We start from the raw sequence: 60247 nt of genomic DNA, 5'->3' as shown, positions 1-60247 counted from the left end.
CACACCAGCCCGGCCTGCTAGGGGCTTTCCCTACACAAGTGGCAACCCCAGTTTAAGAAACCCTGGGCTAGGGAGTTTTGCCACCGATTTCAGTGACAGCACAGGCCCTCAGACTCAATCTATTGAAATTCCCTGCATCAAAGTCTTCATGGTTTTAATTGCTGCTCAGCATTTCAAATGATGTTTCTATGCTTCCTTTTTCTTTTGTGTCTGTGTGCTTGTACAGTAGCACACTGCTGTCTCTTCCCTGGAACCTCTGGGTGGCGAGCCATGACCTCTCCATTATACATATTGTAATATTTTTAAACATATATGGTACGGTGCCATGATTGTGTGGATTTTTCATCTAGCCTGCAGCGTTGAGAACTTGAGCTGGCAAAAGCAACCATAGTTATTGTTTTTTTGTTCTATTGCCTAATAGCAAGGAACTAGAGAGGGCTGGCACTCTCTACTGGGACTCCCGGCAGCAGATGTGTTATCATCCACATGTCATAAGGAACTGTTCCTTATCCTAACCAAGCAGATGGATGCAATAAAGACGAACTTTCTAGTCATTATTTAGTTTCCCCAAATCTAAAATGCTGCAAATTCATCTGCCTCATAGAATGAATCCTCAGAATGTGGATGATGAGGGGGAAAAATCTTTCCCATCATACGTATGTTTTCCCATGATGTTATTACAGAATGAATGCATTAGGCTGACATTTTACTGGTATGATTTATCTCTAGTCTGTGGGAAGTGGGATCCAAAGTCTCTCCTGGGTGGTAATATAAAAAAAACACAGGAGGGGAGCAAGGACAGAATTTAGGTTCAGATCCAGCTTTGTGAAATTTAAAAAAGACATCTTCATTTTGGCTATTTCTCTCTGACCCTCATTGCCCCTGCTTGCATTGTGGATGCATCCAAATTTCAGTTATATGTGGCTTACATGGGCCAGATACTACAGACCACTCCCCTGGACAACCAGAAAGGGGTCCTACATGGTGCCTGGGGATTCCTTTTGCATAGAGTGGCATAAAACCAGCCTAGTTACTTAGCACCACCATAGGCGCTGACTCTGTGGGTGCTCCAGGGCTGACGCACCCACAGAAAAAAATTGGTGGGTGGTCCTGTGGCCCTGCCCCACCCCCTAGCTCCAGCTCACCTCCACCTTTGCCTCCTCTGGGAGTGCGCCACCGCATCCTGCTTCTCCCCCGTCCCTCCCAGTGCTTGCTGCTCCCTCCCAGAGCAGCTGATTCATGGGGCAGGCAGGGAAGGGGGAGGAGGGGGAACATGGCGCGCTGTGGGAAGAGGCACGGCCAAGGTGGGTATTTGGGGAAGGGATCTAATGGGGCATGGAGGGAGTGGTGTTAGGGCGGGGACTTTGAGAATGGGGTTGGAATGGGGGCGGGGCCAGGGACGGGGAAAAGGTGGAGTCGGGGTGGGGCCAGGGGCGGTGGCACCCACCAATACCAGAGAAAGTTGGTGCCTATGAGCATCGCCCCTTCCTGGTCCCTTGGCACACAGGGTGTGGTGAGGTGGCAAGGGGTGCTCTGGCAATCCTGTGCTAGCAGGACACTTCTAGGGGCTATTGTTCCCAGCATAAATTAGAGCAGCTCAAAGCAGACCCTGATATCAGGGCAGATTAAAGAAGGCTCAGAACTTCTTTCCCACTCTCAGACCAGATCACCACATTAAAATATCGGAACACATTGGGGTGCCATCAGCCCCACCCACAGTCCACCCCCGCTCCTCCAAGGCTCCGCCCCCACTCTGCCCCAGGTCCCTCTCCCTCCCTGCCTGGTCCCCTCTCACTGCACCCTTCCTCATCCACCAGCCTGGCGCTGGCTTGCTGCATCCCTCCTTAGTCCCTCACCCACTACTAGTCTTTTCACCCCCCCGCCACTCACCTTTTCACCACTCCGCCCACCACTCACCCGTATGGCGCCGACTTCCCCTCTGCCAGGTGGTTGCTCACCCATCCCCCGCCTCTTTCCACCCCTAGATTCATAGACTCTAGAACTGGAAGGGACCTCAAGAGGTCATTGTGTCCAGTCCCCTGTCCCCATGGCAGGACCAAATACTGTCTAGATCATCCCGGATAGACATTTATCTAACCTACTCTTAAATATCTCCAGAGAGGGAGATTCCACAACCTCCCTAGGCAATTTATTCCAGTGTTTAACCACCCTGACAGTTAGGAACTTTTTCCTAATGTCCAACCTAAATCTCCATTGCTTCTTGTTCTATCGTTAGAGGCTAAGGTGAACAAGTTTTCTCCCTCCTCCTGATGACACCCTTTTAGATACCTGAAAACTGCTATCATGTCCCCTCTCAGTCTTCTCTTTTCCAAACTAAACAAACCCAGTTCTTTCAGCCTTCCTTCGTAGGTCATGTTCTCAAGACCTTTAATCATTCTTGTTGCTCTTTTCTGGACCCTCTCCAAATTCTCCACATCTTTCTTGAAATGCCCAGAACTGGACACAATACTCCAGTTGAGGCCTGCACCACTCTCACTCTGGCCCCATTCCACCTCTTTCCCCAAAATCCCCGCCTCTGCCCTGCCTCTTCGCTGCCTCCTCCCCTGAGCATGCCACATCCCCGCTTCTCCCCCCTCCCTCCTGGAAAGTGCTAAACCCCGCCAAACAGCTGTTAGGAGGCGGGAAGCGCTGGAGGGGAGGAGGAGCAGGGAAGCAGCAGCTGGAGGAAGGGGGGAGAAGGAGGCAAAGAGGAGCAGGCTTGGCTGCAATTTCTTTCCCGTAGGTGCTAACGCCCCGGAGTACCCACAGGGTCAACACCTCCCTCCTGCTCGCCTCCTTACCTGAATATCAAGACAAATGGTGTCCCAATATTACATTGATTGGGACTTGGAACAAAGGGTTAAACATCGGGACAGTCCCAATTTTATCAGGACATCTGGCCACCCTACCTCCTCTGGTCCTGCACTGAGCAGAGCTTGCCCCAACCCGAGGAGCTTGTGCTGGGTCTTTTGCGAGCGCTAATACAAGTTACACAGCTAGATGAGCGCACATTCTTTCCAAATTGGGAACGCTTCTCTCACTCCCAAATTGCCAAGTTTCCACTGACTCCATGTTTGGTCCCTTGAGTTCGGCTCTCCTGAAAAAATACATTTTACCCAAGGTAACAGGAATAAACAACAGATTTAGCTGAACTGATCAGAAGCGAGGGGCAGGTCTATGCTTGAGTAATTCAGCCCTGCTGAGTGTGACCAACAAGTACATTCACTGCCCACAGATGGCTTATTGGTTGATCTGTTTGTACCCATCCACCGCTCTGAATGCTCTTCATTTCTTATGCAACTTCCTGAATGCTCTTCTCTGGGGAAGAAAGACACCTGTCAATCATATTATTTTGCAACAAATGATGCTATTTTAATGTATGACAAATCTCACCATAAAACAAGCATCTACTTTGAAGCTAGGGACTTCACACATTCAAATAGCATCATTTGTGTGTCTCAGGTTATTGCTGTAGATGTTACACTGTGCACGGTTAATAGACATCTTAAGAAGAGCCTGTCTGAAGTTCTGCAATAACCGAAATCCAATTGCCCTCAGGGCCTCTAACGGTAACAGCATGCTCATGAGGAGCTGAGAGGCGGAAACGGCATGCAGCAATAGCAGAGTACAAAGCCAACTCGCCTTTCTCTCCTTCAACAAACTAGCATTACAGGTAGCAATAACACCTGCCTCAGTCCGAGAGCTTAGAAATCATGGCAGAAAGAGATCTAGGGGTCATAGTGGACCACAAACTTAATATGAGTCAACAGTGTGATACTGTTGCAAAAAAAGCAAACGTGATTCTGGGATGCATTAACAGGTGTGTTGTAAACAAGACATGAGAAGTCATTCTTCCGCTTTACTCTGCACTGGTTAGGCCTCAACTGGAGTATTGTGTCCAGTTCTGGGCACCGCATTTCAAGAAAGATGTGGAGAAATTGGAGAGGGTCCAGAGAAGAGCAACAAGAATGATTAAAGGTCTTGAGAACATGACCTATGAAGGAAGGCTGAAGGAATTGGGTTTGTTTAGTTTGGAAAAGAGAAGACTGAGAGGGGACAGGATAGCAGTTTTCAGGTATCTAAAAGGGTGTCATCAGGAGGAGGGAGAAAACTTGTTCACCTTAGCCTCCAATGATAGAACAAGAAGCAATGGGCTTAAACTGCAGCAAGGGAGATTTATGTTGGACATTAGGAAAAAGTTCCTGTCAGGGTAGTTAAACACTGGAATAGATTGCCTAAGGAAGTTGTGGAATCTCCATCTCTGGAGATATTTAAGAGTAGGTTAGATAAATGTCTATTAGGGATGGTCTAGACAGTATTTGGTCCTGCCATGAGGGCAGGGGACTGGACTCGATGACTTCTCGAGGTCCCTTCCAGTCCTAGAGTCTATGAGTCTATGTTTGAATTGAAGGTGACACCAGTAGTAAGTGGAAAGCAACTGAATCTAAATCATGTTCCTCTATTCTTTCATATGTGAATTCTGGTAGTAGCTGTCTGTATATTATAGACTCGTAGACTTTAAGGTCAGAAGGGACCATTATGATCGTCTAGTCTGACCTCCTGCACAACACAGGCCACAGAATCTCACCCACCCACTCCTGTAACAAACCCCTAGTCTATATCTGAGTTCTTGAATTGTGGTTTAAAGACCTCAAGGTGCAGAGAATCCTCCAGCAAGTGACTAGTGCCCCATGCTGCAGAGGAAGGCGAAAAACCTCTAGAGCCTCTGCTAATCTGCCCTGGAGGAAAATTCCTTCCCAACCCCAGATATGGAATCAGTTAAACCCTGAGCATGTGGGCAAGACTCACCAGTGAGCAAACAGGAAAGAATTCTCTGCAGTAACTCAGATCCCACCCCATCTAACATCACATCACAGACCACTGGGCATATTTACGTGCTAACAATCAAAGATCAATTGCCAAATTAATTGCCAAAATTAGGCTATCCCATCGTACCACCCACTCCATAAACTTACCAAGCTTAGTCTTGAAGCCAGATATGTCTTTTGCCCCCACTGGTCCCCTTGAAAGGCTGTTCCAGAACTTCACTCCCCTAATAATTAGAAACCTTCATCTATTTTCAAGTCTAAACTTCCTGATGGCCAGTTTATATCCATTTGTTCTTGTGTCCACATTGGTACTAAGCTTAAATAATTCCTCTCCCTCCTCGATATTTATCCCTCTGATATATTTATAAAGAGCAATCATATCTCCCCTCAGCCTTCTTTTGGTTAGGCTAAACAAGCCAAGCTCTTTGAGTCGCCTTTCATAAGACAGGTTTTCCATTCCCCGGATCATCCTAATAGTCCTTCTCTGGACCAGTTCTCTCTATTTTAGGAACTTCTGGGCCCTTATCACCCTAAAGCCCCACAACCTTGAGTGCTGGAAAGAGTCCACCTGAGGGCAACAAAAATGATTAGGGGGCTGGAGCACATGATTTATGAGGAGAGGCTGAGGGAACTGGGATTGTTTAGTCTGCAGAAGAGAAGAATGAGCGGGGATTTGATAGCTGCTTTCAAGTACCTGAAAGGGGGTTCCAAAGAGGATGGATCTAGACTGTTCTCAGTGGTACCTGATGACAGAACAAGGAGTAATGGTCTCAAGTTACAGTGGGGGAGGTTTAGGTTGGATATTAGGAAAAACTTTTTGACTAGGAGGGTGGTGAAGCACTGGAATGGGTTACCTAGGGAGGTGGTGGAATCTCCTTCCTTAGAGACTTTTAAGGTCAGGCTTGACAAAGCCCTGGCTGGGATGATTTAGTTGGGAACTGGTCCTGCTTTGAGCAGGGGGTTGGACTAGATGACCCCCTGAGGTCCCTTCCAACCCTGATATTCTATGTTTCTATCATTCTATTTATATTTACAACACCCCTCTGAGTTAGGGAAGCCCTTTTATCCCCACAATACAGATGGGAAACTGGGACACAGAGACTAAGTGACTTGCCCAGGGTCACACAGGATGTTTGTGGCATAGCAGGAATTGACTCCAGGTCTCCCACAGTGCAGGCTAAGTGGTCTAACCATAGGACAATCCTACCTCCATATACACATGAAGACACAGTCTCTGCCCTGAACAGCTCCAGTTTAAGGTACATTCTTCCTATTTGACACAGTCTCCCCTGGGCCCAGAGCTCACTGCGAATAGCCTCCTGATTTTCTGCCCCAGCACAGGCTAGAGCAGTGCAGGGACTGCTCTTACTTGTGTCAGCTGGCAACGGTCCCTAAGAGAGAACCCACCAACTGGGGCTTGCTGTGATGTTGCATACTCTGGCCCGCACCCCTTTGTGCCCACAACATGCCCCTCTCTGTGCAGCACAAAGGGAACCAAACAAGCCAGAGCATCTGCCCCTTTGACTGCAGTTGCAACGTAGTGAAGCTGAGACCATTTTCCCCTGGCGTGCCCAGCTCTGCCCTTTGTGAATGGCAAAATAAATATTCCTGTTAGCTCTGGGGCTCCAGCCAGCCACCCATCTACAGATTATCAGAAGGTGCCCCATAGGTTTAGCCTTCCTTTGGGAAGCAGGATGGGCATCGGTGCTATGTTATTTCCGCTGAAGAAAAGCTCAAGAATTGACTGCAAAAATAAATAAAGCAATAACCGTCTTTCCTACAGTTGCTGAACTGGAGTTCACAAAACATTACACTTCCAATGACAAAACTTGGGAACTTTAAATACAAAGAGTGACTTTGGAGACAAACTATCAGGTTTTCTGCTCATGAAAAGGTCCCCTGGGTGTTGTTTCAAACCTCTGAATTCTGTGCCTCAGGATCTTCACAGGTGAGTGGTTAATTAATCCTAATCGCTGACATTTTTATAACCCCTCCTGTTTTAAAGGGCTGGCTGTACGGGGGCCTGAAGCTGTAAATTGCTAATGTACCCTCACTTCCCATTCAAGTGAGCGAAGAGGGGAGGGGCCTTAGTGCAGGAGCTCACACATTAATTGCTTCACCACTGAGCTGAAGGGGAACAAAATAAGGAGGTGAAGGCTGGCACAACAGTGAAGGGAGGGGAGATTCTGACCAAGAACACCAGGGCAGCCCCTTCATCTTATGAAAAATTCAGGGAACTCAAAGAGCTGGACTGCCCGCTGATGTAACTAGGGTGACCAGATGTTCTGATTTTATAGGAACAGTCCCAATTTTGGGGTCTTTTCGTATATAGACTCCTATTACCCCTCACTCCCTGTCCTGATTTTTCACATTTGCTGTCTGGTCACCCTAATCGGCACAGCTGTAAAATAGGCATTGGCAGTTCCAGGTAAGATGCCGAACATTACGTATTAACCTAAACCATGACAGATACATGCATTACTTTTTAAAAAAGGGCGTTGAACTCCAGTTTGTGGTAAATGAGAAAGGAGAATGATTCTCATTTGTGGGAAATGTGGATATTTGCACTTGTATCTGAGCATCTCAAGGCTCTTTTAATTTGCTGAACAGACACAACTCTTCTGCGAAGTCTCATCCTCTCCCCAACGTACGGGTGAAGAACTGGAGGCATAGAGGTGAGAGGTGAGGTGCCCAGGGCTGCATGGAAAGACTGTGGCTGAACAGAGAACAGAACCCAGATCTCCTGACTCCCGGTTCTGTGTGTTAGCCATAAAACAATGGTGTGGTTTAAATGTGCATACATATGAGCCAGGCTAGCTTTGGATTATCCATAATTAGTGCAAGAAAGGAAGTACGTTTTAATTTTCAGATGCAAGGTTCTCACCCAGGGGCTATGTCTCCCTGGCAGCTGGGAGGTGTAATTCCCAGTTGGATAGACAGATATACACTAGCTCTGCTCCAGCTAGCACCTAAAAAGAGCGTTGTGGTAGGGGTGGCATTGGTGGCAGCTCAGGCTAGACACCCAACTACAGACTCAGAGGGCTGGGTGGGATTGTACCCAGGTGGCTAGCCCAAGCCTCCCCCTGTGCCAGCATGGCTACATTGCTATTTTTAGGCACTAGTTTGAGCAGAGTGTTTGTCTACCTGGGTTGAGAATCGTACCGCCCAGATGCTGTAGAGATGTACCCTCACTCTCACGGTGGCATTGAGCAAGTCACTTAGTATCTCTTATTGTTTGACCACTTGTAAAATGGGGAGAATGATTCTTAACTCACCAGGGAATTGTGAAATTGAACTGATTTTGGCTAAGGGCTTTGGTAGGGATGCCACCCATCTGGATTTGACCCCAACAGTCCGGTTTTTGGCTTCTGTGTCTGAGTGCCAATTAGAGTTGTCTTGTGCCCAGTTTTCGACTGGAAAATCTGGTTAAAAAGGGCACCAGTCAGTGTCCAGTTAGAAGTACTGACCGGACACCAAAAGTCCAGTTACTGCAGGGCGGGGGGAGGTGCTGGCTCATTAACCCGCACCAGCCCCTGCTGGCTTATTAACCCATACCAGCCCCTGCTAAGTCAGGGCCGCCTCCTACCTGCAGGCAGCCTCCTTCTCAGGCTGCAGCGGCTTCTGTACCAGCCCTGGAGCAGACAGAGCCCAGCTGGGGGAGAGAGGGAGGTGGAGACGATCCAGCAGGCGACCGGGGACGGGGACGGGGAGAGGGAGCAGGGAGAGGAGCAAGCCCAGGGACAGGGCCTTAGGGGCAAGAGGCAGAGCAGGGGCGAGGCCTTGGGAAGAGGTGGAGAAGGGGTGGGCCTTCAAGGGAAGAGGTAGGACAGAGGGCAAGGCCTCAGGGGTCTGGTTACCTGCAATTATAAAGGTGGCAACACTAGCTTTGAAGTTAGGGTGAAGGCTCCAATTCTGCACAGACTTAAACTCATGTCTCATATTAGGCACTTTCGGCTCAATTCTCATTCACCTCCCTTTAGCAGTGAAGTCAGTGAGACGTCTCACAGCACCTGTGTAAGTCTTTGCAAGGTCCGCCAACCTCAGAGGGTAAATCATCCCTCTGCAAAGGCCCCTGCACCACGAATGCCTTCAAAATGAGCTTAAGCAGAACTTGAGCATTCTATAGGTTTGGGCTAGTCCCTCTGCATATGGGTGAATTTCATCCTCACAGTTCATTATCATTTTTATTACAGGGTATAGAGAGACACTGGCATAATACTGGGAACCTTCCCCTTTGCATGTCTTTTTACAAGATGAATTCATGCCCTGTGTACCTTGTTTCCTTTCCTGGAAGTCTGTCCTGGGGAATGAGTAGGATTGTCATAGTACAGATCAAGCAAGTAAAAGCTAATTAAGGGCTTGATCTAACTTCCACCGCAGTCCATGAGAAACTGCCCCTGCTTGTGGTGGGAGATGGCTCCGGCCCTAGCTGAGAAGGGGCTGACTCTTACGACAGTTTAAAACTCTTTGATTTTGTTAACATCATCCCACCCACTTCCCAGACAGTTCATAGTCCTCTTCTGCCCTTGTGCATGCCTGTCACAGCCCTTCACTACACCACTCTGACCATGTGCCTTTGACCAAGACTGGATAAGGTTTAGGCTCCAGAATTCCTTTTTGCCTTCTCTGCCTCTCTTTAGAGGTGGGCTGTGTGAAACACCCACACAAAACTTATTATGTGTATTGGGGGTGGTGCCTAGGAGCCCCTCTCTTGGACCAGGAGCTCATTGGGCCAAGTGCTGTACAAATACAGAACAAAAAGATAATCCCTGCCCCACAGAATTCAGTCTAAGAACCTCCTGCAATCCAGGGCACAGCAAATCTTTCATTTTCCCCAAAGAATTCTCAGAAGCTAAAATATGCCATAGGCCTTGGAGCCTTCCCCAGGAGATGGTCTAGGGAGGGGAGAAAAAGTTCTTTGAGAATGCGGAATGACTCTCTTTCAAATGCCGGACTCAACTGCAGACCTTCACAGATCATTTGGTCTGGCTGGGCCCAGTTTGTCTAGGCCCCTGTTTAAAAATCTTTTGTCTCCATTTTCGCTTGCCAGGAAATAATGAGCTATTGATGGGCTGCAGACCTTCTACCACATCCCAGGTTAACTCCAATAGATGGAAATGGGCGCTTAAGACCTGCCTTCTCCCTTTCAAACTAAGTGTGGGAAAGCTCATAGTAGAAAAATGAGACTCCCCTCAGAAAAGAACCAATTTAAACAACACCCACCTAATACCCTCTATCAGGCCTTCTGTATATGGCTCTGTTTATGCTGCAACTGGGAGGTGTAATTACTGGCTTTGGTAGATGTGCACACACTAGCTTTGCCAGAGTTAGCTCACCAAAAATAGAATGAGAACACAGGCGGTAGCTTCTGCTGGTTGCCCAAGTACAACCCTGCCTGAGAGCCTAGGCACCTACTTGGGCTGCTAGCCTAAGCCCTTGCCCATGCTAGCTAGCACATGGACATCCACCCAAGCTGGGCATTACCCCTCCCAGCTGCAGTGTAGACATGCCCTAGATCAGAAAGATGCAAAAGGGGGCACGACCCCATTTTTTCCCCCTTTGCAGATTATCGTTAAGATTAAGTTCCTTTCACCCATATAATGACTGTCCAGATAAAAATTACAGGACCCGCTGTACTTTTTCAAGGAGCCTGGATTCAGGAATAAGTGGCTGGCTCCCAAGAGAACTCTCTGCCATCCAAAGCTGTGGGTGAACGAGCGCTGAGCACATAATGGCTATGTTTTCCTACCTGCTTCAGCCAGTAATTAACTCATTTCTTTCTAAAGCTCTTTGGGAGACACGGAGTATGAAAAATATAATAAGAAACCAAATTATATTCTGTTGATGTACATAATTCTCTGTGCATCTGGATAAGAATACGGCCTGTAGCCTATATTACACTGCATCTGATTCTCATTAGGCACTTGTGATTCCTTCCTGATAAGGTTTTGTTGCTGTTTCAGTGACATACGGAATTATAGCTGGAGCTGTTTACTTCTCATTCTGCTCTAGTTTGGTCATTGACTGGACATCCTGCTGTTGTGTTGTAATATACTCTGCTCTTCGAGCAGATTCGTATCAACACAGTTTCTTCTAAGACCGCCCTATTGGTTTGTAGTTTTAAATAAAGCTTAGATTCCCTGAAGTGAATTTGGCTGGTCTGGCTTTATTTACAGTAAATGAGAATTGAGCACAAAAGAATCTAGAAAAGTGGAGTTTGCATTTGGCCTTCAGCCATATAGCTCCAGAGAGTTCAATAGAGTGATGCAGATTTTAACCGCTGAGGAGTTGGCCCTCTCTGTCTGGAGTAGTGGCTCAGCAGTGAAAATGAGCTACAGAAAATGATTCAAACTGTGGGTGGCTTACATCCCCTGTGACCTTATTGATTTCAGTGTGATGTAAATCAGCAAATAGTTGACCCCTTTGTGTTTCAACGATTTATTTACTTAAAATACCATTCGCATATCTATTTATTGATGTATTTTGGGGTCAAATCTCCAGCAGGTCTCATTTATTGCACACAAAGACCTCTCTTTGCCCATGCTATCTTATCCTTTTCCTGCATCACCTCTGCATAAAGCACCACTCATTCCGAATGCACAAAGGCAGATTTTTGTTTGTGCACATGAGTGGACTTGCCAATTTCACAGTTACAATGAAGTAGCTGCAATGGGAATTTGGCTGACTGGGTATTAGAATGTATGAAATGGTAAGGATTAATACTTTCTTCTCTTAGATCTGGATTTGACAGAATAAAATGAACACTTTTGGACACACAAAAAGCAGTCTTTAAGTTCTTTCATCATCACCTTCAAGCAAAGAGAACATTATCAGACATAAAAATAACTCTTGATACAGATTAGAAACATTTCTCCAGATGGTACTTCTGCTTGCAAAACACAGATGTATCTTGATGTAGGAATCCCCACAGCTACCAGTGATAAAACAAAGGAATCAAGACATTCAGGAAATTCTTCCTATGGAAAAGGCATAGGCAAGCAATGAACTTCAGCTAAATCTATCTAGGTACCATTCATTGACTATCATGGGGAGGAAATTACCCTGATCCAGAACCAAAATCAGCCAGGTAGCTAGGGCTAAGAATTTCAAAAGTGCTTGTGATTATGGAGATATCCATTTTTTTGGTGCTTGATTTTCAGTGCCTGTTGATTGCCCATCCTCTATAAACGAGGCACATTTCAGTTTCGTCAACTGAACCACCCCAAATCAGGACTAATTTTAAAAAATCTTAACCTAGATCTACATGAGGAGGATCTCCAAGAAGTCAGTCTGTCACTCTGTACTTTTGAATGACATAACTCTGAAAGACTCTCTTATTATGTATCAGAAGTTTATCTTAAGCTGTGCTTGCCATCAGTGCTAGGGGAATGAGGCAATACTAGGATGGTTGATTTACATGGTAACATTTTCAATTTAAGAAAGGATATATTGAAATTGTTTTTCATAAGGTTTTGTGTGTCAGACAGATGGTGCTAACTTTGCTCTTCATTCATTTTTAAGTTTTTAAATCAGGATTGGATGTTCTTCCAAAAAATATGCTGTAGGGATTTTTTTCAGGGAACTTCTGTTGCCTGTGTTACACAGGAGGTCAGGCTAGAATTGATCAGTGGCTCCTTCTGGCCTGGGAAGCTATCAATCAATTGTAAATTCACAATGTTCAAATGATGAGAAATAGGAAGGGACCAATTCTGTGCTGTCTTTCCCTGGGGAGATGCAGCAGAGAAGGCAGCTCACGGGAAAGAGGGGGTGAGCAAAAGTAGCTTTCTATCACTTTTGTGTCATATGCATTCTTGGCTGCTGGATGGAGACAGTGCAACCCCCAGCGTAGATTAGAGAAGTACCAGAGACTGCTATGATTTATGGGAACCGCACAAGGGCTTCCTAGGGGCATGGGTGGGGCCCGACTCCCACATTTGGGGAGCTTGGCCTGAGCGCTGAAAGCTCCCTAGAAGTGTGAGGGGCCACTGTCACCCAGACTGGGGCCCTACCCTGGCTCCACCCGAGGCCCGCTCCCACTCGGGCTCCTCCCTCTGAGGCCCTGCCCCCAGTCCACCTCCACTCCACCCGCTGGGCTCCTTCCCCTGAGGGGCTCCCCCACCTGCACCTCTCTGCCCCCTTCCCCAAAGGGGCCCCCCCAGCTTGCACCTCTCTGCTGTGAAGAAGTGCAAGAGGCAGGCAGAGGGGGCTGCAGTGGAAGTGGTGGAGAAGCATGAGAGGCGGGGGAAAGGGGCGGAGAAGTGGGAGCTGTGAGTGGGGGGGCTTCGGGGGAAGAGGCAAAGCAGGGATGGGAAGAGGAGCAGCATGGGCAGGGCCCAAAAGGGAAGAGCGGGACATGGGAGTGGGGCCTCAGCAGGGAGTGTGGAAGGGGCCACGGCCTGGGTACCCTTTTGGCAGGGTTCCAAAGGTGGCAGGTCAGCGGCATGCCTCCAGAGAGAGGTGCAATGCATCCTGTTTGGAGAGATTTAGCCTCCCCTGGCCTATTACACCTGCCGCCCATGCCTATGGGCTGTAGCTCAGACTCCTCATACCACTCAGTGACATGCTAATTGCCTTCCTGCTCCCGATATACCCAGCCTCAGTAGCCTCATAGTCACTTACATCAGCCCTCCACTGTTTCTGTGCTGGTGGAATACTGCCTGGCCCTTGCAGTTCCCTAGGGAGCCTCAGTAAGAGCCATTGGGACTTCATACCCAGTCCCCTGCCCTGGCCCTGAGCCCTGTCATGTACCCCAAGCCTCTCATCCCCAGTCCCACCCCAGAGTCCACACCCCCAGCTGGAGCCCACACCCCCTCCCATACTCCGAACCCATCAGCCCCAGCTCAAAGCTCCCTCCTGCACCCCAAATCCCTCATCCCTGATCCCACCCCAGAACCCATACCCCCAGCCAGAGCCCTCACCCCAACTCCCTGCCCCAGCCCGGAGCCCTTTCCCACATCCAAAACCTCTCATCCCTGGCCTCACCCCAGAGCCCACAACCCCAGCTGGCGCCCTCACTGCCACGCACCCACCTCACACCCCAACCCCCTGCCCCAGCCTGGTGAAAGTGAGTGAGGGTGGGGGAGAGCAAATGATGGCAGGAGGGGGGATGGAGCAAGAAGGGGTGGGGCCTAAGAGAAGCAGTGGGGTGGGGGCAGGACCTCATGGAAGGGGCAGCTGGTTCAGACCTCTCTTGTGTTTACCGTCCATAGATACGTGGCCACAGGAGTTCAGTGGCAGAAATGTTCATGGAAAAAGTCAATATTAATTGAGAGTTTGAGAATATTGGCAAATTTTGAACTTGCAAATATGAATATTTGTGCTGGAAACCTGATTGTAAGAGTTTGTCCAGTTAGGGAACAGGAACATACCATGTTGTGACTTACATATCCAGTAAAAAGCTCAGGCATAGAAATTTGAATAGCAAAGCCAAACTGTTTGTGAATGAACTAGAGGCCAAGAATTATGGAAAGAATCATTACATTTGAGATCATCACAGTCTGTTGTAACTTGGGAAATGGGCAAAACTAAAGTTGTTTTGAACCAGAAAACCAAAATATTTTGTTTTGACAAAAATGGGACATTTCCACAATTTTAAACGTTTTTCAAAAACAGTTTTTTTAGTGAAGAAGTGTCGGATCTGATCCTTTCCCATGAAATGTTTTGGTTTCAATGATTCAGCACTTCCTTATGAAAAAATAATTTTGTCAAAAATTCCTCATCAGCTCTAGGAATAACTTATGTATTACAAATTGCCCAGTTCTAAGATTGTTCTCCTTCAGGAGATGTCACAACTCTTTCAGTTACATGAAGTGAAATAACAGTTATAGAAAAGATTGAAAAAGCACTCATGCAATGTCAGACTGAGAAGATGAGATTTCAGTCAACTCCAAAAACTGGTATTGAGTGACTCAGTTTCTGATGACAAAGGCAGTGAGTATCACAAGAAGGATTTATAAAATGAGAAGATTTCCTAACCTCAAAGAATTTCTCATGAACTGAGTTAACAGTTAACCCCTGGAGATGAGTACCACATGACACAATGAAGGAGAATCAGGAACTAATTTGTCCAGAAATCAGGACATATCCAATGGAAGAGCCATAAATGTCCGCTTGTGCATATAATCATAAAATAAACAATGGTTGGAATTTATTAATGTTGACACTGACTTTGCTGTGCAAAGGGAAAATACTGCTCATTTTGGGTCATGTGAAGGGTGTAGGAATAGCAGAGAAACACCAAAGACATCTCATCGAGTCTGCTCTGGGAAGCGTTTTGATTTTATTGATTATGTCTGAATTGTTTTTTAGCATCTCAAAATGGAAAATTGCAGACTTCATCTGAACGAAGACGCATGGTCATACAGTTCTTAATGGCCATTTCTTTCAATGTAGCTGTCTTAGGGTCAGAAGGGAATATCTTATACCGAGAAGCAACCTCATTGACTTCAGTAAGAGTACTCATGAAGTAGGGTACTTACCTCACCCTGACTTCTGTTTATAATTTGCCCCTCCTCCATGTTGTCTACTTTAATACCCTCCTCTCGCAGGAAGCCTACAAACACCTCAGGTGAAGAGATCTGAATAAAGTCCCTTTGGGAACGCATCAGCTCCACTTGCTAATTATCCAGAGGGTCAGGGTTGTTAGCAAAGAGAATGAGAAGTTCTTGTGGCACTTTAGAGACTAACAAATTTATTTGAGCATAAGCTTTCATGGGCTAAAACCCACTTCATCGGATGCATGCAGTAGGAAGACATATATATACAGAGAACATGAAAAAATGGGTGTTGCCATACTAACAGTAACAAGAGTAATCAATTAAGGTGGACTATTATCAGCAGGAGGAAAAAAAAAACTTTTGTAGTGATAACCAGAATGGCCAATTTCAAACAGTTGACAAGAAGGTGTGAGTAACAGTAGGGGAAAAATTAGCACGGGGAAATAGTTTTTACTCTGTATAATGACCCATCCACTCCCAGTCTTTATTCAAGCCTAATTTAATGGTGTCCTGTTTGCAGATTAATTCCAATTCTGCAGTTTCTCATTGGAGTCTGTTTTTGAAGTTTTTTTTGTTGGACAATTGCGACTTTGAGGTCTGTAATTGAGTGACCAGGGAGGTTGAACTGTTCTCCGACTGGTTTAAGAATGTTATAATTCTTGACATCTGATTTGTGTCCATTTATTCTTTTGTGTAGAGACTGTCTGGTTTGGCCAATGTACATGGCAATGTGCCATCCTCAGCCAAAGTTTTACCATAGGAAGCTGGGATTCAAATCTAGGTCTCCAATGACCCCTGGGCCGATCACCTTTATTTCCTTCTAATATATACTTTCTTTTATTGTATGCCTGATTACCACGCAGCTTGCTCCGGTATAAGTGGCTTGATAAAGGTGATTAGCAATTTTTGATTGCTTCTTTGATTAAGGTAAATTAGGAAATGCTTTAACTAATGTCAAGAAAGCCTTTGAAAGGGCGAATCATACTTTATTGCTTTCAACTTGCTAAAATTAGCCTACCACGAAAGGTTGTTGGCAGAAAAAAAACATAACATTTTAAAGAAAGGATAATATTTCCTTCTTTCAAAGCACTTTTCATTCCAAGATCTCAAAGCACTTTAATTAGAAACAATTAATTTAATTAGGCCTCTGACTAACCCTGCAATTGAGACAAGTATTCTGTCACTGGAGAAGATGTATAAGCTGTGACAAAGGGCCAAATTCATTGTTATCCTGCAGCCTCTTTGTGCCAGGTAGCTGGGTCATAAGGCAGATTTAACCTCCCCTGGGGAAGGGCTCCATGGAGGGGGCCTGTGGCACGTATCAGAGAAGCACTGCCAGCTGTATGCTACCTCTGCAGTAGTGCCAGCCACAAGGGGCACTCTGTGAAAGGCTGGGGCAGGCCATGTGTGGACACGAAGAAAGAGGAGGCTGTTGGTAGCTGGCAAGGGGCATGGCCAGGGTGGCCTTGTACCCCAGTAATTCTGTACCACTCCAAAGCCCCAGGGGGGTCTCTTGTAACAGGGGAGCAAGTTAGGGCTGAATTGGAGATGACTCTGGGTCAAAGAAAAGTGGAGTGACTTGTCCTTGGCTTCAGTTACTTAATTGGGATGTCACAAGGCATAAATCAGTGCAGTATTTGGCCCTCTGGCTATGTAAAATGTAACAGGAAAATACAAGTTGCATTTATTTTCATCTCAGCCAAGTCTTCTGAGGAAGAAAGCTGCTTTTGGGAGGAGACTCTCATGAGCAGGTTGCCTGGCTGATCTTGAGACCTGATCCCATGATCCCTGCACTCTGACAGCCTCTGGGTACAGCTAACAATTTAAAATGCGTATCAACATGCCAGGCAAGCCCTTCCTCTATATCTGTGGCATAGCCTTCTGTCACATCCCAGGGCACACCTGCCATGACAGAGAGTCTCATCACTAACACAGTAGGTGCTGTTTTATAAAGAAGCATAGCAGTGTACTAATTAAAGGCCTCAACTCAGAAAAGGATCCTGCCGGAGAAAAGGGGTTATCACTAAGGAACCACCTTTCTGATAAAAGGAAAGCAGCTGATTTAGCAAACAGTTAAGTATGACAATGCCGTTATAGGATAGCAACAGAGACCAAGAGCTCATGTCCTACTGTTGGGAAGCTATGCATATAACTCTCCCGACTGGTGCAGGTGAAATTCATGGCAACAAGGAGCACCTACACATGGCTTTTTGCATTACAGGTACCTAATATCAAGGGGTTAATTTATTCTAGTTGTGAAATTTCCATAACATTATTAGGTTTGGTGTCCTAATTAACCTGGCGTAACCCCTGTTCAGTTACCAGGGGAAAAGGGACCTGCTTATCCTAGGGCTAATATACCTGCCTTTTATCACTCTCCTATACCTGTCTGGCCTGACCCCATCACAGTACAAATTGGATAATTACATTCAGCAAATCATATCCTTTCCAATGATATCTCACCACTCATCTTGCATAAAACATCTTAGTTATGCCATATTCATATCATAACCATATTTCTATGAAGAATATGGGGTCTAGCGTCACACCAATGTTTACCTGAGCAAAGACAAAACCTGGCTCCAGGACTAGACCTCACTCTGGGAAGATACAGGTGCTTGGCGACATATGCTCAAGATGTTTAATACAATGTAATTTATTGTAGTATGTGATGACTATATAGTGATTGCCCAGTGCCCCTGGTCACTCAGTCATGTCAGGTGGCCCCTCTGAGAAACACTTTCCTGTTTAAAGATACATGTTCTCTGAAGAAAGCTGCAGCATTCTCTTGCTCGGAAAAAGAATATTCTTGCTTCAACATAAGTCTCTCTTCAATTAACAGTCTGAGAAATAGACTACTTAGAAGTTAACCTCCCCATCATATCCACAGGTAGATAAGGATGTTTTCTGAAACGCTTACTCTGAGTAGCACCTTCCTCGGATTTCAGTGGGATTTCTCCCAAGGCAGTAAGTGAGTAAGAGTACCGGAATCTTGCCCTAATGTAACATGGCTACAAGATCTGTTGTTTCTTTAGTACACACAACAAATAAAACAAATCAGTGGATTCATACCAGTGATCAGTTTGCCTCAGCCAATCTAGAAAATGAGATCCTGAATGGAATAGATTTAGTAGGTGAAGGTAAAGCAAAATTTTTATTTAAGGTCTTACAGGGCTCACTTGTTAGTCTCTGCCACTGTGTCTTGAATAGCTGTTGTGTGTAGGGACACAATGTATATTTTAACAACGAGCTTTCTGATGCTGCTGTCCTTACTAAGGCTTTGAAATGAGTGGGACTTTTGTCCAAGTAATGAGGGTGCTGAACTGGGCTCAGAAACTCAGAATATGCAGTGATGGGCAGAGAAATCTCTCCAGATTCATTATGCATTCATTAGCAAATATCCCATGAGTGGAACGTGATTTATTAAAAACTAAAGAATGCCCTGGGTTTTGCTAGAATGTAGGTTTTTGTTGCACTCAGGGCACTTTATGTGAAACAGATGCACAGTCTATAAATCAGCATATCCCGCAGTAAGGATAGACTGCATTTTCTGTATAAATTAGCGTTCACTCCGGAGGTAAATGCTGCAGATGAAAACATGGCTGGTCTTCTCAAAATCATTGATCATCATTTTGGAGGTGCAACAATAGGGAGAGGGTCAAAAGGAGTTTAGTTACAAGATGGGAGAGTAAGAATACTTGAAACTTATAACCACCATCACTACTTGTATTTCTTCAGGTTCCTCTTAAGTTCTTTCAAGTGCAAGCCTCAAAAAGGAAAACAAATTAAAATCTTTCTTCAAGATCATAGTAGCAGCAAATCAGTTTGACAAAAAAAAAAAAAAAAAAAGGCTCTGCAACGACATTAATCAGTGATCCAGCTTCTAGTGCGGGGCAACATTTAGAGTGACATTGCTAGGAGACACAGCTGAGAAAGCAGTGTGACTTGGCAGTAAGGAAGAATATTCTGGTTGAGAAGTACTAGAATCTGTATATAAAAAGACAAATTGTATCTTCTAAAAGGAATTTAGAAATGCAATAGGAGAGAGAAGTTTTTTTAATAAAAGTAGCAAAGAAAAATGTCATGTGATAGAATTTTCCTGGAAGAGTTTGTTATTCATGACTGACCAAGATATAAAATACAAAACAGAATTCCACCAACTGCAATTTATAGGTGCCTGCATAAGAATATATCTATATATTTTTAATCTAATTTTTCCTCGCCTCTACCGATGCTGCTTTAAGTGGCTTTCTGAAAACTGCCAGTGTAGTATTGAATACATTCACTACCTAAAGCCACTAAGTAGAAGCTGCATCCTACTACATAAAGGCATCCAGGAATTCTCTGAATGGAACACATCTTCATTTGTATCCCATCTAATAAAAATTGCTTAAGGTGTAGATGAAAAAATGTAAGTATAGTTATTCTAAATGTAGTCCATGGATAAAACTGCAGTTCATTTATGACGGTTGCCAAATCTATAATGGGCAATGTAAGTGTATTACTAAATGATTAAACTGGAGGTTCCCTTCCTCTGGCTATCAGGCAGTATTACCATTACATTACCCACTGAATAAAGTAATCTACTGAAGTTTCCTGCCAGTTCAGAAGTATAGCCAAAATTCCTTTTCCACTCTATTTAGAGATTGTATTTAAAAAGCCATCTGCCTTGTGGCAGATACAGTTTTCCCTCACTATCATTTACTCAGACTCAATAAAATATGAATCCTGTGGATTTAAAGTTGATTAAAAGGGTACTCTTGTTTTTAAACCTCACAAACGGCATGCATGCATAGGCCTCTGTTAATGGGATTCAGGAGGTATCAAACTACACATTCTTTGACTCAGGAGTGAAATCAATGCTGGATACATGGTTGAGTTATAATGGATTCAATGTGACAAACTTTAATTACGTTTTTCATTACGTTACTGCCTTTTCTGGGTCTGGGTATTCCATTGTGAAGAAAGTTATAACATTACAAGGATCTCATTTATTGATGCCTTTATAATTTAATAGATCTCAAGAACATTTTCCATTATCTGGGAAGAGCTGTGTAATGTGAGACAAGACAGAGTCTCAGTGACCAGATTGGCAAGGTGGGTGAGGTAATATCTTCAGTTGGATCAACTTCAGTCCCAGACTGTGAGGACCAGTCCCAGAAGTGGTGTGTGCGCGCGTGTTGACCTTAGATGAATTAACTGAAAACGACCAATCTGAAATCTGTTTGTAGCACTGTAGCCATGTTGGTCCCAGGTTGAGGGGCCCTGAGGCCAGCATCACTTTTTACCAGCTATAAGGGTGAGGGATGGGGGAAGGGGACAGAGAGAAGTGAGTGGGAGGCAAGGTCTTGGGGGGAAGAGGTAGTGTGAGGGCAGGGCCTCAGGGAGAAGGGGCAGTGCAGGGGTAGGGCTACAGTTCGGGTGCTTGTGGCATCCCCTCCCCCCCTACTTTGAGAGAGCTTCCATCACTCCTGCCCAGGATATTAGAGAGACAAGATGGGGTGGGGGTGAGGTAATAATATCTTTAGTTGGACCCAACTTTTGTTGGTAAGAGAGAGACACTTTTGAGCTTTAGGTCCTAAAGAAGAGCTCTGTATAGCTCGGAAGCTTGTCTCGTTTACCAGCAGAAGTTGGTCCAATTAAAGATATTACTTTACCTGGCCTCTCTCTCAAATATCATGGGACCAACATAGCTGCAAAAACCCAGCTTTTGCCATCTGGGTTTGAAACAGAGAAGAGATCCATTCATTCAACCTTAATACCAACATTTAATTTTAGGAGTTGCAGTAAAAAAGTAATAGGCCCAGCCACAGGCACCAGCTTCCTCTTTTCCCCAGGGGTCCTCACCCCAGCTCAGTCCCAGGCCCTGCTCCCACTCCATCCCTTTCCCAAAGGCCCCATCTCCATCTTGCTTCTTCTCGCCCAGTTCCACCCCCTCCCCCGAGCGCGCTCTGTTCCTGCTCCACCCCTCTCCCTCAGTGCCTCCTGCACACTGTGGAACAGCTGATCATGGCAGGTGGGAGGTACTGGGGGCAATAGGGAAGCTGGTTGCCAGTGGGTTCTCCAGCCCTGGAGCATTCACAGAGTCAATACTTATGAGCCCAAAATAAATATACAGATAGACCCGAACTGACTTTGGCTGTGCCCATCTCTAATAACTATCCCACTCATCCATACATTAGAGAAACATCAATGCCAAGCCTTAGAAGTAGACTGCAGAATGAACTGAAGCTCTCCTTGATCTTCCATGCAAACTCTCAGCCTCAACTAGCCTGAACACCAGACTTGGGCTTTCAATTTGACCAACTACATTTGAGATCTGGGTTGTTAATGTTAAAGGGATATTAATAAGTTGAAATATTTTAACAGTTCTCTCATAACAGGCATCATACCATTGTCCAGATCCTCAACTGGTGTAAATTGACTTCAGCTGGTGTCAATCTTTGTAGTTCCATTGAGGACCACAGTGAAAACCTCGGGTACATATTTAGTCTCAAGGCATTTGTTTTCTAGGCTATTTTCTCATTGCAGTTTAACCTTGGGGTGACACTGACATGACCAGGGAAAGGGAAGGACGGGTTGTGTAGTTAAAGCACAAAACTTGCACTCCTGTGGGTCACACTGCCTTGGTTTACTCTTGTGTAACATAAGGATAGCCACACTCTCTTACTTCACAGGGTTACTAAATTTAGGTCTGTACAGTGTTTTGAGATCCTGAGATCAAAGAACGGTCTCCTAAGACTTGCGATTAAATTTGTAATCGATTGCTTCAGCAGCTTGGGGTCACATTCTGCTCCTTTACACTGGTATAACACCACAGACTTTGGCCCACTTCAATTTGAGTGAACAACTAGCAAAGTGAAGTGGAAGAATTATTAAATAATGCAACGGTTCTCAACTTTTTTCATACTGGGCCTCCCAACAGCTCTTCCAGTTCCATCTAGCCAGGATCTAGCTGGGACTTCCATCTCACTTAGCAGTATGGGAGAGCAAGGTGGGGTCAATACCTCCAGGCTGAGAACCCCTACAATAGTCGAAATGGATGAGATATTAAAATCCACATATCAAGACTTAGATTGGAAGCCTCATCTGAAACTTAAGCATTTGCAGTGTAGCACTTTTATTTCATGTTTTCCCACTGTGGGTTTTATCTGCATGCTATTGATCTCTATTCAGTGCAAGGCTCTAGGCAGCAGACACATATGGGAAAGAACCACCACCACAACCAGCCAGCAAGTTGTCTATCTCCTGTACTCACCTAACAAACTGATAAATGTTTCAGCATCGTGGGTGGATTTAGTTCTTAGGCACTACTTCCATCATCCAGCAGCAGAAAGGAGACATGGGAACAGATGTGCCAGAAGTAGCAAACAAAAATGATGGCATTGCCTGAGAAAAATAGGGACACAGAAGTGAAACCCCAAACAGACTTTCCTTTAGTTCTGGCAGGCCTCGCTACATGGACATCTTAGGACACCCAGAGGTACCACGGGGCATGAATGATGGGTACCAGGGAAATCCCATTGAGTGGGATACTAGAAGATGGCATGGCACAAGAGGCTATTCAGGCACTTACCACTCTTCAGCTCCTCTTTGAACAGGGAATGCTTCCGGGAGAAACTGAGCTCTTGGTGTGTGCTGCAGCTGACAGCCTGCATGTTTAAAGTACGGGTGACAATAAACACCCCGGCAAACTCAATACTGACAAACACAAAAGAGCCAAAACTCTTGCCGTGGACTGTCCGAGCCAAAACCAGCCTCGAGTCATTGTGTTTGTTAAATGGCATAATTCCATTTTGCTCAGTGATTAAAACTTTACTTTCCTTCCATGTGGATGGCTTGTTTTACCTTATTTCCATCTGTCACATTGCGTCCTGCTGTACATGGTGGGATTCTTGGGATTCTCAAAGCACATCAGTGGCAACCCTGTTTCCTGGCTTGGAATTAGCAGGGATACATGATGTAGCGTTCCCATTAACATACTGCAGTCTGCATCAAGGATGCATATCCTTCTCTACTGCTCTATCTTGGACTCCAAAAACTCAACTGGCATATTTTAACAGACAGTTAATTAAGCAATCCCCCTCAAATCCCTCATTACCAGCCATTTTCATTAAGCAATTTGTGCGCTAGCAACTCAGGGTGTTAGTGCTATCATTAACTCTGTTCACTGGTTTACAACAGCCACTGGTTAGTTATCAAATAAAAGTAACAACCATAGAACTCAAAAATATAAGGACTTGTCTCTTTTCCTTTGTATGCTGTATATTATAGGAACGTGCAATCTTAATACATGTTGATTATTTTGTTTTCTTGATGTGGTTTTGGAGGGAGATTTGTTGCAAATGGGACAAAAGAAACAGTCATTAGTAAGAACACAGGATTTGCCATCCCAAATTAGATCATTATCCTGTCTTATCCACTATTCCGCCTTTAGCAGTGGCCAAAATCTGGTAGTATAGAAAGGGGAAATCCCTATAATGCATGTAGCGATTTGTTCTGCTTTGCATGTGAAAAGGCAATTCCTTTATAAACCCTGCTGATATCCTCTTCTACCCTAAAGCACAAGATCTGAATAGCCAAGCTAATTGCAGATCTAGAAATTGTTCATGAAATTTCATCGGACCCTTTTTAATTTAATCTGTCAAGTAATCTATAGTAAAATATACCACCACAAAGTAAAACAGTACAAAGAGAGCTAGCTGTTTGTCATAGTTTTTAAAACTCAGAAACTATAGTGGACATAAATGAGAGATCTCCTTTAAGTTGCACTGTTCCATTAGAGGCAGTGGGTCACCTACAAAGCCCAAATGAATGACCATCTTTGCCCTGACATCAAGGCAGGATCAGGCCTTATATGAAGGGGTAGTGACTTTCCATTCCTCTACATTTAATCAAGCGAGCCCTCGCACCTTACAAGACTGATGAACTTTTACTAAGTCCTCCTGATCTTTTATGCCTTTGGCCAAGTCCCTTAGAACACTGTGACAGAGAACCAGAGAAATCAGCGCCAAGTCATGTCTTATAGGAATGATTGGTGAATGTTTTTTAAAGTTTTCAGAGATACTTAGGGGCTCTCCCTGATCCTGGGGGCTGCTGAGTAGCCTCAGTTCCCACTGTAGGCAACAGGAACCGAGGGCACTCGCCACTTCTGAGGAGGACTGGGCCCTAAACGGGAGGAAATGGTAAGGAGAGAGAGATGCTGCCAGACACAGAATGATAGATACAAAATAAGGGGTGTGGGCACATGTGAGCAGAATACAAAGTGATGGAACATTCTGGAGAGGGAATAGACTTAGAAGTTATGGTACAAAATCCACTGTCACAGGGGGCTCCCCCATCCAGAGCAACCTCCTGTGGTAGGCTGTAGCATGACAGGAACATCTGCCTCGGTTTTCGTCCTTCAGACTTCCTAGATATAGTCAAAAACATCTTTCCAAGTATAAAAATAGCTCTTAGAGGGTTCCTTTATTACAAAAGTCCTGTGCTGATGTTATAACAGAAGTCCCACAACCATTAGGCCAGAATTCCCCCAGCGTAGTCCAAATGGTACATGCAACATACTGCTCTGGTGTCCCTCACCACGGCCCAGCTTGCCAGCATCCTTCACCATGGCCAGGCTCACCGGTTCCACCCCTACTGGCCCACTTTGATTCAGAGAACCCCTCTGCTGCTCTCTGCCTCAACCCTTTTGAGCCTTCTCTGGCCTTCGTTCTCTAGCTGAAGGGGGACAGCCAGCTGGCTCCTCCACTGGCTTCCTCATAATTCCTCATGCTTTCTGCAGCTGTCTCCAAACTTTTCCTGACAATCTCACCAGAGCTCTCCATGATCCATTATAGCCCCCAAGTGCTGCTCCACTGTCCTACTTGGCCAGATGGGAGCTAGATCTACTTCGTTTGCTGCTGGGCCCAGCCACCCTATGACACATCTAATCTCCTCCATCTCAGGACAGTCGCGGTGAAAAAGCACTGAAGATAGTGGGATACGGTGACAGGAAACTACAGTAAAGAGTGTGATAAACCTCAAGACACCAAAGGAGATAGCTCACCTCACCACTGCAGGAAAGGATATAATTTGTAACAGGCCAAAATCCAAAGCTTTGGTCACCCCCAAAATACCAACCTGTAGGCAGTTTGCTCAGTCCTCCAGCTAGCTACTTAAGTTCTTGGCCCCTCTCCTTTCTACTTCATGAATGTAACAATCGCAATTTCAAAGTACTTTACTGCAATGGGGTGCACTCACTTCTCACGAGCACCCCTTTCTCAGTGTGTGTTCTTGCACACTCTGTTTGTCGCTGGTCCTTGGTTACTCAGCCCTAGGGTGACCAGATGTCCCAATTGAATAGGGACAGTACCAATATTTGGGGCTTTTTCCTATATAGGTTCCTATTACCCCCTACCCTGTCCCGATTTTTCACACTTGCTCCTGGGTGGCAAGTTTGTAGAAATTTTGGTGGTGCCCAGAACCTGCCCCCCCAAACTCCACCCCCACCTACCTAAGGCTCTAAGAGGGGGCTTGGCTGGGGGGAGGAGGTCTGGGGTGCAGGTCCTGGGCTGGGGATTAGGGTGCAGGAGGGGTGCAGGCTTTGGGATGGAGTTTGGGTGCTGGGTGCAGGCTCCAGGCTGGGGCAGGGGGTGGGTGTGAAGGAGGGGGTGAGGGATGCAGGCTTTGGGATGGAGTTTGGGTGCAGACTCTGGGTTGGGGGTGGGGGCGTAGGAGGAGGTGAGGGGTGCAGGCTCTGGGAGGGAGTTTGGGGGCAGGAGGGGGGGTGTGGGAAGGGGGAGGGGGTGCATGCTCTGGAAGGGAGTTTGGGGATAGGAGGGAGTGCAGGGGTGAGGGCTGTGGATGACAGGTTCATGATGCAGGAGGGGGCTCAGGGCTGGGGCAGAGAATTAGAGTGCAAGGGATGAGGGTTGGGGCTGAGGATGAGGGGTTCATGATGCAGGAGGGGGCTCAGGGCTAGGGCAGAGGGTTGGGGTGTGGGCTGTGGCTGAGGGGTTCATGATGCAGGAGGGGGCTCAGGGCTGGGGCAGAGGATTAGGGTGCAGGGGGATGAGGACTGGGGCTGAGGGTTTTGGGGCATTGGAGAGGCTCAAGGTTAGGGCAGAAGGACAGGGTAAGGGCAGCCTGCCCTGCCATTAGGGGTTTGGGGGGTGCTAGGACCCTGGGGCAGCAGTTCTGCCAGGAGCCTCCCCGCATAGGAATGTGCTACAGGGGCAGCACATGCAGGCATGGGAGAGGCACGCGCTGCTTTCTTCCAGGCAGGGACACAGCAGGGGGGAGATGCGTAGGGGAGCGGGGGCCAGGGCCCGATCCAGGCAGGGCTGGGGGAAGAGACCGAGCTCCAAATATTGGTGGAGCAGGGCCCCCAGCCCTGAATATTCCCGGTGCCCGAGCACCACAAAAGGATATAACCTGCCGCCTATGCACTTGCTATCCGGTCACCCTACTCAGCCCTCCGTCCGAGTCTCACACAGTCTGTATGTGAAATAAAAACAAGGCAAACCCCTTTCAGGGGGCCTCCCTCAGCACCCTCTGTAACTTCTCTCTCAAGCTGTCACTGCTCCAGTATAGGGAGGTGCCCCAGAGCTCCCTCCCTGGAGGTAAATGTCTTCACCCTCTCAGGGCCTTTCTGACCCCAGCTAAGCCACTAGAAGAGTTCAGTTCCTCTTCTGGGGTATAACAACGTAAAGTCCAGGCCACTTGCCCAGTGGCTGGTGGGGGTGGGACCAGGTCCACACTCTACTCTGGGTCCCAGCCCAGGGACCCTATAGATTGCAGCTGTGTCGCGTCCCTTTAGATGGCTGCTCTAATTCCCTGGGCCACTTCCCCATGGCTCCAGCACGTTCTTTCCCCCTACCTCAGGGCCTTGTCCTGGGGGAGTCCCAGCAGCCAGCCCGGTGCTCCTTCGAGGTTCCTTAAGCCTCTGCCAGCACCGTTCTGTCCAAGGTCCTGCAGCTCCCTCAGGCCCACCCTCCACTCTCTTCCAGCTCCAGCAAGGAACTGCTCTCACACTGGCCCTTGCAGGTCTTCTTATACTAGCTTCCTGGCAGCTTGGAGGACCTCTCTGTTGCCCTTTTCTGGGCCGGGGTGTGGCAGGGCTATGAGGCCTCCAGCAGGCCTAATCCATCCTGCCACGTTTAACACGTATAAAGGGCTATATCCAAGGATCAGGTCTGCAGGACCCGGTCACAATTTTTTAAGCTATCCATCCTGTGACAGGTTGGACCCCTCTTTCCAGGGTGTCACCTGTTGCATTCGGGTCCCACCAGCCTGGGTTCCTCCCACTCTGTGCTGCTGGGACAGGTTTTCAAGCCCCCTTCCAGCACACACACAGGTAGGGTCACACACAACTGCAGAATCACACAGCGTCTGCAATCAGGTCTGTGTGGAAGGACTCAGCTCAGGAAATTGCCCAGCACTTTGGTGCACACTCCCTTTGGAGTGTAAACCCAAAATTATATTGTCTTGCAGTGTGTAGATATTTATACACCGTAAGCTCATTAAATTTACCTCCTCCCTCAATGTGGAGGAAAATATGCACAACTCTTTGCCCTCTCCCCACCCCCAGGTATGAATTGCACAAACTGGGTTTTGGAATAAAGAAGAAACAAGTTTATAAACTATAAAAGGTAAATGTTAAGTGATTAAAGGGACAAAACAGATTAAATAATAATTATGGAGATATATCTATCTCACAGAACTGGAAGGGACCTCATTGAGTCCAGTCCCCTGCCTTCACAGCAGGACCATGTACTGTCCCTGACAGAAAGAGAAAAATAAAAATGACAGCTGAGATGCTTGGCTGAGAAAAGCACATAGTGTGGCTCAGTTATGGGTGTGTCCTTTGCACATCTCCCTCATTCCCATCCTGGGTAGGCTGTGTTTTGTGACAGATTCCCAATGTAACCAAAAAGCCACTTTAAGTTCAGCTGGCTGCCAGTGACTCAAAGGAGATGGTATGGTAGCCACGGATCAGTAAGGAAACCTTGACCATACCCCGCTATGATGGCAGCATGGAGAATTGTAGATCTGTCAGGTCTCAATGACTGGAAGATCCCCTACACTGGGGTAATCCTTCTGTGACTTACTACCCTAGCTTCAAGAGTAGAATCTGTTGGGGACAGAGCACAAAGACGCAGACTATCTGGCCAAGAGAGTCTTGGGGGACACGAAGAGTGAAGGCTGGGAAGAAACAGGGATTTCAAAGAACGTCTTGCCAACCCATAATCAGAGCTTGTTCAGTCTGGATGTTACAGGCAGAAATTATGGCAGCACATAAAACTTCAGAAAGGGACCCTGAGCCTGCTCTGATGCATAGATCTTGGCAAAGAAATTAGTTTCAAATGTTGCACGGTTATAAACTGGGTTTGACATTGTCTTTTTGTGGAACTAAGATTGGTTTATTTGCTCCCAAGGTACTGTGCCATACTTCTACAAAATCCCATCTCTTCAGAAGGTGTTGGGTTTTTTTTACTTAAGAAACTTGTCCTGCCTTTTATTATATTTGTATTAACTGTAATAACACAACTATGCAGGCAACCCTCTTGCAGCCAAGCTTCGAGTGTGGCTCGATATGGATAAAAAGATTGGCTGGTAATAGATACAGCTGCTCAGATCCAAATGACAGGTGAAATAGCACAAGGCTAATCAAGAGAGTGGAAAGTGGATACCTACCAGTGTGAACATTGGATTAAGGCCCTGATTCCCAGCAGCACTAGTTAGTAGTAGTTACTAGTACTTTGCACCCACTGTCTACTCACTTTGCACTGGTATAAATGCCTTCCCCTTGTGTAGCTGACGGAGAAGAAACAGTTCCTGGATTTACCAATTGATGGATGGGACCCGCCCCACAGAACTACTTCAAAATATCCTGATCATCCAAGGCCATATTCACATTTAAGCAAACCTTTACATTGCTTTACAATTTCAGGTAAATCCCACAAGGGCAGTAACATCTTCTAATTAGCCATCTCTCCTAGCCCTGCTAGCACAAGGATCGTGACTGTGCTCAATCCTTGCACGGGAATGCTTCTTGCACACTCATGTAGCAACAGGGCACACCTAGCTCTTCATGTTCAGGAGTTGTGGGACTTTGTCAAATAATTTATCTGCAATAATGGATCTCATCTACACTACTTACATAGATTCTGAAAGGCTTTGTTATGTGTGTATGAAGAGTAATGGTGTCCTATTAATGTGCATATGCACTCATCCCATTGCATTCCATTAAGACATCTCACCTCTATTGCCAATTAATAATCTAGAAAAGAAGACAAAAAGCTGAAATAGGGCTAGCTAATACCAGGCATCTCAATCAACCAAGGCTGCAGCTGCATGAGAATCAAGTTCTATGCAGCTCAGAGCACTTTGGCAACGTCTGGTAAGTAAGTACTGCATGTGTTGTTATTAATAACTGAGGTCACTGTGGTGAGATTATAGGGTGACCAGATGTCCCAATTTTATAGGGACAGTCCTGATTTTTTGGGTCTTTTTCTTATATAGGCTCCTATTACCCCCCTACCTCCTGTCCCGATTTTTCATACTTGCTGTCTGGTCACCCTAGGTGAGAAACATGGAAGTCAGGAGAATTTGAACCTGCTAATTATTGATTTTCTGTGGACTGGGAGGTTCCCAGCATTTTCAAACACCAAAGCTGCCTCGATGTACATGTATTAAAGTCGTTTTGTGGGCACTACAGTTTGTGGCTCCAATTTATTGATTGCCAGATAATTGACATTAACAAATGCAATTGTAAATGCAAGTCTAGACACTCCCTGTTTGTTCAAGGATACATATGTTTGTGGTTTATCTGTGTCCTGGAAGAAACAATTGGGGGGAGGGGGGGGAGTGTCTGACTCTAGACTCATATCTACCCTTCTTTTAGTTAATTGGCAACCAATCTGAACTAAAACAGGACAGCAAACACTAATCTAGAAAAATCCCCTGGGCCAGGCACTATACAAACAAGCCTCAAAAGACAGTTCCTGTTCGAGAGAGCTTGAAATCTAGGTGAGCAATCTAAATCTGACTTGATTAATTATCTAAATCTGACTTGATTAATTAACAATTCACTTTGAGGAAAAATTTAGTAGAAAGTCTGATTTGGGTTAGATACTCTAACTCTCCAGGCAAATCCAACACAATGTAAGGGGAGCAAGGAATAGCATGTTATACTGACATGTTTTGCTGTGGTTGCAGCTCACTTTTGAGGGTAACTTTAGCTGACTTCCCTCAGTTTAGGGGAAAAAACCCAGATGTCTAAAGTAATTTAGTCTCATCAGTTCCTATTTAAACACAGAGATCCTGGCTTGATAACCTTTGGCATGCTGGTCCTACATGACCCTAGTAAATAATCAAAAGAACCCCCATTCTCTAAGTCATTTATCTTCCTGCAGAATACAATGATTAATTAGTTTACAATAAAAAGTTCACATTTGCCCTTGACTAGGCAGAAATATTATTTGCATTCTTCCACAGCATGCTTTAAATTAAAATCATTAGCTGCCTTATGTAATTTAAACCATGAAGAAACCAAAACATGATTAAAAATATGACAATGGGAGGTGGCTATAAAATTGAAGACTAAATGAGTGAATTGAAAAGACTAGCTTAGTCCCTCAGTGCGTTGTGGTATGCATTTCACTCATTCTAAAGTATTATATTGTCAGCACTAGTAAACACTATTAACAACAACACATGCGGTACATACTTACCAGACATTACCAAAGTGCTCTGAGCTGCACAGAACTTGATTCTCAGTTGCAATAAGCTTGTAAAGTGGTGCAAATGGCTCCCTATGTGTTCTCATCACCATGGCAGCTGCTAAGCTGGTCAAAGGACTCCACACTGGCCCTGGACAGATCAGGAGGTGTATTGTTTGGCTAGCGTCCATTGCACTACAGTTATCTCCTGCTTTCCACGGCCTGTAGGAAAGCAAAGTGTAAATCAGAGTGACCCCAATGCTGCTCTAGCTTACCCCTAGTGCTGGGTGGGTCCCTGTGTGGCCCCAGAATACAGGGAGCATGAAGTTGTCTTGAAGCCACCCCATACCCCATCCTTATCCCAGGACAGGAAAAGAGTCCCTGAGAATCAGGCACTTAGCATCCATTATTCCCATGCAATAGGAAGTGGCTACAGATGCAGATTATCTTGCTCAGTCACAAGATGGACTGTTATGGAATCAGAGTGCTAATGTGCTCTTCATTATGGAAAGGATACAATTCTGTCATGGAGGTCACAGATTCTGTGACCTTCCCGACTTCTTCTGAGGTGCAGCTACCAGAGCAGCAGCCATGGAAACAGCTGACTGGTGGTCAGCCCTGGGGCCTCTGGAACCGCTGGCCATCCGCCAGCCCAAGAGCAGTGGCCACAAGAACAGCAGACCAGCGGCCAGCCCCGGGGCTGCCGAACAGCAGGCCAGCGGTCAGTCTGGGGCCATCAGAACAGCAGCCAGCGGTCTTCTGCCAAAGCACCTCTCCCTGGCCTGCCAGAGCAGCAACTGGGGTTGGGTCAGCCCACCTGAGGCTGGAGCAGCAGAAATCAGACCCTGCCGCTGGAGCCATGGTGGGGCTGGAGCAGCTGCAAGCAGGACCGGCTCCAGGCACCAGAGCAGGAAGCAGGTGCTTGGGGTGGCCAATGGGAAGGGGCATCATGTCCAGGTCTTTGGCAGCAATTTGGAGGCGGGTCTCTTGGTCCCTCTTGGAGGCAAGGACTGACCGTCAAATTGCTACCAAAGAATGAAGCTGCAGTGGTAAAACTGCTGCCGAAGTGCCGCCGAGCGCAGCTTTTTTTTCCCCCCCCCTCCAGCCGCTTGGGGCAGCAAAAATGCTGGAGCCAGCCCTGGCTGCAAGCCATGGCAGCGCTCTGTCTGTCCCCCGCCCAGGGACAGGTTGTGGGCTTCCATGAATTTGTTTATTTCTCATGATCTGTCCCTGACTTTTACTAAAAATACCTGTGACAGAATCTCACCTTAATTATGGGACTGTGCTTTCCAGGGGCGTGGTTATTGCAGGAAGTCTGGTAATTATGACAGGGTGATCTTTTTGCCAAGTCTGGCAATCTTTTGGGTTTTTCTTCAAGCCCCAGCTCCTGGAGTCATATAAATATGGCACAATCTCAGCTTTCACTTTTTAAAAGGAAAAAGATTTCTAGCCCTTGTGATTGTGGGAAAAAAGCTTGAAAATGTGACCTGAGTGCCCTCAAAAGCTGTGAAACCAGAAAGCAAAGAGAAAGAACTCACCTTATATATAGAGAGATAATGATTCTGGGGGCCTGGCTGATGATTTCTGAATGGACAGGGTTGACAATACTGACCTCCATGGGAGCTGATGGCAGTCAGCACCTTTCAGGATTGGGCCCCCAGTGCTTTATTCAGCGGACACACGAGCACAGTCTATGTTTGTCATACATGCCACATAGCAATGGCCAAGACCCAATTCAAGATTTTTTGGCCACCAGAGAGGTTATTATTGCAGGTTTCCATTCCCTCGGCCACCACTTCCTCCCAGAAATGATTCAGTCTCCCCTAATTCTTCCCATACTAATCCCACAAGCTCTCCTTTCCTGCTCCCTCATCAATGTGCTCAGACGACAACAGATCTGGAGGCTCACAGTAAGGGGGGATATGATAGAGGTATATAAAATCATGAGTGATGTTGAGAAAGTGGATAAGGAAAAGTTATTTACTTATTCCCATAATACAAGAACTACAGGCCACCAAATGAAATTAATGGGCATCAGGTTTAAAACAAATAAAAGGAAGTTCTTCTTCACACAGTGCACAGTCAACTTGTGGAACTCCTTACCTGAGGAGGTTGTGAAGGCTAGGACTGGATAAATTCATGGAGGTTAAGTCCATAAATGGCTATTAGCCAGGATGGGTAAGGAATGGTGTCCCTGGCCTCTGTTCGTCAGAGGATGGAGATGGATGGCAGGAGAGAGATCACTTGATCATTGCCTGTTAGGTTCACTCCCTTTGGGGCACCTGGCATTGGCCACTGTCAGTAGACTGATATTGGGCTAGATGAACCTTTGATCTGACCCGGTACTGCTGTTCTTATGTTCTTATTATATTCAAGACTGACCCACAACTCAAGGGGATTTTCCTCTGCTATTATGGATTTTGTATGGTTCAGTAACTGGTTCTACCTTTATTTAGGACTGCTTATAGCAGGGGATCTATTTGAATGACACAGGGAGCTAAATCCTCAGCTGGGGTAACTTCACTGAAGTTATGAGAGTTGTGCCAGCTGAGAATACAGCCCTTAGCTTTTCTTTTCCTGGTTGTTTCCAGGCAGCACACACCCATTTGCAGGTATCAATGGAGAATTGCTTCCTCATTCTGACTCAAGGCCAGGGGTTGCAGGAGGAACTGAGGGCTTGGCTACACTGGAGAGTTGCAGCACTGGTGGTGGGTTTACAGCGCTGCAACTTAGTAACTGTCCACACCTGCAAGGCACATCCAGCACTGCAACTCCCTGGCTGCAGCGCTGGCTGTACACCTGGTCTGCTTGGGGTGTAATGATTGCAGCGCTGGTAATGCAGCACTGCTCGTCAAGTGTGGCCACCAAAAGCACTGTTATTGGCCTCCAGGGTATTAGGAGGTATCCCAGAATGCCCGCTCACAACAAACCGGAAGAATGGCTGAACTCTGAGCTCCCCAGAGCTACTTATCTAAAAAACAAACACAGCTGCTCTTTGCTCCAGCGAGTGAGGAGCAGAGGCCGGGGAATTGCTTTGGAATGTTCACAGCTGGTTGCTTGTGGAGAGAGGGGAGTCCGTGTTGAGCAGCTGCTTATGTGGTCTGAAGGCTATTTAGGAGTGCATAATTTGCATTTAGTGAATAAGAGAGGGGTGGGGGAAGGGGTCAAAACTTTGAAAATGATTGAAGGTAGGTGCTGTGTATCTTCCAGTCCTTAGTACTTGCAAGGCAGAGAGCTGAGAACAGTCTCAGCTCCAAAAATCCACTCTCTCTGTCTCCCCCATGCTCCCTGTCACACTCCACCCCACCCCCCTGTTTTGAAAAGCATGTTGCAGCCACTTGAACGCTGGGATAGCTGCCCATAATGGACCACTCCCAAAAGTGCTGCAAATGGGGCCACAGTGCAGCACTGGTAGCTGTCCATGTGGCCACGCTGCAGCGCTTTCCCTACACAGCTGTACGAAGACAGCTGTAACTCCCAGCGCTGTACAACTGTAAGTGTAGCCATACCCTCAGAGTGACGGCCCAAACACTGAGCCCACAAGGGAGAGAATGTTGGAAGAGAGAGACAAGAAAAAGAAAAAAAATTAGTGGCACTATGGTGAATCACCACAGCCATGGGAACCACTGATTAATTGGTCAGTTGGGGCACATTGGTCAGTTTCCAGATCTCACACGTGTCCTGCCCAGCTTCACAACTGCTGTCATCAGGAAACATTCAGCAGAGGGAATTTAATGGTGGAGGAAGAGACTATACGCTGCAGTCAGCCAACAGGAAGGTTTTGCAGCTTACTCCAGTGCTCAGACTGCCACATCCTTTGTCTCAGGCCCTGGTGCCCATGCCACAAGGGATGACAACACAGAAATTGGCTTAAACTGGGCCCTCACTAATTGAACTAACAACAACTTTACTTCTTAGGCAGTAGTGTGCCAATGAAATTTTGGATGGTTGAAATAAAAATAGAGAAGGATACTGAAACCCCAATACAATGACCTTCTGCAGGCAGGTATTACTGGAATAATATTCCATCAGAGCTAAGAGTCACTAGATGGCATTTTTCCTAATAAAAAAAAATTCTCACCAGCTTCTTGGTGCTTTGAAATGTAAATGTGTTTTGAGGAGAAGCCTGGGGAGGTGAAAATGGCATGTTATTCAGCAGAGCTGCTCCCCCTGTGTATTCTGTCCAGTCTGCAAGTTCTCACTCCTGTTAGCACCACAGAGCCAACTCAGGTGAGGGAGAACCAGCTGATTGTTACCTGAGTCACACACATCATTAACAGAGCTGTTGTTAATTCAGTCCCAGCTGCAGCAGGCTAGTGGTGAGTCAGAAAGAACCAAAGATGAGCCCAAACCAGAATGAAAGAGCTGACCTCTTCTAGGTTGAGTCTTAAGGCCACGTCCAGACTAGGTATTAAAATCGATTTTAGATACGCAACTTCAGCTACGTGAATAATGTAGCTGAAGTCGAATTTCTAAAATCGAGGTACTCACCCGTCCAGACGGCGCGGGATCGATGTTCGCGGCTTTCCGTGTCGATTCCGGAACTCCGTTGGGGTTGATGGAGTTCCGGAATCGATGTAAGCGCGCTTGGGGATCGATACACCGCATCCAGACTAGACGTGATATATCGATCCCCGAGCAATCGATTTTAACCCGCCGATGCCGCGGGTTAGTCTGGACGTGGGCTAAGGGGAGATTTTTTTGCATGTAAGAATCTCCTTTGGGGAGAGATCAGCTGTTTTTCTCTTTGTAAAGATTCTGGCTTTCCTGAGAGCAAGAAGAACTTTTGCCACTGTGAGAGTAAAACTATGTGCTGGGTGTGTGACATGCCTTCTGGTGACTAACCTTCATGGAAGATAGCTGATTACTGCTACCGCCTATGATCTTAATCCTCTAGCTCAATTGCTAGAGAGCTGTGCTTTGATCATGGATTGAAACTCTGATGATGACCTTTATAGGGTGTCTTTACCGGTTTGGGATTGTATCCTGACATATGAATCATTTTTCTTAAGGTCAAAATTATCCTCTCTGACACACCCTAGAGGTCACTAGTTGCAGAATTTTGGGGTGGTTTTCACCCCTCTTTGTGTCTTTCTGTTACTTTTTTCTTGGAAGACCTGTGTGCATGGACAGAGGAGGAAATCAGAAGCTTGCCTTTCCTCTGCAGAGGTGTCAATGCAGTTTACTCTTTAGTTATTCTGTTTTTTATCTTCCCATTGCACTTAATGCAGAGCAGCGAGGAAAAAAAGCTTTAAAAATGTATATTTTACATGAGTTGTGATAAAACAGTAGTCCAATCAAAAGAAAAGCTGGGCACGTTTGTACTTTCCTTTCCCATAATATAGAGTAATTCAGCCACCCCATCAGAAGATAAGAATTACTTTAGAATAATTTTCTTTTAATAGCTCTGTCTGAAACAGAGCAAATTTCTCTGCTAGTCATTACAGCTGCTGGCCTACAATGAATGGCTGGCTGGAGACAAAGTTAGAATTTAAAGGCAGACTCCTGCCATTACATAAATAAACAATGAGCCCTGTGACCATTTCATTAGAGGACTTAAATAAGCATTTCACATGGCTGGCCATGATGTTACTCATATAATACCTATTTAAAGAAGACATTTAAAGGCTTGGAGGCATTACTGCACTCTCAGCATCATTAATTTGCCCAGCTGATTTATGTTTTACGCTAGACATGGGAGCACGAGGTCAAAGCAAATGACTGTGTGCAGAATAGGACCCAAAAAGAGATACTGAAAACATTTGCTTGTGTAAAGTACACACATACATTATACTTATGCATGCATGGCAAGTAAATCTAAGTATTTATGGCTAAAGACCAGGAGGGGTAAATCAAGTTGTCTACTGTTATATCAGGTATATATCCTAACAGCAATTAGAAACTGCAATAATGGCAGACACTGACACACAAAGGCACTCCTGCATTAAAAACTTGGGTTGCAGTGACAATCTCATGCTGGTTGTTTTAACTAGTGATACGCAGGGTAACAACAACCCATTGATGAAGAAAGTGAGGCTCCTGAATGAGATGGGGGATCAATAACTCATTACATGAATACAGGGAATGGCTTTCGCTTGGTTATAGTTGATTTTTGGGGTCCACAGAGGCTGCACCTTCAGGATGACCTGAATTTTGAGACTGTCATGGCTAATCTAGACTTGGATTCATTAAATATCAGTGAATCCTTAGCAATTTTTGCAGAGATGATGCTGGAAATGTAAATCAGTCACTGGGATAAGAAGTTTCTCTCCGGGGTTCCTCCTAAATCCCATGAGTTATTTAGAGTCCCCCATACAATTGCTGTTAGGGGTTGTGAAGCCTGTGGATGCTATTGATGTTGCTAGGATTTCTGCAAGCTCCTACATAGGAGCTATTGGGCTGTTGCATCTAATTCCATCAGCATGGACAATGCACAGGACCAATAACATGGGATTCGTGCATTTTAAATTCTGGTTCTGACACTGACATCCTACTTGCCTTGGTTGCCTCATCTGTAAAATGGGGATAATAATGTGGCACATGTAGCTGTATAATTGGAAACGAATAGCAGAAATATATATGGTGCATTTCCTGAACTGGACTAAGATTTTAACGCATGTCTTCTTCCATCCAGGCCACTTTAATGCAACACGGCTATTTGCAATGGGGATGGCTATGATATTGCAACTGCAACATTGTGCTGTACTGCAGGTCAACACACACACACACACACACAAACACACACCCCTGACCTGTCCTGAAAATTTCTCTATTATCTCCCGGAACAGATCTCCTCCCCATGGGTTTTGAGATGGACAATGAGTGTAATTCATAGTAAGAAGGGAAAGCCCAGTAGAGAGATATGTGATAATCCTTCTTTGAGGGCTATTGACATTCCCTTGCATTCAAATTGCCACTCAGGCCCAGGAGATGCCTAGTAACTGACCATGGCTATTGCCAAATAAGGAAAGTGGTAGGACATTTCAGTCATATCATTTGCCTGAAAAGGACAGCTCAGACAGGGAATCTTGAGATTTTGGGTGAGATTTTTCATAGGTACCTAAAGGGGTTTCTTGCAGGGAAGAAGTCATATGCAAACTAGGGTAACAACTCCCTAAACCTCTAATAGACAGTCTGGCAGTTCAGCTAGAGCCACAGCTGCTCAGCAATGCACACATACTTTGCAGCCCCTCACAATCAGGTGCATGCAGAAATCCCCACCCCCACCTCCAATTTGTGTTCTGATCCTCCAGGTAAGAAAGGGCGGTAGGACCCGGCCCATATGTGATATACATGTATATCATGCGTACACAAATTTCCAGTTTTGCACACGCGGTTGTACATAAGCAAATACAGGCCTACCTGGGCACTGACCTAGGCTGCTAAGACAAAATGCTAGTGCACACATGCAACTAATTGGGTTTAGTATTCAGGAGAAATAACATGGGCATTGACTCAAGTCCTCAAAAAACTGGTTATTAAATTGTTATTTACTGAGCTGCATTTATTTCCTCTGCTTATAAGAGCAAATTAGCTGCACTGCATCATCTGAAAGTGATGGATGATTTTTATCTGTAAATTATCCCATTGTACTAACATCTGAAAAGGGCTATTTTGTTCTTCCTAATACAATACAAGAATAAATCCACTACACTTCAGAATAAGACATTGCTGGGTAAACAAGCAAGGCCAAAAGACATGTTCTGTACAGAAGAGCCTATTTCCAAGCCAGTCCCTCCACCTGACACAGGGCACTATGACTTTTTGCTTGACATTCAACGGGCATTCGCAATCCAACTTTCACCTGTGATCTCAAAGTAAGTTGCTTGTACTAAAGCCTCAGACTGTTATTTCTGTTTGCAGACAAAAGGAAACCCACCCTTCTGTGGACAGTACTTTTGATCCTAATCTATGAAAGCATCAAGAAGGAAATATCACATTAGTCAGAAGTCTGCAGCAGCTGAACAAAAGGGAGCCACACCCTTAGTTCAGAAATAAGACATGTAAATCATCATCATACCCTGCTATGAGGCCACCTGGTTTTCTTAAGACATGTGATAACAGGGAGAAAAAAATTAAAATATTTAATTACCTTTAAAATTATGCTAGTTACAACATTTCACTTTGATTTTTATCCTTCCATCCTCTCCAGTGCCAAGGCAAATAGCTTTAGGGGATATGGATGTTACTGAACTAATTTTCACTTGTGAATGGAGCCTTATGGAAGTTAATTGTCTTGGTTCACAGGGAATCATGCAAATGCTGTGGGAGGAGGGGGTCAGACTTCCAGAAGCTGGATTTTGAGCTTAATTAAGCAGCCCAAGGTGAGCAAACTTTTTGCCAAACTCAGCCTGAACTTCATGTTTGGAAGAACTTGAAAATAGCAAATGTTAGCCTGTTTCACCCCCACGTAGCCCACCATGGCTGGATGTTTCTTTCAGATATATATTTCTACTGCACACTATGGGCCAGAGCCAGAGATGAAAGTAAGCTGGTACAGGCCGGTATGGAAGACCGGTAAGAAAAGGTGCAGTAGCTATTGGCAAGAAAATGGAGTATTCTCTCGCTCTCTGACTCTGTGTCCTGGCTCCAGCAAAATTGGATGTTCGGGGCCGGGTTTCCCCCCTGGCCCTACCTGCTGCCTCCCTGAGCCTCCCCTGAGTGTGCCCCAGCCCCTCTTTGTTGCCCCATGCACTGCCCTGGGTCCCCCCTTTCATTTTCCAGTGGGACCCTCCGCCAGTACAGCCACCTCCCTGCCCGCAGTCACTGCTCTTGCCCCACGCTGGGCAAGGGTCAGCCCCCAGTGAGGGGCAGCAGTGAGGAGGAGGCGCACATGTGATGGCAGCCCCCCCCCCCACGGCATGGCACCCACCACAGGGGAGGCAAGGGGGATTCCTAGACCTAAGAGGGGCCCCAGAAGCACATGCAGTGACAGTAGGGGGGGGTGAGTGTGCTGCCAGGGGAGAGAAGGGGGTCCCTACCCCAGAGCTTGCTGCTGCCAGCAGGGAGAGGGCTGGGGGGAGTCCTCCTCTCTGGCTTCACTCCCAGGGCAGCCTGCCTGCACCCCAAACTCATCCCCAGCCCTGACCCACCCCAGAGCCCACACCCTCAGCCAGAGCCCTAATCCCTCCCACACTCCAACTCTCTGTCCTAGTCCTGAGCCTCTCCAACACCCCAAAACCCTCATCTCCAGTCCCAGCCAGAGCCCTCATCCCCCTGCACCCTAACCCTCAGTCCTGAGTCTCCTCCCACACTTCAAACCCTCATCCCCAGCCACATCCCAAATCCACCCCCAGCCTCACCCCACAGCCCTCACCCCTGCTCCCCCTCCCTCCACACCCCCTCTTCTCCCCAAACTCCCTCCCAGAGCCTGCACCCCTGTCCCCTGCCCCAGCCCATGGCCTGCACCTCAGACCTCCCCCACCCAAACTCCCTCCCAGAGTCTTGGGCAGGTGGGGGGTGGATTTTGGGGGGGCAGAGTTTAGGCAGGTTCTGGGCACTACCAAAATTTCTACAAACCTGACACCCCTGCTGGCAAGAGCTGGTGCACCATACCGGTGTGGACCAGCTTCCTGAGGCAGCAATTTAAAGGGCTGGAGCCCAGGGCCCTTTAAATTGCTGCCAGAACCCCACTGCCAGAGCCACGAGGTAGCAGCTGCGGGTCTTGGGTGGTGATTTAAAGGGCCCAGGGCTCCTGCCGCTGCTACCACCCTGGGCCCTTTAAATCACCGCTGGAGCCCCACTGCTGCTACCCCAGGGTTCCAAGGACAATTTAAAGGGCCCGGGCCCTTTATATAGCCCCCAGAGCTTGCTGGAGCCCTGGGGTAGCGGTGGCAGGACTCCAGTGGCTATTGAAAGGGTTCAGGGCTCCTGCTGCCTCTGCCACCCCGGGCCCTTTAAATAGCCCCTGGAGCCTGCCGGAGCCCTGGGGAAGCTCCTGCTGTCTCTACCACCCTGGGCCCTTTAAATAACCCCCAGAGCCTTGCCGCCGCTACCCCAGGGCTCCAGCAATAGGGCTCCGGAGATGATTTAAAGGGCTCTGGAGGGTAGTGGCAGCAGAAGCCCTGGGCCCTGCTGCTGGAGCCCTGGGGCTCCGTCAGCAATTTAAAGGGCCCGGGGCTCTGCTGCAGTAGCAGCAGCTAGAGCCCCAGGCCCTTTAAATCACCTCATTTAAATTTCCCCCGAATCCCAGGGCTCCCAGCCACCTCTGCAGCGTGAAGCTCAGGGGGTGATTTAAAGGGCTTGGGGCTTCCAGCTGCTGCTACTACAGCCCTAGCCTTGGGCCCTTTAAAGGCTCCGCCTCTTCTGGTGGAGGCCAGGCCCCTCCTCCGGATTCCGGAGTACCGGCAAGCCCTTTAAGTTACTTTCACCCCTGGGAGCCTCAGTTGATCCAAATCTGAGTATTGCTATTGTCTTTACACCAATTCGCACCAGCTGAGGATCTGGTCCTTTGTTCATCCCCACATTCCCTCCTGGTTTGTTGAAATGGGGTCCCAACACAATAGCAATTTTGCCCAAATAAGGAGTGCGTAGTTGGTCCTATCAAATTATTATTTTTAGCCTTGTTCCATCTCATTCTTTCAGAGAGACCAATGACCAATAGTGACATCATGCATCAGTATGAGAATTTCTTGTATTAACTGTAGGAAATCTGGCCTTGAGCTAGGGCAGTGGTGCGTTTAGCTGTTTCTTAGGGCATTAGCTTTGGAGGAAAGGAGCCTGACTGCAAAGCCTAGGCAATGATCCCTTCTCAATAGTATTTAACTAAATACTTCTGTCTCCTGTGGTCTATTACGAATGAATGATATAGACACTCTAGAAGTAATGCTGCTCCTGCTACAGGCAGGAAGCATTTTAGTATCCAAGAGCAGCTTTGAAAACTGGAAAGCCTTATGGTTGCCAACTTGCTAACTCAGAGATGAATATTAAGTCACAGAAGACAAAATTCATGTGACATCAATGGTCTGGCTTAGACCCACCAAACCGAAGAAGCTCAAAGTGAAGGCAATAATTTTCTGGATGGATTGTACTGGCTCTGTTAGGGGAGCCTAATGTTTCCTTTAAAGATTGGTTCAAACCAGAACCCCAGATGTGAGCATCTTCCACGATGGGGGTGTCCCAAATCCAAACTGAGATTCAAATTCTGAAATCATCCCCTGCTTATATCATGGGCTAGCCCCAAAATCCTAGATCTGTACACCCCTGGAATTTAAGGGATGGAAAGCTGCACTGACAGCAGAATTTTGCATCTCATGCTTCACTTTAAAAAAGGCTTATGGCTGTATGACATGGTTTTGAAGTGTATTTTTGACATACCTTGTACGAAGCAATAAGCATCAATTATCTTATGTCACACAGCTATTTGAATGTGTCTCATGTGGTTTCAGAAATGCTCAGCACTGGCCTTACTCTGTTCACATTAAAGTCAATGGGGAAACTCCTATGTATTTCAAAGGGGAGTTAAGCCAGCCTGGAAGGTTTTTGAAAATTCCATCTGTATTGCATAAGAGTTAAAAACCCCTCCAGTTTCTGACAAAGTTGCTTCCCATACAAAAAGAGAAGCTGATTTTCAAGTGATCGTAATACAACTATTAAGGCAACCTAATGCACATTATGGACTAATGGCAGATTGCAAAATTAAATCTTCTTCATTGATAGCACCAAAAAGAAGAAAAACACAATTTTACCCAGTATTTTGAGCCCCCATATGTTGATAATAACTGGGCCTAATTTTTCACTCCTTTTTCAGACAAAACTTCCATAGAGGCTTGAGTACCTTTGTCAAGTTTTACTCAGTGCTATGTACTGTGACAAAGTTCCTCCTCTACCTTGGTGGGTCCTGCACTTATTGGCAGATTTGTTCACCTCAGTGATCTTCCCCACAGTCTGGATCAACTCCTCCTGTGTCTGATCAGGAGTTGGGAGGTTTGGGGGGAACCTAGGCCCGCCCTCTACTCCAGGTTCCAGCCCAGGGCCCTGTGGATTGCAGCTGTCTAGAGTGCCTCTTTTAACAGCTGCATGACAGCTACAACTCCCTGGGCTACTTCCCCATGGCCTCCTCCAAACACCTTCTTCATGCTCACCACAGGACCTTCCTCCTGGTGTCTGATAACACTTGTACTCCTTAGTCCTCTAGCAGCACACCCTCTCCCACACCCTCAACTCCTTGTGCCTCTTGCTCTCAGCCCCTCTCACACACTTCCTCTCCTCTTGCTCCTCCTCACCTGACTGGAGTGAGCTTCTTTTTAAACCCAGGTGCCCTGATTAGCCTGCCTTGATTGGCTGCAGGTGATCTAATCAGCCTGGATGCCTTAACTGGTTCTAGCAAGTTCCTGAATACTCTAGTGCAGCCCCTGCTCTCGTCACTCAGGGAACAGAAAACTACTCATCCAGTGACCAATATATTTGCCCTCTACCAGACTCCTGTATCCCACTGGTCTGGGTCTGTCACAGTACCCAAAGTCACATATAAAATCTGAAGATGGATGGGGAGCTTCTTTTCTCCATCCCATAACTTAAGAGCAAGGAGACAGTCAATGAACTCAATTTAAAATGTAGCAAATTGAAAACTGATAAAAGGAAATACTTCTCCACAAAATGTGTAATTAGACTGTGGAACTCATTGCCACTGCATGTAATTTAGGCCAAAAACTCAGCAAGATTCAAAGAGGAACTGGATACTTAATATTGATAACAAGTATATCTTGCATTGCTAAATAAGGGTAACAATTACTGGAAGAGATATTAAACCTAATGCTTCAGGATGTAAACCAGTTTCTCATCATAAGGGCTTAGGAGGTTTCTTGCATCTTCTTCCATAGCATCTGGTGTTGGCCACTGTCAGATAGACTGTGGGTCTGCTCTTATATGGCAATTTGTATGTGGTTTTATGGCACAAAAACACTAGAGTGGGACTCAAAAGACTGAGTTCTAGTTCCAGTTCTGTTGCTTGCCTACTAGGTGACGCTGGGCAAGTTACTTCACCTCCCCGTGCCTCAGTTTCTCCATCTGTAAAACTGGGATACTAATATTTCCTTCCTTGTAAAGCACTTTGAAATGTACTGTTGAAAAGTGCTATATAAGAGCTAGGCATTATTATTATGCTTAGTAAAATCTTACTATTGATGGGCCGCTGAGAACTGTCCTCACAGTGCCTAATTACAGAGATTTTTCACATACTTTAATGAAGAGTAGGACACTAATTTACCAAATGTCAATTTATTTGGTTGTATAATTGCTGGGTCAGATTCTCTGGTGTGGATCCATCCAGCAGAATATCCTCTCAGGTAAGAAAATCCTTTGGTCGTGCAGATGTGCCAAAGTGGCTGCCATAACAGCACCCCTGCCTTAGTGGAGGAGTCATATCTTGGGAAAAGGGGGGCATGGTCCAAACTCCCTGGAGGTCCCTAGCTCTCAAAAGGCTCAGTGGGCCTGTTACCAGCCTGTGCAGTCTAGAGCAGTCTTCAGGGTGCTCTAATCTGTTGAGAGACCAGCCTAGTGATGAGCCAGCCAGAATTAGGCGTGACTGAACGGTGACCCAAAGCTATCTTCACCCCTCTCCCTGCAGTCTTGTGACAAGCTCAGTTTGGTTAGACTAGACCAGTGGTTCTCAAACTTTTGTACTGGTGACCCCTTTCACACAGCAAGTCTCTGAGTACACACCCCCTTATAAATTAAAAACACTTTTTTATATTTAACACTATTATAAATGCTGGAGGTGAAGTGCGGTTTGGGGCGGAGGCTGACAGTTCGTGACCCCCCACGTAATAATCTCATGACCCCCTGAGGGGTCCCGACCCCCAGTCTGAGACCCCCTGGACTAGACAATCTAGCCTTTGTTGTATTTAACCTTGCAGTTTTATATACAATGAGAAAGCAGCTACTTCATGTCCACAGTGTAAAGAGAGAGAGACTTTAATCCTTCAATGCTGAACCGCACAGGAGATACATCCTTTCTCAAATGCTAGAAATGGAATTGCCACTGCATAGGGAGATGCGATGGCAGGTGGTAGGGAAGGGATTAGATAATGCTAAGGAACACAAAACAGCAAAAGACAGAAAATTCAAAGTTTAAGACCAAGACCCCGTCTCTGAACTTCACTCATCTCATTATGAAAAGTGCCAGCACAGTGTGAGTTAAACATGGAACGAGGGAAATTTTGGGGGATGGGGGAAAAATCTCAAAGAATCATCTTGTGTTTCCCAGATCCCTTGGGTCATCCCATGCGCAATGGACAGGACTCAGTGTTTATAGCCCAAACAAACCAAATTATGTCAACAATTTAAAAGGCACATTAAATTCTGATTTAAATACCATAGCAATGATAACTGTGAGAAGCTTTTGAGTGTGTATTTTACTGGCTCATTAACCTGTGGATTAAAGGATCAATTTATTAATGCAGCCATCAAATGAGCCCACTTATATTTTAATGTATAGAAGAAAATCTTAATTCATAATTAGTTAGATTCTTTTTTTCCCAAGGATTGTGGTCAAATTTTTCAGTGGTCCAGAGCCCCTGCATCATTCTAATACCTTTCATTTCAATTTGGGTAACTCACCATTCTTGCAAATCAGGCCATCTATTTCCTTCTACCTTTAATTGCTTTCTATTTGCTGTATTATTGATGAACAACACAAAATGTTTAAACAGTCATCTGGGGAAAAAGACCCTGCCATTACTTGAACTTGGAAACTCATGGTCACACGATTAACAATTTATATCCTTAGCAGAATACACTAGATTAGCTAGTTCAATAATATTGCATTCACAGTCTTGATAATTTCTATTCAAAAAGTGTTTGTAAAGTTTCAAGAGTAAAATTAATGATTATGTTAGTCTGAATACACCTGTTTATGACCAAACTTGCATTTCCATCCTGGTCTAATAAAATATCCTTCTGAAAATCAATAAGAATGAAGGGAGCTCCAAGTAGAAACATTTGGTGTAACATTAAATTGATTCTTGATCTCTTACTTCTCTTGTTTGGTCTAATAGCTCACTCGAGCCTAAATGTACAGCCCTGTCTCTCACTGTGCTGCTACTGAACGTGACTATACAGGTTAGTGATAAAACCCATAGTCTATATACAGTATATGCAGATAATAAACTGTTATCATAGTTCTTGGCTTCCTGGCTGCCTCCCTGAAGCACATTTGGAGGCTACTCTTGCGATCCCAATGCTTTACATTACCCTCCTTCGAATTTGTTTTGTAAGAGATTTTTTAGTTGCCCAGTTAAATGCACTCTCTGCAGTGCCATTCTGTGGCCTGTTTCCCAGCCCCGCCCTACCCTTAGATTGGAACTCAAATAGATTCTCAAAGGAAAATAATAAATAATCCAAGTGTATTTAAATAAAGGCCTGAACTACATTCTGACTAATGTTGCATATGACTCCCTCATTGAAATCAATATGTACGCAGGCTGTAGAACCCAGGACCTAAAGATGACTTTCTGGTGGATATTAAATAGAGCAGCACCCAGCTATTTGCTTAAGAATTTCCCTCTGTTGAAAAAGACATAGGTGCAGCAGAAATTTGGCCATACACCTCCAAGTGCCCTGCAGGTTCCGACAGATAATTCTTCTCTGATATCTGAAAAACGCCAATAAGATGCTTGAGCTTAGAACCAGTGCAAGCAAACCTCAGTGGTAAACTGATCAGAGGACTCCTCATGCTCTCTGATCCCGTTTCTCACACAACCTTTCCTTTAAAGAGGAAAGCAGAAATGTGGGTTATGCATTTGCTACTGATGTAAAGCAGAACACGTTGGTAAAATTGCTAGGGTGTGGGACCAATAAATACAGGGTAATGTTTCATAGAGGTAAGACTTGTATTCTTTTGTGCTTTCTAGTTGTTCCTCGAGCCTAGCATATGCTTTGATTTTAGAAGGAGTATTGTCAAGATTGATAAAATGGGTGAAATCCTGGCCCTCTAGAAGTTCATGGCAAAAGTCCCACTAAATTCAATAGTTCCAGGATTTCATCCAGTAGACCTAAGTAACCACTTTGTTACTATATTCTATTCTATTCACATTTCTTTGACCTTACTTTCTTTTACATAGACTAGGACCAACACGGCTACAATTACACACTGCATACGTCTCTTACATAAACATGCAACAATGTGTGTGTGTGTGTGTGTGTGTGTACACAAGAGCTGGCAGCATTTCTCAGACAAAACTTTTATTTGCTGAGAAATGCACATTTGAGTGGATGATACATTTTGTTGAAATTTATTTTTTTAAAAGCTTAAACTCAAAAACTAAACAAAATGTTTCACTATGGGGCAAACATATGCCATTTGACGTCCATTTTTTGATGATTTTTTTCCCATTCACCAAAGATTTTTAAAAAAAAATCATTTTGGGCTGACCCAAAACAATTCCCTTCTCCTCCCCCACCCCTGAGCCTTTTGGTTTGGTCAACAAGTTGAAAAATCAGCTCTTCTAAGCTAGATATTATAGAAAAATTCCAAAACCAAAACACATTTCCCCCAGGGAGGCAGTAAGAGACAGATGTTAGTCACATTGCTTAATGGGCTACTTGAAGGCACTCAGACATAATAGTGATGAATGTGGTATAGATAATAACCTATAGATAATAGAGTGTTAGCCTGAGGGCTAGGTGAAACCTCCTTGGAGCTGGTGGGTGTGACAACTGCCCTGTATTCAAGATAAATGTAAAAAGCAATTAAGTTCCCTTATAGACTAGATACATGAAACAATGGGAGTCCTGGCCTAAAACACAGGCCATGTGCACTGAGCTGTGTGGGCAGAGGGGTTGAGAGAAACACACACACAAGGTGGGGGAGGTAATATCTTTTATTGGACCAACTTCTGTTGGGGAGAGAGACAAGCTTTCGGAGCCACACAGAGCTCTTCTTCCGGTCTGGGAAAGGTACTTAGAACGTCCCAGCGAAATACAAGATTGAACAGATAGTTTAGCAGAAGTAGTTAGCACATATTCTAGGTGGCTATACAGGGTGAAGTAGCCCTTTAACACACCATAGGACAAAAAGGTTAGTGGGTTACAGATTGTTGTAATAAGCCATATACCCAGTGTCTTTATTCTGGGCCTGTCTACATCACAAAGTTGCAGTGCTGGTGAGGGGGTTACAGCGCTGCAACTTAGGAGGTGTACACATCTGCAGGGCATCACCAGCGCTGCAACTCCCTGTTTGCAGCGCTGGCCGTACTCCCGTTTTGTCTCGGGTGTAGAGGATCCAGCGCTGGTGATCCAGCGCTGGTAATCAAGTGTAGACACTTACCAGCGCTTTTCTTGACCTCCGTGGAATAAGCAGGTATCCCAGGATACCTGAGGAAGCCTCTCTGGTAATCAAGCAGGTCTCCTTCCCCGGTTTGCTCTCGTGTTCCCCGAACCCCAGTGCAAGCAGGTCTCCTTCCCTGCGGTTTGCAGGGGGGTTCGGGGAACGCGAGAGCAAACCGCAGGGAAGCTGGTCTCCTTCCCTGGTTTGCTCTCGCGTTCCCCGAACCCCCGAGCAAGCAGGTCTCCTTCCCTGCGGTTTGCAGGGGGGTTCGGGGAACGCGAGAGCAAACCACGGGGAAGCTGGTCTCCTTCCCCGGTTTGCTCTCGCGTTCCCCGAACCCCCCTTAAAGCTGCCCAACAGCGCTGCAGTGTGGCCACATCTAACACCACTTGCAGCGCTGGTTGCTGTAAGTGTGGCCACTCTGCAGCGCTGGCCCTATACAGCTGTACTAATACAGCTGTAACAACCAGCGCTGCAAAATTGTAGATGTAGACATACCCTAAGACATTTATTCTTCAGGAAGAAGAGCTCTGTGTAGCTTTAAAGCTTGTTTCCCCCTCCAGCAGAAGTTGGTCCAATAAAAGATATTACCTCACCCAAACTCTCTCCCAGAGCACACACCCCATGACCAGGGCTGGTGCAAGGAAGTTTCGCCAAGGGCGTGAAACTTCCACCTTGCGCCTCCCCTCCCCAGCCCTGCAGCAGCTCCCTACCTCCCCACTCCACCCTGAGGTGTCCCCCCCACAACAGCTTGCCCCCCTGCCCTAAGACACTCCCCCCCCCCGGTGGCAGCTCCCTCCTGGGAGTGCATCACCTCCCCACCCCAGCTCACCTTGCTCTGCCTCCTCCCCGAGCACTGCGCCCCCGCTCTAATTCTCCTCCCCTCCCAGGCTTGCAGTGCCAAACAGCTGATTGGCACTGCAAGCCTGGGAGGCGGGAGAAGTGGAGCAGGACTGCACGCTTGGGGAAGAACGCTGTAAAAAAAATTGGGGGCACCACTTTTTGGCGCCCCCAAACCTTGGCGCCCTAGGCAATCGCATAGTTTGCCTTAATGGTAGTACCCCCTATGCCCGTTCCCCAGCCCCGAGCCCCTTCCCACATCCAGACTCCCTCCCAGATCCTGCACCCTTTCCTGCATCCTAATCCTCTGCCACAGCCCTGAGCCCTCTCCTGCACCCAAACTCCCTCCCAGAGCTTGCATCCCATAGCCCCTCCTGCACCCCAACCCCCTGCTCCAGGCTCAGCCCGGAACCCCCTCCTTACATGCCAAACTCCTTGGTCCCAGCCCAGAGCCTGCACCTGCTCCCACAACCCAACCCCCTGCCCCAGCCCAGGGGTGAGCAGGGTAGGGCCTCGGAGAAGTGGTGAGGCAGGGGTGGGGCCTCAGGGAAGCGGCAGGGGCAGGACCAGGGTGTTTGTGTGATTAGACTGTTGGCAACCCTAGATGTGAAGAGGAGGCCCCGTGTCAGGTGTCTCTAGCTTGGCATTCAGAAATGGAAGCACCCAAAATTGCTAGTCCCTGTTAAATAGCTTAGCCCAGCATTCTGTAGAAGGAGTGACCTGCCTCCCAGGAGGAGAAGGAAGGAGACATATGATGCCTGGCCTGCTTCAGAGAGAAGCTATAGAAAAGCCCACTCACTCAGAAAGCCCAGTGCCAGTAGCCTGCCTCTTAGCTCTGATTGCAGAGTGGAGGTGGAGGGCATGCCCTTGTCCAGGATCCCACTGTGTTACATTGTGCTGGTTTGAAAACAAGCAGGCCAGAATGCTGCCCTTTGTGAGTACTGTTTGTACAGTAAACTCTCCTATTCAGCCCTTAGGCCATGGCTACACTGGCACTTTACAGCGCTGCAACTTTCGCGCTCAGGGGTGTGAAAAAACACCCCCCTGAGCGCTGCAAGATACAGCGCTGTAAAGCGTCAGTGTAATCAGGGCAGCAGTGCTGGGAGCGCGGCTCCCAGTGCTGCACGCTACACCCGTAAGGGATGTGGTTTACGTGCAGCGCTGGGAGAGCTCTCTCCCAGCGCTGGCGCTCTGTCTACACTCACACTTCAAAGCGCTGCCGCGGCAGCGTTTTAAATTTCAAGTGTAGCCATACCCTTAGTCATTCCGAAGAAGGAACTGCGTGACTGTCTCTGCAGCTGTAATGTGTAGCAAGGAGATAGGCTTTCCAATGAGCTGGTACAATGCTCTTTATTCAAATCAGACTTCAGGAAACGTTTAGTTCACACTGGGCATGCTGCTAGGCTTAATCCAGGTGTTGGTTAGTTTAGCCACTCCCATGCTAAATGTATATTTACATGTTACTGTCTGGTTAAGGTTTCCTACCAGTATGGTATCTGCTAGTATGGTATCTAAGCAATGATTGCCATACGAGTAACTTGATATCTACCCTTACTGTACTGTCTGGTATATTCTTCCCTAAAATCAATTCCTTACGTCTCTTGAAGACAAAATGTAAATCTTAATGTATTTCCCCCGAAGGTTAGTACCGTATGGTTTTGATTGAACCAGAAAAAATCCGTTAGTTCAGAGATGGATTTCATTACACATATTACAGGCTTGAGGATGATGGGGATCTAGCAGGGTCTAACTGATGGCCATATATGGAGTCAGAAAAGAATTTTCTCCCAGGTCAGATTGGCAGCACCCTGGAGGGGTTTTCACCTTCCTCTGCAGTGTGTGGGCAGGAATCTCTCCCAGTACGTCTCACTTAATCACTTCCCTGCCATTGTGAAGGCCTAGGGCACTGGTGCACCTAGGCCTCTCCTGTTCTCTTCTTGGGATCCATAATAGCCTAGTCTCCTGTGGGCTGTAATACTCTAGTAGTCTAATATTAGTGTGTGGGTGGTTCTGGTGGCTTGTGATCAGACTAGCATGCTCTGCTTCTGGCTTTAAACTCTGTGACTCTAAGAGGATGGGTAAGAGGACCCAGACCCTGTCCTCTGTGGGTCGCTAGTTCAAATCCAGCCTGGGGCAGCAGAGACTGAAAGCTGTTCAGTGAAGTGTCTGAAATGACTTGGTATTCTCTGTCTGAGTGGGGCCTCAGGAGAAAAAGTGGAGCGGGGGCAGGGGAGGTTCCGGCGCTCAGTGTCCAGTTTTCACAAATGAGAAAGTTGGCCACCCTATATTGTGGGTAAAAAGTGATGGGGCCATGGCCCTCTGTCCCCCTCTGTTCCAGTGCCCCTGGGGCAGGGACCATCTTTTTGTTCCGTGTTTGTACAGCACCTAGTGCAATGGGGTCCTGGACTATGCCTGGGGCCCCCGGACACTGCCACAATGCCCGAATACTAACAGTGTATCCCTCAGCTCTCCTTCCCTACTTCGGGGGCTTTTCCTCAGCAGAGCTGTGGTTGCTGTATGCACTTTGAGTACTGTGACTAATGCGACCTTTCTGTTTTTCATCTGGGACACCTGGACTCTCTTGACGTTTCAGAATTGCTTTTTTAAATAACATATGGTGCCAATTCAGAATAGCATTTAAACATGTGTTTAGCCTTAACTCTGAGCTGACGCTCCTCCCTATTCAACAAACCATGACCCTACGCCTGCTCTGGTGCTCCCACTGAAATCAGTGATAAAATCTCATTGACTTTGGTGGTACAAGATCAGTACTTCACAGGCTTAAGTGCCATTGATCTCAATGGGATTTAAATATGTGCATGAAGTATTTACCTGTATAAGGTAGGGCTAAGCAGGTGCTTACATGCTTCCCCAAATTGAGGCCTAAAAGAAGAGATGTTTCTTACTAACACTCCCCGCATTCTTTTCCTCCATGCGTTGTACTTTTACCTTTACATTCATGCCCTGCATGCCCAACAGACAGGCTTTTCCAATCCCACCTGCAAAATACACCCAGGGCTATGCACCATCAAGGATATTACATTGAAAACTAGTGACACGTTTTGGGGTTTTTTTGGCTTTGATATTTTTAGCATGAACCAATAAATAAGGCTTTTCAATATGTAGTAAGTGGCGTGATGTGGTATAGATTTTAATAGCAAAGCTATGGTTCATTTATGATGGCACCAGAACAATCCCACTGAATTTCTGCCTTTTATCCTAAAATGTAATGCACTTCACCTATTACATTTTCAGCAAGATTTGAACAAATTCAAGAATCCGATCAGTACTCAGCATTCTTTATATACAGAGCTAAAATGCACTGCTGCTAAAAGTTTAATGAGACCAGCCTTTTGCATTACTTTATAACAAGAAACATAAGGTTACCACAGTTCCATGGGTGTTTTTCCTAAAAGGTACCTAAAGGGTTTTAGTTTTAGGTTATGGAGCACTACATAATTCAGTGCACTTGAATTCAAATGAACTGAGAGAGTTGGTTATATTGGGGCTCTCAAACTATGATCAGCAAACAGCTGCTGGTGGATGGCTAGTCACATTGTGCTGTGCTTCCTTCTCATTTCCAGTTGTTCAAGCCCTTTAAAAGGCAGCTCTGATACATTAATATATTCCCAGTACTACTTTTCCATGTGAGCGATTGCTGGAGTTGCCACAGGAAGGTTATCTGATCATGAACAGGACACAAGGCGTCTATGGGACAATCTCTTTCCTAAGATGTGGTCTGCACTATGAAAAAAGTTTGAGAGCCCCTCCATTATACAGCATTCCTCAAATTCTGAAATAGGAGAAAACCTTTTGCAGATGTTTCCTTGGTTTAATTGTTTTCTCCTTCTCTTTCTTGGCTTTTTCAGAAATCTCCACTCTCTAAAGCCTGGTCTACACTACCCAGTTATGCCGATGTAAGCTGCCTTCCATTGACCTAATTATGTCAGTGTTCAAACTATAACCTTGTCCAGCCGACGTAAGGGCTGGTGTACACTACCACGGTAAATTGATCTAACTTACGCAATGTCAGTTACGTGAATAACATAACTGACGTTGATGTAGTTAGATGCATTTACCGTAGTGGCTACACTGCGCTGGGTCGACGGGAGAGCATCCCTTATGCTTCTCAGGGAGGTGGAGTACACAAATCGATGGGAGAGGGCTCTCCCATCGATTTAGTGTCTTCACGAGACCCGCTAAATCGACTTGATTGCAGCAATGCCGATCTACCAGTAAGTGTGGACATGCCCTGCTACACAGACAACAACTCCACCTCAGGCATAGGGTTTATGTCAGCATAGTTAGGGAGATGCAGTGTGTGTGCAGGCGCTGTGTTACTTACATTGGCTGTTGGCTGACTTGGCAATTTCAGGGCTTCATGCTGGAGTTGTGAAATTGACAAGAAAGACGGGCTACTAGAGCCAGTCTGTCCCCGGCTCCCCATTCCCAGCCAGGCTGCGCCTACCCAGCTCCCCCCTCCTAGCTGGGCTGCCCCGCCTGGGGCAGAATTATCATGGGGCACCCCTTGAAGGGGAGACACATGTCCATGCTCCCCATTCACAGGGGAGCGCTGGATTATTTAGACCAAGGTTTCTCGACCCGTGGGTTGGGACCCATAACTGGGTCCCCAGAATGTTTCAAGGGCTGCATGGCAGCTCCTGTGGCTATTGTCCCACAGGGCTGGCTGGGCAAACCTCCGTGCTCCAGGCACTACAACCTTCGGGGTCCCAACACCCCTCAGGTTTGGCCCTGCCATCATGACAATGGGAGCCCGGGTAGGTCAAATTTGAGTGAGTGGCACTGCAACCCCACGACCCAGGTCACAGCTCCAGATTTTGTCCAGTCATGAAGGTGGGGCCCAACCTGAGCAGTGCTGCAACTCCAGAGGTTTCAATGCTCAGAGCGGAGAGCCGAGCCCAGCCAGCCCCTGCCAGCGCAGGAGCTGCAGGAGCCGCCACAGTGGGATGGGTTCAGGGTAGAACCCAAGACCTAACCGAAACCACCCAGAGGTTCTGCCCCCAGACTATTTACTGGGTTGCAATGGTCCATAAACATTTACAAATGGGTCCCGAGCCCCAAAAGGTTAAGAACCACAGATCATAGAATATAAGAACTGGAAGGGACCTCAGAAGATCATCTCGTCTAACCCCCTGCTCAAAGCAGGACCAATCCCCAGACATATTTTTGCCCCAGATCCCTAAATGGCCCCATCAAGGACTGAACTCACAACCCTGGGTTTATAGCAGGCCAAGGCTCAAACCACTGAGCTATCTCTGATGTAGATTAGTCAAGTCTAGAGAAGGCTCCAAGGAACTTAACTAAGCTAAGTGAATGGACAACATCATGATGACAGATGAAGTTCAATACTGGTACATGCAAAGTAAATTTATATTGGAGAGAAAAATCTGAATTACTAATACACCATATTACTAATACACGGTACATTACTAATACAACCAAGCAAAGGGAGCTGGGCATCACTGTATACAGGTCAGTGGAGTCCTCTGCTTACCTGCAGCTGTGGTCTATTAGTGAGCAGAATGTATAAGGAATGGGATGGAGAATATTATGGGGAATCTCATAATGCCGTTATATAAATCATTGGTGTGACCTTGTCTGGATTCTGTGTGCAGTTCTGGCTACCCCATTTCAGAAAGGATACTCTAGAATTAGAAGGGGTTCAGAGAAGATGGATGAGAATAATTAGTGGCCTGGAAAAAGACTTCTGAAGCGAGATTGACAAGATTTTGATTATTTATCTTAGAAAGGTGACAAATAAGTAGTATCTAAAATATCAAATGGGACAGAGAAATAGATTAGGAACTTCTATTCTCCCTGTCTCACTGCACAAGAATGAGACATTCAAAGAAGTAGTACATTCAGACCTGATTAAAGGAAGTACTGCTTCACTCAGGGCATAATAATACTGTGGAACTCACTGCTACAGGATGATTCAAAGATTCAGCAAGACGGCTACGGATGGCAAGAGTATCCAATTAGAACAGTTAATGCAAACAAAAACTTTTTGAAAGGATCAAAACCTGAAGACAATCTCTAACCATGACAATGAAACTTTCCTGGGGGCTAATTATCCCACCATTTATCCACCTATTGCAGGTTTCTCACACCTTCCTACAAAGCATCTGGTGTGGGCACTGTAAGTGACAGGGTCCTGGAGCAGATGGCCGATGGGGCTGACCCAGTCTGGCTATTCCTTATGGCAAGCAGTGCATCGCTCTAACTATTTTTGGTGTGCCAGCTAGGGCAGTAACTTAATGGTACACTCTAGCCCTAAAGACCTGCATTCCACCAGTGCCCTCTGGCATGGAAGTTATACCCATAACCTGGATGGTGGCCAGCGTAAGGGACCTGAGATAAGGAGCATGTGAAGGGACAGGAAGGGGCTGGTAGGAAATGAATGTGAATAGTTCCTTGGAGGATCTGCCTGTAGTGTGGGAGACAAAGTGGGCAAGGGGAGAGGTCTTTTCTTACACTGAGGTGGAGCCGGCACAGGCTGAGGTAGGGCACTGGATTGGGAGTCAGGAATCTGACTCAGCCACTGAGCTGCTGTGTGAACTTGGGCAAGTCACTTCAAGCTCTCTTTTTTCTCTTACCCTTTGTCTGTTTTATATAGATTGCAAGTTCTTTGGGGCAGGGCCGGCTCCGGGCACCAGCGTAAGAAGCAGGTGCTTGGGGCGGCCAATTCAAAGGAGTGGCACTCCATCCGGTATCAGAGCAGCAGGCCTGGGTCTTCGGCGGCAATTCGGCAGCGGGTCCCTCATTCCCTCTCTTCCTCTTTGAGCTGCCGCTGAATTGCACCGAAGAGGAAGAGAGGGAGGACCTGCTGCCGAAGTCCCGCTGCTCGTCTTCTTTCTTTCTTATTTGTTTTGCTGTTTGGGGCGGCAGAAAAGCTGAGCCAGTCCTGCTTTGGGGTCACAGCCAATCTCCCATTGTGTTTGTAGGGCGCCGAGCACAGTGGGGCCCCAATCTTGGTTTGGTTACTGTAATAAAGAAAAAACAAAGACCAAAACACCCCTATTAAATAATGATATATGAAAAAAAAATCTTCAGTGCCAGGAACAGTGCTGTCTCATCCCATATGTTCAGAGGAACATACCACAGGAGACATTCTAAACTTCATTAATCCATTTTAATACATTCTCTTAATTGTTTTTTTAAAATCAGAATTACATAAACAATTATAAAGAATTGTTAAACCAAACAAATAACTGAATTGGTTCAACATTCCAAAGCTTTGGGTGCTTTTTTGGAGTAGGGAGGGAGAAAAGAGGAAGGCAATCGTGTCATACAATGAACTGCTCTCTTTGCTGTCTATATAGTGCCAGTCACTGGTGTGTACCTTTGCCCTCTGCTGGCTGAAATCAGACCTACTTAAATGTTCTGATTAAGTCAGTCTCTAGTGGCAAGTCCTAGGAATCTTTGTAAAAAGCTAAACCTATTTAATACCAATACTGTAAAAAAAAAAAAAAAAAAAGCAACCTACAGGATTCTCCATAAGACATCTCCAAAATATTCTGCAATGTAAATAAATACAGATTTGAGGAGAAAAAGATTAAGTTGTAGCACTGGAATAAAATTTAGTAAAAAAGTATAGAAAACTCAAGGATAGAGAGATGAAAGTTTTTCTGCTTTAAAAAATTGAAGCAGATAGTGTCTGGTGTCCTTTAAATGTGACTGTCTTTGCTTCTTTACAACCTGATACAGTAATATCAGTTTGAAGTGAGTGTACAGTGAAAGTAAATCAAAAATACATGTAAGTGCTATCTTACTTGGATACCCATTTGCAGTAACAGGATATGCCCATATGCTTCTTGCAGAATAAAATCCAAACAAGAATTTAGTTCCAATGACATGCTGAAAAATATACTGGCTTTCATACTTATTCTGACCTATAGTCTGCACAATTAGATATAGAGCATTATCTAAAAATAACGTTAAGGCTCAAACACCAGGCAATAAACGCATGGGTGTTACTGATAGCAAGGAATCATAGATGCCCTAATCCACAGCATAGAGTTATACCTACATATTGCAGCGCAAGGGGTACTGCAGTGTGTCAGCTAAATCTTGCTGCCATCACTATAAATGAGAGAAGGATCAGGCTCTGTGTAAAATCAGCCACTGTTCTGACACCGAGTAGATAATCACACACAATGCCAATCTTAATTCACGAATACCCTGATTTTAGTGGTCATCATTACAATACTGAGCTCTTATCAGCATAGGGTTGCAACCCACTAGGATTGCCCTGGAGTCCCCAGGAATTAAAGATCATATCATGTGATGAAAACTCCAGAATACCTCCAACCAAAATTGGCAACCCTAGATCAGCATCATTTTGCCTTATAAACTAACATTTTAAAGGGGAGATGAAGTTAGATGTCTGGTGGGGGGACGCTAGTCTCCTTTAATGTATCAATCAAGAAGCAAGGATTTGCATTCAGTGCTGAATTGACTCAGATTAATGTTTTCCATTTGTCTCAACAGTTGCTATTCGAGGTGTACTCATTTGCATAAATAATCAGATTGGTTAACATTGCTCTTGACCACAGAGGTAATATTGTATAAACATACTGAGTCATCACATGGCTGTTTTCAGCCACCCCGGACCAAGATTTCTCTTTCATGTAATGATAGGAAATTAATTTACATGCAAATGGTCTCTCATCTCACAATTTTAAAGCTCTTTACAATATGAATTAATCCTTGAATCAACATTGAGTTATTATTATAGCTGTGTTACAAACAGGTAAACTAAGGCATGGAGAGGGTAAATAATTTTTCTAAGGTCACTCAGTGAGTCAATGGCAGAGTGAGGACTAGAACCCAGGAGACCCAATTTGCAGTCCCTGTATAAATTGGTAAAGGCTGTGGTTGCTTGTTGCTGAATAATTCATAAGAGACTCAAAATTGTAAACACAAATGCATCTTATAATGACTAATATTTAGCTCAATGTCACTTAAAAAAAAGCTACAGATGAATCCTGATAATTTTGTTAGCCGCATAATACATAGGAAAACAAATCCACTCATTTTTATGGCAACAAACAGCCTCAATTAAACTTGCAAAATAAATATACAGACCTGGATATTTTTGCAGCGTTGGAACTTAGAATTATTCTTCATTATTGTTATTAAGTGTTAGAGAGACAAGAGAACATTTAGATAAATAATAATGAAGTTTGCCAGATCAATGCATATTTAGAATACTTGTTTACAAAAGGCGGTGGCATGAACATATGACTCATGAATTCTGAAGCCTGCTAAGGCTAGATAGATGAATGCTGGCAATTTGTCATGTGCTGCGGGGATTAGATAGATGAATAAGAATACTTATATGGCTTTCTGGCATGCAGACAGCATTACTGTGCCTGGTGCCCTTCCTCCCAGCCCCATAGGTCATGCTCAACTTTCTGGTGTAAAGTTCAAAGATAAGATAAATCCATAACTTTACTCTGCATTTGTGGCAGTGTGTAGTAATCACTCGGCAGGGTGGAAGCAAATGAAGCATAAACGCTGCATTGGTGGAGTTGAGACTTTTTTCCTTGCTCTTCTTTCCCAAGAGATGAGTAGGGCGACCATATTTCCCAGAGGGAAAATGAGACACTGCACAGAGCTCACCTGAGCCCTGCTGCCCAGGGCTGGCAGCTCGAGTTCTCTCCTGCCCCCATGTGGGGCTCACCTGAGCGCCTCCTCCTGGCATGGGGCTGGCTCGGGGTCTGGTGTGGTTGCTCACACCTGCTCAATGTTCCTGATCAGTTGGAAATGAGATAAATCCTGACTTTTTTGGCAAAACTGGGTATGTCTGGAACAGGGCTTAAAAAGGGAACGGTCCCAACCAAAACAGGGCACATGGTCACCCTAGAGATGAGGCTTCATTCATAAACTGTAAACGTTAACAGGTTCTTTCCCCTTTCGTTATTGGGAATAGGGGAAATGAGACTCATTTGTTTATCTCAGGTTATTGTTAGGGGCAGCCCTGAACTGAAACCCAAGATCGAAACACCCTTCAACTGTGAAGGATGCTCCTTGGGTTAAGGTCCTGCATTGGGACTTAGAAGATTCAGAGATTTTTAAAGCCGAAAGGGACCTTTATGATTACCTAATCTGGCCTCCTGTATAACATGCACCACAAAACTTTACCCAGCGATTCCCATATGTAACCCAATAGTTTGTGGATGAACTAGATCGTATCTTTTAGAAAGGCATCCAATCTGTATCTAAAGACAGCAAGTGACAGAGAATTTACCACAACTCTTAATAAGCTATTCCAATGGCCAATTGCCTTCACTGTGAAAAATGTGAATCTTGCCTGAGCTTTGCTCAGTTCGCTGATCTTATTGAGCCTTAATATTTGAGTTCGCTTCCCAGCCCTGCCACAGACTTTCGGTGAAATCCTGGGCCCACCAACGTCACTGGCAAAACTCCCATTGACTTCACTGAGGGGAGAGTTTCACCCTTTATTTCTGCTTCTGAACAGAATGTTTGAATGGACCAGATGCAGGGCTAGTCGCAGTCAAGATATAAGCTTACATAATACTGCCAACCCCTGGCATTTATTTTTAGTTGCCCTTTAGTTTTCTAGCCTTTGGGCAGTCGCATTTTCAAGCTTTTCTCCAGAGCCATGAAGAACAGAAACTTTTTTTTTAAATGAAAGCTGAGAATATGATGAAATCAGCTGACTCCAGGAGCTGAGGCTTTATGAAAATCCTCATACATCATGAGCTATGTGAGAAAGCAGTGAGAGCTGTCAAACACAGCTTGTACTGCTGCTTGTGCAGTATATATGAAGGGGAATGATAGGATCCGTGGCCAGTGAATGGATAGAGCCAAACCTCATGGGTCTGATTCTCATCTCTCTCTCATATCCTTGGACCAACACAGCTACAACAACACTGCATACTCGCACCTACATTGACATTTACCCCTGGGCAAAGCAAGTCCAGGGTGGCGAGACTATCAGAATGGCAGCATTGTTTATACGTGAAGCGCAACAGAGGAGAATTGGCAGAAATGACATTACCTTCCAGGATATGGTAAGCTATGTCAGCTGGGTCCCCAGCTATTGTCAGTCAACACAGCTCCATT

General features: G+C 45.9%; 1 long non-coding RNA gene across 2 annotated transcripts; it reads right to left on the bottom strand.

The window, feature by feature from the left end:
- Positions 1-11650: 11650 nt before the first annotated feature.
- LOC115654340 lies at positions 11651-58302 on the bottom strand. 2 transcript variants are annotated; one of them, XR_004001169.1, is made up of 4 exons: positions 58244-58302; positions 31042-31251; positions 22902-22977; positions 11651-11806 (listed from the first exon to the last, which is right to left on the bottom strand). It is a non-coding gene; the product is annotated as an uncharacterized LOC115654340 (long non-coding RNA). The 2 variants fall into 2 exon arrangements; XR_004001170.1 differs by lacking the exon at positions 58244-58302 and adding an exon at positions 32297-32384.
- Positions 58303-60247: the final 1945 nt, after the last annotated feature.

This window comes from Gopherus evgoodei, chromosome 7, assembly GCF_007399415.2.
Source record: "Gopherus evgoodei ecotype Sinaloan lineage chromosome 7, rGopEvg1_v1.p, whole genome shotgun sequence".
Taxonomy (NCBI): domain Eukaryota; kingdom Metazoa; phylum Chordata; order Testudines; family Testudinidae; genus Gopherus; species Gopherus evgoodei.
Note: the sequence above shows the minus strand (reverse complement) of the source record. Positions and strands in the feature narration are given on the sequence as shown.